We start from the raw sequence: 71,753 nt of genomic DNA, 5'->3' as shown, positions 1-71,753 counted from the left end.
CATACAACACCCAAGAAAAACCCTGGAAAATCCTAGAAAAACTCTCGAAAACCATAGAAAACCCTAAAAAATCCTCGAAAACCCGAGAAGAACCTAAGAAAACTATAAAAAATCCTAGAAATCCCTAGAAAACCTTAAAAAACCCAAGAAAAATCTTAGAAAAACCTAAACCCTAAACCATTAACCCTAAACCCTAAAACTCTAAAACCCTAAAACCTGAAACCCTAACCAAAACCCCCGAAACCCAAAACCCTAAACACGAAACCCTAAAACCCCTAAACCCTAAAACCCGAAACCCTAAACCCTAAAACCCTAAAACCCAAAACCCGAAACCCTAAATCCGAAACTCTAAACCCTAAACCCTAAACCCTAAAACCATAAACCCTAAACTATAAATCCTAAAACACCTAAAACCCCAAAACCCCAAAACCACAAATCCCAAAAAGCATGAAAACCCTAAAAATCATAAAACCCTAAAACCCTAAAACCATAAACCCCTAAACCCTAAACCTAAACACTAACCCTAAACTCTAACCCTAAACCCTGAATCCCAAATCCTAAAATCCCTAATACCTTAAAAACCCTAAACCCATAAAACCTTAAATCCAAAACCCTAAAACCCCTAAAAATCTTAAAACCCTAAAATCCTAAAAACCCTAAAACCTAAAACCCTTAAACCTTAAACCTAACCATAAACCCTAAACCCTAAAAATCCTAAACCTAAAAACCCAAAACCCCTAAAAATCCTAAACCCTAAAACCCTAAAATCCTAAAAATCCAAAAAATCTTAAACTCTAAACCTTAAAACCTAAAACCTCTAAATCATAAACTATAAATCCTAAACCATAAACCCCAAAAATCGTAAAACACTAACCCTAAACCCAAAAAACCCGAAAACCTTAAAAACCCAAAAATCCTAAAAATCCTAAAACCATAAACCATAAACTCTAAACCCTAAAACCCTAAATACCATAAAATGCTAAAAACGCTAAAAACCCTAAACCCCTAAACCCTAAATCCTAAAGCTAACCCTTATTCTTAAAACCTAAAAATCATAAAAACACTAACACCCTACAACCCTAAAAACCCTAAAACTCTAAAACCATAAAAATCCCCAAAACCCTAAACACCTAAACCCTAAATCCTAAATCCTAAACCCTAAACACTAACCCTAAATCCTAAACCGTAAAAACTTTAAAAACCAAAAAACTCTAAACCCTAAACTCGTAAACCCAAAAAATCCTAAACCCTAAACCCTAGACTTAATCCCTAAACACTAAACCCTTAAAACCCTAAATCCATAAACCCTTAAACCCTAAAAACCAAAAACCCTAAACTCAAACTCATAAACTCTAAACCCTAAACCCTAAAACTAATTCTAAACCATAACCATAAACCCTAAAAACCCTAATACCCTAAAACCCTAAAAACCTTAAACCCCTAAAACCATAAATCCCTAAACCCTAAACCTAACCACTAACCCTAAACCCTGAATCCTAAATCCTAAAAACCCAAAAACCCAAAAACCCTAAACCCCTAAAACCCTAAAATTCTAAACCCCTAAACCATAAACCTTAAACCATATACCCTAAACCTTAAACCCTAACGCTAAACCATAAACCCAAAACCCTAAAAACCCTAACACATTAAAAAACCTAAAAACACCAAAACCCTAAAACCTTAAAATCCCTAAAATCTTAAACCCTTAAACCCTAAACTACAAACATAATCCTAAACCATAAACCTTAAACGCAAAAAAAACATAAAAATCCAAAAGTCCAAAAACCCTAAAAATCCTACACACAAACCCTAAACACTAACCCTAAACCCTAAACCCTAAAAACCATAAAACCCTAAATACCCTAAAAACCCTAAAACCCTAAAAAACCTAAAATCCTAAATCCTTAAACCATAAACCTAACCTCTAACCCTAAACCCAAAAAATCCTAAAAAACCCCAAAAATTCAAAAACCCAAAACCCAAAAACCCTAAAATCTTAAAAATCCTAAAAACCCTAAAACCTTAAGCACTAAGCCTAAACCCCAAATCCTAACCCTAAACCCTAAAACCTTTAAAAAACCTAAAAACTTAAAATCATAAAACCCTACATCCCAAAAATCCTAAACTTTAAACCCTAAACCTAACCCCTAACTCTAAGCCCTAAACCTAATTCCTAACCCTAAACCCTAAACCCTAAACCTTAAATCCTAAACCCAAAAATAATAAAAAACTCAAAAACCTTAAAACACTAAAACTCTAAAAATTCTAAAAATCATAAAATCCTAAAACCCTATACCCATAAACTCTAAACCCTAAACACTAACCCTAAATCCTAAACACCATAAAAACCCTAAAAAACTCTAATACGCTAAATTATTAAACCCATAAACCCTAAACCCTAACCCTAACCACTAACTTTAAACCCTTAGGGTATTAGGAATTTTAGGATTTGGGATTCAGGATTTAGGGTTAGAGTTTAGGGTTAGTATTTAGGTTTTAGGGTTTAGGGGTTTATGGTTTTAGGGTTTTAGGGTTTTATGGTTTTTAGGGTTTTCATGCTTTTTGGTTTTTAGGTCTTTAGGGTTTATGATTTAGGGTTAGGGGCTAGGTTTATGGTTCAAGGGTTTATGTGTTTAAGGGTTTAGGGTTTTAGAGTTTTTTAGGATTTTTATATTTTTAGGGTTTTTAGAGGTTTAGGACTTATTTTAGGGTTTAGGATTTAGGGTTAGGGTTTAGGGTTAGTGTTTAGAGTTTAGGGTTTAAGATTTATGGTTTAGGGTTTAGGGGTTTATGATTTTAGGGTTGTAGGGTTTTTAGTGGTTTTAGGGATTCATGATTTTTAGGAATTTTTAGCGTTTTAAGAGTTTAGTGTTTAGGGTTTAAGGTTAGGGGTTAGGTTTAGGGTTTAGCATTTAGCGTTTAGGAGTTTAGAGGTTTAGGGTTTTAGAGTTTTTAGGGTTTTTAGGATTTTTTAGTGTTTTTACGGTTTCAGGTTTATGTTTTAGTGTCTAGGGTTGTAGGGCTTTAGGGTTTTATGGTTTTAGGGTTTTCAGGCTTTTTGGGTTTTTAGGATTTTCAGATTTTTCGGGTTTGGGGTTTAGGGTTTATAGGGTTTAGTGTTATCACCGCATGTGGTGATTATGTGGTGATATAGAGGTGTGATTGATTATTTGGTGATGTGGAGGTATGACAAAAAGAAAAGGAATGAGAAACTATGAATGAAAAAAATAATTCAAAATTGGTTGTTTGATTGGGCTTTGTGTCAATTGTTAATGTAGGAGCCCCCACCTGACTGATAGGCTAAAGTTGCTAATACGAGAATGTCCGCCTGATTGATAGCCTATTTCTTACTATGATGCACATTAGAGATGCTAGCAAAAATTATTACAATTATGATCCTAACTGATATGGGTTCGCCCATGATGATACAAATGTGCCTGACTGACACAGTGGAGAAACCATATTCGAAGTTCGCCCTGTGTAAGTCGGGTTGCGGATAGATAATCGACGCATGTGCTCATGACTTGCATAAGAAAGGGATTCATCATATACATTTGTGTGAATTGCATGAGTGTTCCTATGTGTTGTGTTGTATTATCTGTGAATTTCCTTATATTTGATTTATGCGTGAATTGGTTGTGTGCTTGCATTGCATGTGTGCTTGTGCTTGTTGGTTTCTATATATGTCAAGGATTAAAATAACCGAGAACTGATCATTAAAACTCAAGTCCAAATGACGTGACTCGGATTTACTCGAAATAATTTAATTTACAGAGAACTAACTAAAGTCTTTAAAGAATTCTAAAGGAAATTATTTTGAAGTTATAAAGTAATTATTTACAATTTATTCCTTAAATCTCACAGCATTCATTATCCCTACTAAGAACCCTACCGTTTTTTTTTTCAGCGGCAGGTTCAAGAATCCTAAGCACGAAACTGCGACCGAACTACAGAGTTTTATGTATATATGTATTCATATTTTTTTGTATTTGGTTCAGTCTTAAATTTTATTTTCCCTCTCAACGTTTATTGTTTTGGTTGCAAGACTTGTTTTATATATATATATATATATATATATATATATATATATATATATATATATATATATATATATATATATATATATGGAATAAGGAACAATTTTTTAGTAGAACAAGACTCCATCTATCCATAATTGGAATTAAGGCTACATTTGTTTACAAAGACAGGACACTAAGATAGAAACACTGAAACACAAAATCGTGTTTGGCAAAAGAGATATAAACAGAGACAATGTGTCCAGAGACACTGAATTAGTGTATTTTGTGTCCATCCTAACAAAAAGGACACAAAGACACTAACAAGAGACACAACTTATTTTTTTTTTCTTTCATTATTTTTGTTAATTTTTCATAATTATTTTTTTTATTATTATATTTTTCATCTCAAATTTTTTGAATGAATAAAAATAATAAATTAAATTTTCATAATTTGTTTTAGTTTATCACCAAACAAAATACAAGAACACAAAATTTTATATCTCTGTCTATCAGTGTCTTATCCTGTCATATTCTCAGGGTCTTGTTATATTCTTAAAAACAAACGCAGCCTAATGGTCGCTTAGATAGATATATCAAAATTATAAAATTATATTCAAGATAACCCGAGCATCAAACTCAGATCACAGTAATAGTAAATTAGTAAATACAAGGGAAAAGGAAAACGTAAACCCAAGGTCCCAGTCGGTTAAATCGAGAATTTACAACAAAAAATATCACCATGTAGGGTTTTTAAGAATCCACTCTTGACTCTTTTTTCCCCTTTATACTCCACCAAACAACATTGAATCAACATATTTCTATTATAGGTTTCCTGTTAAAGCAATAATTAAGATACGAAACTAAAATAGAGTACACAGGGCACTGAGGATACACAACGCCGTTGGGGTTGTTCACTTTGTAATGGAGCTCAAAATAGCCATATTAACGTGACATTACTTGGAAAACTTGCACTATAGACACGACATACTAATGCTGGAACCTTAGAGGGACCATGGAGACAAGCTGCATATACTACAAATACATGGCGACTCTGCAGAAGATATATTTTACATTTTACACTTAGATGAGTGCTGCTGGTCTCATATGACAGTAATGATGCAATGATGAGATTTTCCAAGAACAATTTAAGCAAAGAATGAAGAGTCAAAAAGCATCGGAATGCAAATCATATAAATTCATAGCTTATACTCTTGGATGATGTCGAAAAATTCAGCCAAGGTGTAAACATTTGACAGGTACTCATTGCAGATGATGATTTCGACAATAGACTTTAGCATCTTTTTTATGATGAAATTAGATACAGAATAACAAACACAAACGTACTCCATATTGGTTTAATATAATAATACAGACATACAGTATGAAGGAATTTCAGCTAGTCTCAAACTAAATATAGAGAAAGAAGAGCAGAAGCTGCAGTGAGAAAGAATTGCACGTGCATTTACCACAATTAGTAAAGGCCCAACATCCTTAGCTCTGTCACATGGCTGGGATCAAGTTCAGGCACATTCTTCACATGTTCTCGATCTTCTACCACATATTCCTGGCATAGAAAAGTGAATAGTTAAATACTTTCAAATTTTGAAAATCCTCATATGATACGAATAATTTAAAATCATCTATTGAATGATACAAGAGTAAATATATGTAATTTCAAAGAACACTTTTGTTGTTGTACTTTTGTTTTCATGCATTTCAGCATTCTTATGGCATCCAGTAAAAAGATCGGTATTTTCTGTTGGATGCCATTAGCCTGTAATAAGTCAAACTGATATCAAGTCAAGAAACGCATAGCAGACCTTTGTCAATTCTTGTTTTGCAAGAACATGGTAGTGGCGTTCATTGATTCTTTGGCCGCATATTATGGCTATGAAGAATCCATAGAGCAATCCCACCAAAACAATGGCTAAAACTGCAAGCCAAAAGGTAACATAATTTTAGTTACGTGTAATAAAGATGGTATAGATTAATACAATTACAAATGAAGAAAAAAAACTGCAAATATTGGTCATAAAATTTTTAGAGGTGAAGCATTAGGTATACCAGCCATTGTATAAAATCCATATGGATGTTCTTCATAACCAAACATTTCCCTTAGTTCATCTCCATAAAATTTATACACAAGCACCCCCAAGAAAGCAACAACCTGTTGAAATTAGAAAGAACTTAACAGGCATTCTGTCAAGTAGATATTTAAAAGCATTTACAATACATATGGTACTATTACTATCAAATAATTTCTTTGGGAGGGTCTAAATTTTCAGAGGTCAAATTGAATCAACTTAGGAAGCACAAAGCCTTTGTTAGCTTTATCTGTTCAACATTGGGAAGTCTTTTGTGTAACAATTCTAGGTTAGGATACTGTGTGGTCCAACTGAACCCATAAGTAGTTAGCAAATGAACAAGGAAATCAATTATAAGGAGAGACCAGAATAATATATCTAACATGAAACCCTTCTTTTAGATCATGTGTCATGCACTACAAGCCAAATATCTAATCCTGTGATTCTTGTCCTGCAAGAATCCTTCAAATCCTATCCCACAATATCTACTTGTTTCAATGGCTGTTGTAAGACATGTCGGAGTTATGCTTCACCCAAATACAACAAAATCTGGCATAAACAGCAGACTACCGCAGATTTTGCTTCCTGCCATGGATAAGTTGAATATTAAAAGCTATAGCTCCTTTTGACAGGATTATTGAACAAGATTACTTGATGGGTTGCACACTTGCACTAAGCATTTAGCAATTGCTAAAAGCCATAGTTGATGGGGATCTCTATTTTCTTAAACCTAAAGACTGAATCAATTATAAGTGACGTGTTAGCACAGATGCCAGTGAGACGGGGAAATGTAGAAGATTGTATTAAATTGGGGAAGTGTATCAATGTGCCAAAACTGTAAGAATTGGGAAAAAAACAGTTACATCATGTGAAGCAAGGGTAGAGGAAGAGTTAGAGCTCCAACATCTCTCTCTAGGCCAATCCGATTTAGTGCCCGATTGGATTGGCCATTTTTAAGAAAGATGCGAAAAGTACTTTTTATAAAGGTGTTTGGATATTTAAAAGAAAAAAGCAAACTTTGAGTTTTAATGAATTGTCTAAAACAAAAAATCCTTCTTATATTTTATATTTAAACACGAAAATGCTTTTTATAATAAAAAAAGATCTAATTCTGTTTAAAATGCCATCTTCTGTCCAATGTTGCTTTTATAATTAGGTCCCCTTGTACTCTATTCTCTTTGTAATAACCTTCTCTTGATGTTAATCAAGTATCTTCAGTTATCCCCCAAAAAAGAAAGTAATTGACTTATCATCGAAAGTTTGTTGAAGACATGCTACACAGTAAAAACTAAATGAAGTGGGTTTCCGTAAAATATCTTATTCCACTAGAGGAGAAAAATATCAATGAAATGCCTTCTGAGAATCACAATAATTTGCAATGTTATATAGACTCCTAGGGAAACCACAGCAATGGCCAAGAATCAAGAATGATAGTGGTAGATATGGATATGGTGTATACAAATAAGACTGTTCATACTTCATAACCACTAGACAAGAAAGGGCAAATGTAATGTCGTGAACATGCATAAAGTATCAATTTCACAATAAATAACTGATAACCAAACCCATACCAGTTGAACAATTATGAAAATGAATGCATGATCTCTGGCCACAAGAAACTGAAATTTTAATCTCAACCACCACCGATCTGGTGGGACGTTTGCACGTAATATGAAGACAGCTCTACACTCTGTACAGTGAGAAAAAGCAAAGCCCTCCTAGTACAACAGAAGGAATGAGAAGTCCAAAAGTAAGCAACACAGCAGCATAAATATACTGGAAGTCCTCACAAGGGCATGAAAAGAACACAAATAAGTATTAGATCTCCAATAGCAAACAAATAACTCTTACAATTGAATAAAACATTGTTATTATGGTTATGCTTTCCCCTGTAGTTTCTCTCCCTTTTCCAAATAATCCTCTCTACACTTTTTTTTTCTTCCTTCCCATTTTCCCTTTTTCTTTTCCTATGAAACCTCCTTCAACTTTATTTTAAGTTGAAAACAAATCTTTTATAGAAATAAAATTTTCATTTTCAACTTTAACTCTAACTTGAGTAACAAGTTGTACTTTAACCCCATGTGGTGATAACATGTTTTATTTATAAACCTAGCTCCCCAAATTTTATTTTTTAATTATACTATTAACACCAAGCCTACCAGACTTTCAAGAGGATAATTTGAGGAAGTTTTATCTTACGATTAAAACTATGTTGTCTAATAAAACTAAATTTGAAGGGGTTTAGTGACAGAAAAATGGTAAAGGGTTATTTGAAAAAGTGTGAAACTAGGGGAACAAAGTTTACCTTAGCCTTGGCATAATTATGACCAACAAGACAGAACATTAAGAAGTGAAAGGAAGTTACCTTTGTAGACCGCCAATTATCTAGACATGATCTGTGGACATACTTTTGGGTGCCTTTGCAATGGCAAGGAGCGATCAAATCTTCTCCTAAAAGAAATTTACTCAATATTCAGCAAGTAGTTAACCTTGAAATACATAATTACATGCTGCTTTTAAGTTCCTTGGAGGCTTGGATCATATATGGGTTATGTCTGAAACTAATTTCATGATGGATACCATATAAATAAAATAAGTATGAAAAGAGGTATTACAGACCTCCTATATCAAGGCATATCCGGCACTGTGGCTGATCCGCATTTACCAGATGACAGCTCTCATCAAGAGGAACAGGGTGTGAATCATCGTTAGCAGCAGCAATGATTTCACAGGAAAATGAAGACTCTCCTCCTCCTCCTCCATATTCTTGCAAATTTAGATGCTGATTCAAGATGGGTTCGGATTCTGAACACTCTTCCTTGTCACCATTTGACGCTAATTGCATTTCGGGAAATGTATAATAAGGATTAAACAATGAGATTCATGGACAGAGCTATAATTACTACAGACCATCTCAACAGAACTAAGAAACCTGCAAAGACACCCACGAACAAGTAATTATTAACTGGGTGTACGAGAAGGGGAAGGAACACGCTGAATAACAAAGAATGAAAAAAAAAAAAAGCAACTAGGTCTAGTTGGGTCGATCTCATTCATCTGTAAACGCAGGCAGGCAGCTTTGTTTTCAAAACGAAACCAAACAAAGCGAGCTGAAATTGAATTCAATATTGATTTTGATTTTGATTAGAATAGATTTGAATTGAGAGAGAGCGGAAGCGAAGTGTGGCTTACCTAAATGATAATAGGAGCAAGAGACGAAGGCCTGCAACTGCAAGTGCTTCTGCAAGCAAACCCCAAATTTGATCTCAACCTCATTGAACTCGACTAACCAAAGCTGGCTTTGCTAATGCCTATTAGTATTACTATTAGCACCCAATGTCAACATTCAACGACAAATTGACAATCCAAATCCTTTCGAGTTCCTACTTTCGCACTTTTTTCTGTCTTTTTTTTTAAACCAAAAAAAAAACTTTCGAAATTTCTTCTCTTTTTCTAAAATTTGCAGATCGGATTTCTCTTTTCAGAAATCCAACTGAATTTAATCCATCTTTTTTTTTCCTAATTTATTCTGTCGTACTGGGCTTAGAATAGTCAAGCCCAGATTCAACCCTGCAACACCTAGTTCTCAAACTGAGCCATCTACCAGCAACTCGGCCCGATAGCAACGAATCTAGTTCGTGTGACCTTGCCCAGATAAATCTCCACAAGCCGTATCTGATCGGGGGAGTAAATTAAAACTCTCACCACTATTTTGATTATCACTATTAAGGTGACAACAAATCTACTTTAAATATGATACAACTCTTGTTAATTTAAACATCGAATTCTTTGTAGGCATTTTTACTATGGTCTAAACAAAAATAACAAAAAAACTTCCATCACGGCACAAAAGTCACAACCTTCAACAAGACATTTAGACCTCACTTTCAAAATCAAAATTCCATCCAAAATTCCTTAGTCCTAAGGGAATAGAATCTCTCGACTCGATGATATTATTGTTATATTAACACAACGGAGTTTGGAGCTTTAGGCCAATTTTTTTCTTTACTGGGTTGTGCCTTTGTTTGGCTTGGAATAATGAAATTTATTTTCTTAACGAGTTTAACGAAGAAAAATTATGCAGAGAAAAAATTCATGCAGAAGAAAATTTGTTAGATTTTATATGGAAATTGATTTGATATGTGTTTTAAATTTTGTAATATGAAAAGTTTAAATATTATTTAGTAATTATTAATTTATATTTTTAACTATTAAAATATTTAATTTAATTTTATGTATTTTGATTTTATTTATTTAGTTATTAAATTAAATTTTATATTAATAGATTTAAATTTTTTTATTTTAACTTAATAAAATGTTATAAATATTTCGATAATAATTCTGTTAAGTTTTTTTTTGTTTGATATATTGAATAACCTCCCATTTTAAACATCACAAACTTACATGCACCACAAATATTTAAGAATTTTATTAACTATTTAATCACCTAAAATTCGAATCTGAATGTAATATATAAGTTATATGTTGTGATAAGATTGAATAGGTGGATGTTCATTCTCAAGAGAGATTGAATTTAATAAATGTTGAAAATGTTACTTTTTGTATGCCTATAAATAGGAGGCTAATCCTCAAGCAATACACACACAAAAGCAATAAACAATTCTCTCTTTCTTTATGTTGCAATACTTTTTTCTCTCTCTTTATATTTCTTTATTTTATATTTGTTACCTCTTCTTTATTTATCTATTTAGTTATTTTATAATACGTTATCAGCACGAAACTCTAACGAAATTATTAGGAAGACTTCAGGTAACAAATTTTTATTATATCGAATCTCTTTCATCTTGAATATAATGCTTTTGATGTATTTAGAAATAATTATTTACCATGGATATTAGATGCTGAAATCTATCTTGATTCAATGGATCTTAAAGATACCATTGAGGCTGAAAATAATATATTTCAGAAGGATAAAGATAAAACCATATTTTTCCTTCGTCGTCATCTTGAAGTATGATTGAAAAATGAATATCCCACACATTAAAAGATCCTGCAGATCTGTGGAAAGACCTTGAAAAAGGTATAATCATGAAAAAACGGTGATATCTCCTCAAGCCCGATATGTTAGAGAAAACTTTCTCGACCTTCCATGCATCGAATGTGCTCCTGCAGTAGCAATCGAGAAAAAGGATTTAAATTTTTTTTCTGAGCTAATTTCTTACTTTCTTGTTGCTGAACGCAACAATGAGTTGCTTTTAAGAAATCATGAAGCGCGCCCAGCTGGCGCCGCCCCATTTCCTGAAGCAAATGCGGCAAATTATAACCCCAGAAGCGGTAAATGGCAAGATTTTGATAACAAAAAAAATTATGAAAAAAAAATTATGTTCGCAAGAAATGATCTCACCAGAAGTGTGATAAAGAAAGAAACAATGGGCAAAGTAAATCAATTGAGGATAAATGCTTCCGTTGTGGTGGAAAGGGTCATTGGTCACGTACCTGTCGTACCCCAAGGCACCTAGTTGATCTTTATCAAGCATCCTTGAAAAAGGATGACAAAGAAAAAGAAACAAATTTTGTTTCAAATGATGAAAATTCCACCACTCATTATGATGTATCTAATTTCTTTAAAGGATTTTGAATGAAATATTGGCTATTTGATCAATGATGGAATAGTTTGATATGTATATGTGTTTGTTAAGTATTCATGTGAATAATTTTACTGTGCATGTACTTTTACTCATTTTATTATTATCATTATTTGTTTTTTTGAATAAAAATGGCAATGACATATTCTGAAGATATTTGCCTTGCGGATAGTGCAAGTTCGCACACTATTCTTAAAAGTGATATATATTTTACCCATCTTATACCAAAAGAATAGTATGTTAATACTATTATTGACTCGGACAATGTGATAAAAGGCTCCGAAAGAGCTATAACTTTGTTTCCTGGAGGAACAAAATTTGTAATAAATAATGCACTATTATCTACCAAGTCTCTGAGGCACTTGTTGAATTTCAAAGATATTCGCCGAAATAGATATCATATTGAAACAATGAATGAGGGAAATCATGAGTATTTATGTATCACAACTCATGATTTAAATAAAAAGGTTATATTAAAAAAGTTACCCTCACTTTCATCTGGGTTGTATTATACCAAGATTAGTGCAATTGAATCACATGCCATTGTAAACCAGAAGTTTACTAGCCCAAATAAATTCATAACGTGGCATGATAGATTGGGTCATCCGCGAACAACCATGATGAGGAGAATTATTGAAAACTCTCATGGACATTCACTAAAGAACTAGAAAATTCTTAAATCTAGCGAATTTTGTTGTGCTGCATGTTCTCAAGGGAAGTTAATTTTAAGGCCATCACTAGTAAAGATTGGATTTGAGTCCCCTGAATTCCTAGAAAGGATTCAAGGTGATATATGTGGACCTATTCATCCACCATATGGATCTTTTAGATATTTTATGGTCCTAACAGACGCATCTTCAAGATGGTCACATGTGTGCTTATTATCTTCTCGCAACCTGGCGTTTGCGAGATTACTGTCTCAAATTATTCGATTAAAAGCACAATTTCTAGAAAATCCAATCAAAGCAATTCGCCTTGATAATGCTGGTGAATTTACTTCCCAAGCTTTTGATGCTTATTGTATGGCTAATGGAATAAGTGTTGAACATCCAGTAGCTTATGTTCACACACAAAATGGGTTAGCAGAATCACTTATTAAGCGCCTCCAATTAATTGCTAGACCCTTGCTTATGAGAACAAATCTCCCAACCTCAGTTTGGGGGCATGCTATTTTACATGCCGCAGCACTTATTCGTTTGAAGCCAACGAGTTACCATCAGTTCTCTCCTATGCAATTAGCTTTTGGCCAGCAGCCAAATATTTCCCATTTAAGAATATTTGAGTGTACGATATATGTTCTCATTGCACCACCTAATCGCACCAAAATGAGACCCCAAAGAAAATTGGGGATATATGTTGGATATGATTCTCCCTCTATAGTGAGGTATCTTGAGATACAAACGGGAAATGTATTTAAAGCCCGGTTTGCGGATTGTCATTTTGATGAATCAAAATTTCCAACATTAGGGGGAGAGAATAAGCTTCCTGAAAAGGAACTTAATTGGAATGCATCCTCGTTGATGCATTTAGATCCTCGATCAGGGCAATGTGAACTAGAAGTTCAAAATATTATACATTTGTAAAGAATAGCAAATGAATTGCCTGATGCATTTTCCGATACAAAGAGGATAACCAAATCTTATATACCAGCGAAAAATACCCCAATTCGAATTGATGTCCCAGTAGGACAAGTAGCCACTATAGCAAATTCACGCCAGAAGCATGGTAGGATGAAAAATACCCCAATTCGAATTGATGTCCCAGTAGGACAAATAGTCACTGAAGTAAATACACGCTAGAAGCGTGGCAGGCCTGTCGGTTCCAAAGATAAAAATCTTCGAAAGAGAAAAGAGGTAAATAATATTCCTGTTGAAAAAGACATAGTAGAGACATCTGCAGTTGTCGAAAATTCTGATATAGTTTTAACGCCAGAAGACGTTCAAGTACCTGAAAATTGTGAAAATGACGAGATCTCGATAAATTATGTCTTTACAGAAGAGAAATGAGACCGAAATAAGATAATTGTCAATGAAATATTTGCATATAATGTGGCATTAAATATCATGCATGAAAGTAAGGATCTTGAGCTAAGATCAGTCAAAGAATGTCGACAAAGGAATGATTGGCCAAAATGGAAAGAAGTCATGAAGGCTGAATTAGACTCACTTGCAAAACGTGAAGTCTTTGAACCTGTAGTCTGTACACCTGAAGATGTAAAACCTGTTGGATACCGATGGATATTTGTGAGAAAACGAAATGAGAAAAATGAAGTTGTGCGCTACAAAGCCCGACTTGTGGTACAAGGTTTTTCACAAAGGCCCGGTATAGATTATGAAGAAACGTATTCCCCTGTAGTGGATGCGATAACATTGCGTTATTTGGTCAGTTTATCTGCATATCATAAACTACATATGCATTTAATGGATGTAGTAACAGCCTATTTGTACGGCTCATTAGATCGGGATATCTATATGAAAGTCCCTGAAGGACTAAAGATATCTAAACCATCCAGTGAATATTCGCAAGGGTTATGTGTACGTTGATGATTTAAATATCATTGGAACTCCTCAAGAGATTCCAACAATTATAAAAACTTTAAAAGAAGAGTTTGAGATGAAAGATCTTGGAAGGACTAAATTTTGTCTCAGCCTGCAGATCGAGCATACAGAAAATGGGATCTTTATTCATCAAACAACATACACAGATAAGATCCTGAAAAGATTTTATATGGATAAGTCACATCCATTAAGTACCCAATGATCGTAAGATCTTTGGATGTGGAAAATGATCATTCCGTCCTAAAGAAGAGAATGAAGATATCCTTGGTCCTGAAGTATCATATCTTAGTGCTATTGGAGCGCTAATGTATATTGCTAATAATACACGACCTGGTATATCATTTGCTGTGAATTTACTAGCAAGATATAGTTCCTCTCCAACCAGAAGACATTGGAGTGGAATCAAACAAATCTTTCGATATCTTCATGGAATGGTTGATATGGGATTGTTTTATCCTGATCACTCAGTTAAATTGCAAAGATCTTTATATGGTCTGAAGCAATCTGGACGAATGTGGTATAATCGTCTTATTGAGTATCTGGCCAAAAACGGATTTAAAAATGATGATATTTGTCCATGCGTTTTCATAAAGAAATCTGCATCTGAGTTCATTATAATTGCTGTGTACGTTGATGATTTAAATATCATTGGAACTCCTCAAGAGATTCCAACAATTATAAAAACTTTAAAAGAAGAGTTTGAGATGAAAGATCTTGGAAGGACTAAATTTTGTCTCAGCCTGCAGATCGAGCATACAGAAAATGGGATCTTTATTCATCAAACAACATACACAGATAAGATCCTGAAAAGATTTTATATGGATAAGTCACATCCATTAAGTACCCCAATGATCGTAAGATCTTTGGATGTGGAAAATGATCAATTCCGTCCTAAAGAAGAGAATGAAGATATCCTTGGTCCTGAAGTATCATATCTTAGTGCTATTGGAGCGCTAATGTATATTGCTAATAATACACGACCTGGTATATCATTTGCTGTGAATTTACTAGCAAGATATAGTTCCTCTCCAACCAGAAGACATTGGAGTGGAATCAAACAAATCTTTCGATATCTTCATGGAATGGTTGATATGGGATTGTTTTATCCCTATGGATCCAAGTCACAACTAGTTGGCTATGCAGATGCCGGATACTTGTCTGATCCACATAAAGGGAGATCTCAAACAGGGTACCTGTTCACATATGATGGTACAGCTATATTATTGAGGTCCACGAAACAGACGATAGCAGCAACCTCCTCTAATCATGCTGAAATACTGGCGATTCATGAAGCTAGTCGCGAGTGTTTTTGGCTGAGGAGTCTGATTCAATATATTTTGTCATCATGTGGATTGATTGATCATAAGATAGCTCCAACTGTCCTGTTTGAAGATAATACAACATGTATTGCTCAACTTAAGGGTGGATACATCAAAGGTGATAGAACAAAGCATATTTCTCTCAAATTTTTCTTCACTCATGATCTTCAAAATCAAGGGACAATTGATGTCCAACAAATCCGCTCAAGTGATAATCTGACAGATTTATTCACAAAGTCACTCCCAAAATCTTATTTTGAAAGATTGGTAAATCAGATTGGGATGTGCCGATTTCGAGATATAAAATAATGTCGACAAGAGAGGGAGACTGTACTCTTTTTTCCTTGGTCAAGTTTTTTTTCCCATTGGGTTTTTCTTGACAAGGTTTTTAATAAGGCAATCCCCATCACTAAAGGATATTGTACTCTTTTTCCTTCACTAAGGTTTTTTTTCTCATTGGATTTTTCTTTAGTAAGGTTTTAACGAGACAATAATCCTAAATGAACATCCAAGGAAGAGTGTTGTGATAAAATTGAATAGGTGAATGTCCATTCTCAAGAGAGATTGAATTTAATGAATGTTTTGAATTTAATGAATGTTGAAAATGTTACCTTTTGTATGCCTATAAATAAGAGGCTCAGGCAATACACACACACAAAAGCAATAAATAATTCTCTCTCTCTTTATGTTACAATACTTCTTTCTCCCTCTTTATATTTCTTTATTTTATATTTGTTACTCCTTCTTTATTTATCTATTTAGTTATTTTATAACATTATATATGAGTTAACATATTTAGCCGCTCAACCAAAAGCTTGAGTTGCAGGATTCTGCTAAGTTAAGCCTCTCGGTTTGTCTAAAACTCTAAATTGCAAACCGGTCCAGGTTGTCAAAGAAAATGAGAATTTTTTTTCTTAACATGACTAGCAGAACCCGATCCACAAACCCGCCCAACCCGGAACCCACCCATACCCAGTCACATAGTTCCTTTCTCAGACTTCTAACAAAACTTCCTTCTCCTTCAACGTCGCAGGGAGGATCTTCACTCAAGGTAAAGGGGAGGGTCTTCATGCATCTCCTTCCCAGGCCCAAGAACTCTGCCTGCCAGCGCTGCGCCGCTGCATCTCCTTCCCGGGCCCAAGAACGCCGCATTTAATAGACGCATAAGATATTCAGATGGCACTACGTCCGAATCCTTGCCATCCCTGCGCCGAGGGAATTCCTGAACTTTTGTCGTTGTCATCTTTTGAAGCATTCTGTCTGTCCAGTTTCCGCGCACCGAAGCTGGCTTCCTCCGCCGTTAGCACCTCATGTTGGCAACAGGAATTGTTTTCTGAAAAAGTGTGGATGGTGATAATAATAATAATAATAATAATAATAATAATAATAATAATAATAATAATAATAATAATAATAAGAAGAAGAAGAAGAAGAAGAGCAACGATCTTAGCAGTTAACAATAATATTGAATCCTGAAACATGGTAGTACCTGAAGTAGCAGTAATATTACTTCAAAATCCGAACCCTCAACTTTCAATAATTTCAATCTTCTCATTTAAAAATATTTATGAACCAGCAACTAAAATATTTATTAATTCCAAATGTTTCCTGGACCTTAAAGGTCTTGAATTGAAAATGTTTTTTCCCATGGAAGAAACCTCCATACATACCAAGAAAGCAAAACAAAAACAAATACAACCTACCTACACAGGAACACATAAACACAACTTTCAAAACAAGGAGACGAACACTAAAGATTCCACACAAGAGAACACAAACAAAAGAGACAAAAACAACACCACCAAGGATACTACATCAGATAACACTCAGTTCGTTCAATACAATAAAAACTGGATTGGGTTGCGATCCCACTCCTAACTCAAGCCATCAAGAGGATGGGAGGGGAACATCCTTCCAAAGAGTTAGAGAAGAGAAAAAGCTACCAGACCCAAGAACACGAGAAAAAACAAAGAGAACCTTATGGAGACTGACAATTGAATTGATATTAAAAGCCTAATCAGGGATGTCGAATTTGAAACCCCGAACTCAGTGCTTTGAAACAAGCAGAAGCTGCTGATATGCAGCTCTAGAAGCTCATTCCCCTCCCCCCCCCCCCCGCTTTTTCCTTTTTAATGGTTATCTTCCCTTAGAACGTAATGGATGCAGCCAACAAAGCTTTTAAGCGCACCTTCAAAGAATTATACAACCAACACAAACCAGATTTAGTCATTCTTGTTGAGACTAAAATAAGTGGCAATAGTGCGAAGAATGTGACTAGAAATCTTGGCTTCAATAGTTTCATTTTACAGGAAGCACAGGGCTTTGCGGGAGGCATATGGATACTTTGGAATAATAATGATTTCAAAGTGACCAAAGTAGAAGCTGATCAACAATATGTTCATGTTACGATTGAGATACCCATGAGAGAAGAATTTTTACTGCCAGCAATGTATGCTAGCTCCTAACCTCAGAACAGAAGACAGTTGTGGCCCAAATTATAAACGATTGCTGACAAGAGTACCAAGACTTGGCTCTTAGCTGGGGTCTTTAATGAAATCAAAGAGATCTCAAAAAATAAAGGAGGCATCCCCAACAACAACAGATCCTGTAGACTGTTTGCAAATCGGATAAATAATAGCAAACACATTGATCTCGATTGTGTGGGGTATCACGTGGAGAGGCCCTGTTTGGGAAGGGTATGATAGAATGTTTAAAAGACTCGATTGTGCTTTGGCCAATACCACTTAGAGAGTTCAATTTCAGGATATGGTTGTGAAAGTCCTACCAAGATTCAACTCAGATCACTGCCCTATCCTCATAACAGAAGCTAGACCCTGAAAGAGAATGGCCTTTTAGGTTTGAAGTCATGTGGACTTATCACCCAAACTTCGAACCTTTCCTCCATGGATGATGGGGAAAAGAAGAGATTCTTAACAACACCCTAACCAAACTAAGGAAGGAATTGCAAGATTGGAATAAAAATGTCTTTGGCAACATCTTCAAAAGCAAGAGGAGAATTTTGAATAGACTGATGGCATTCAAAGAATCAGCAGCTATGGAAGAAACAATTTTCTTAACAAATTGGAATATGATCTGAACAAAGAGTTGAATGGGATTTTAGACAGGGAAGAGACTTTCTGGCTTCAAAAATCAAAGGAATAATGGATTCTTAACACATGCAAGGAGACCAATTGTTGACGAAGTCCACCAATTGAAGGTTGGTAGAATCCAATTTGACCTCGGAGAATCAACAATTTTCTTAACACATGTCTGAGCCCAATCTTCCTTGATAGAACAAATCAATGTTGCACAAAATGATGATCTAAAATTAAGAAAATTTATGGAAGGTGTTTGCAATTGGAAGAACTCAGACTTTTCTATTAATCAAGATGTTTTGCATTGTGGGAACGCTTATGTGTACCAGATAAACCACGACTTGAAGAATGTTATTTTAGTGGAGGCTCATAATTCTAAGTACACAGTTCATCCAGGTTCTAACAAGACGTATCAAAATTTGAAACAATTATTTTGGTGGAAAGACATGAAGAAAGATATAAGAGTTTTCGTTTTTCATTGCCTAACTTGCCAACAGGCTAAGGTTGAACATCAAAAGTCTGCTGGGTTATTACAACGAATTGAGATACCTGAATGGAAGTGGGAAAAAATTACGATGGATTTTGTAACAAGTTTACCTCATAGTTTTAAAGGTTTTGATTCAATTTGGGTAATTGTGGATAGAATGACGAAGTTAGCCGACTTTCTTTCGGTGAAAACAACTTTTAGTGTAGTTCAGTATGCTCAACTTTATGTTGATGATATAGTTAAACTACATCAAATCCTAGTGTCCATTATTTCAGATCGCGGACGTCAGTTCACCTCTTATTTTTGAAAATCATTTCAGAGAGTATTAGGAACTCGTCTGGATCTTAGTACAGTTTTTCACCCTCAAACTGAAGGACAAATTGGAAGGGCGATCCAAACATTAGAAGACATGTTAAGGTGTTGTGTTCTAAATTTTGGTGGAAATTGGGACAGCTATCAACCTTTGATCGAGTTCTCTTATAATAATAGTTATCAAACCAGTATTCAAATGGCACTATTTGAGACTCTTTATGGGAGAAGATGTAGGTCACCTATTTGGTGGTTTGAGGTTCGTGAGGTTAAGCTTTTGGGACCGAATTTCGTACAAGATGCAGTTGAGAAGGTTCGCTTAATAAGAAAATGCTTATTAGTAGTTCAGAGTAGTCAGAAGGCTAATGTGGATAACAGAAGGCGTAAATTAGAGTTTTCAGTGGGTGATCAAGTATTCCTTAGAGTGTCACCTATGAAAGGAGTGATGAGGTTTAGAAAAAGAGGCAAGCTTAGTCCTCGTTACATTGGTCCATTTGAGATATTGGATATAATAGGTGCAGTTGCTTATCACTTGGTACTGCCACCTAAGTTGTGCATGATCCATCAAGTGTTTCACGTTCTAAGTTGTGCAGTTGAAGAGGAACTAGTGACTATAGTTGATCGCCAAGTAAAAAAACTACGTTCTAAAGAGATGGCATCTGTGAAAGTTGATTGGAAAAATCATTCGGTAGAAGAAGCAACTTGGGAAGTGGAGGATGTCATGCACAACAAATGTAAGAACCACAACTAATCAACCGGTTAATTAAGTGATTAATTGCCCAAATTAGATTTTGAAAAGTTAGAGAGAGAATTTGAGGATTTAAAGGTGATTTTTGGACTCAGTGGGTCTTTCTGAGTCAGAAAATGTGCCTTCTGCAAAAAACTGTTTTAATCGCGAACCGACAGTTGATCCGGTTCAAGTCTGCCCAATACCGCATGAGAAAAGTGAAAAATCGTCAAAAACCTTAGAAAATCATTAGAAATGAAAAATTGGGCGTTAATTTTAAAGGTTTGGCCCGAAGTTGGGCCAAACGAGCTAAAAACGCTAACGGGTTAGACCAGGTCCAAGTTGGGCCAAAGCTCAACATATAAAAGGCTTAATTAATGAACCAATCAGCATCACAACACAACCAAACACTTAAACACACCAGAAATAGAAAGGGGGAGAAGGGGGAGGAAGAAACACTATTCACCCTCTTCTTCTCTAGCTCATATCTTGAGCTACAGAGCTCCGATCGCCGCACCGTTTGCAGCTACGCGTTCTTCGTGAAGTGCTCTACAAAGACCATATAAGAAACTGGAGAGGTAACCACGAAATCTTTTCTATTCTTCTCTCCAAAATTTTGGTTCTTAGGATTTGTGATTAAGTGAGTTTTTGTGATTTTAGATGTTTAGGTTTGTTCTAATCTTTGCTTAGCCTTGGATTTTGACATCTAAATCTGTTGGAAGAAGTAAGAGCCATTAAAGCCTTGTGAATTTATGTTTAATTGGAGCCCTAGGTTGATTTGAGATGATTTATATGTATATAGTTTGATTATTGTGGCTTTGGGAGCTATTGGAACTTACTTGTGCTTATTGGAGTGGAATTGAAAACTTGGATTGTGGTTGGAAGCTTGTTTGTGCTAATTTGGAGATTTGGTGCATATAAGGGATCGGCCAAGGTATGATTTTGGTTTTCTCTATGTAGTATATAATATTCATGGACACTTAGGCTAGTGACTCATATGATAGGTTTGAATTTAAATGGTTGTTGAGTTGTTAAATAATGATATGTGGTGATTTATGATGAATTAATGATTGTTGGGTTTGAGTATGATGAATGACGGTAATAGGATAATGATGATTGCTTGTGTAACTTGAAAAGGAATAACAATGATATAAGTGATGTTGAATTGGATGATTTAGCATTATGGTTGTAAAAGTGTGATATATTGGTGTTGATGTTGAAGATGATGAAATGTGAAGAGAAATATGGTAATGTTGGTGTATTAGGGCACAACAGGTTAATTTTGATGAAAGATGAAGTTTTTGAATGATTTGGTATGATTTGGTATGGGTATGGTAAGAAATTGTGAAAATTGTGAAGTTTGATAAAATTGGGTTTTTGGTAAACTTTGTTCTATCATAACTTTTGCCTCGGTTTTCGAAACTGATTGAAATTTATTTAGAATTAAAGATCTTTGAAAATCCCTTAAATCGATATAAAGTTTGTAAAAATTGGAATTTTGTAGAGGAAGTTATGATAATTCAAAGTTGGTGTTAAAAATCTGAAATTCTGCAAAGTTGCAGAATTTTATGATTTTTGATATGTGCGCACGCACAGCCTTGTGCGGATGCACAACCTGTGCGGATGCACAACCTGTGCGCACGCACAGGCAGGGAAGTGCGTTCTGTTTGCAGTGCTAGCACAGCTTGTGCGCGCACATATCTAAGGAAGAATTTCAACATGTGCGGACGCACACGTTGGGAAGGCCAGTCTGTTAGGGGCGCTGGCACAGGTTGTGCGAGGGAACAGATTCTGCAAGTTTTGCCACCTGTGCGTACGTACACCCCTGTGCATACGCACACATTTTAAAATTTTCGAGGCGTGCGCACGCACGGGTCCCTGTGCGGCCGCACACATCCTGTTTCTCAAATTTTACTTGTTTTTCAACTATTTTACCTTCCCAACAAGGTTGTAAGCTTCTATAACACCATTTTAAGACTTTTGGGCCTAGTTTTGAGTGTTAGAACATGGGATATAACTTAAGGGTTCTAGTATATGATTTTATGATAAATTAGAAAATGGAGGCCTAGGTTTCTGGCGTGCTGAGAATGGTTTGACGTTAGGTAAAGGATGCTTGATATATGAGATGAGGAATGATGAACTTTTGATATTTGGAAAATGAGTTATGAATGAACTGTGGTTGAGATAAGTCGGGGACTCGGATTGAGATGATGAATCTCTGTATACTGAAAATGCTTTTTGAAAACCACTGAAATAATGTTTTTACTAAGATTATGAGATGCTATGCGCCTGGCAGGGACGATGGTTAATCCCGCCTGTCGAGGTAGCGGCGGCGGCGTAAGGACGGTGGTTAATCCCGCTTATGTTGAGATGTGAGGTCTGAGGCAAGAGTATCCCGCTCGCATCTCTTCGGATCTATAGAGCGTGCAGGCGCAGGTACCTGGACAGTGATCTGAGCACTATATCTCGGGGTTCCCATATGAGAAATCCGAAGGGCGACGTCTCCATGGAGATGTGTCGGGTTGGCAGTTGAACCGACAATGTGATACCACAGCCAGTAGGGCAGGCATTCATCATATGCATTTTCTATCTGTTTGTATGCTTTGTTTACTTATAATGGCTTGCTTAATTGAATAACATGCTTACTTGCTATCTGAATTATTTTCCTTATATGCTTCTATTTGTGCTTTACTTGCATTGTATTACCTGTGTTTTCTACTGTGATTGAGGAGGTTCGGAAGGCGGTGGCGATGGGATCGCATGGAGCATCGGTTGGTGAAGGCTGTAGGACAATAGTGTTTGGTTAGAGTAGAAATCCCCTAAGATAGATGAACTGATTTATTTAAGTCAACGTTGGTATATTATGCTTATTTGTTTTAGAATGCTTAAGTTTGAAATCTTGTGATGAATATGGAACTTAAGATTGCCTTTGGCATCCCGGGGTCTTATATCATACATCACTGGGCACTGTTACCATACTGAGAACCTCCGGTTCTCATACCATATTTTTGTTGTATTTTTTAGATGCAGGTCACAACCCACCTCGGTGAGTTGCTTTGGATAGTGACAGAAGCGGAGGATCTTGGATTCTTTTGGAGTCTTTTTGGTTTATTTTGTTTATACATCTCTCCTTTTGCATTTTGTTTTGCTTAGAGGCATGTATATGAGAGAACAAAACTTGTATAAGTTGTTTTCACTGTATGGTTTTATTTACCTGTATATGGCTAGCCGGCTTAAACTCCGCGAGTCGTGACTAGTTTCATATGATATTATATACTTATCGTTTGTTATACTTTATCTGTTTCTTGTGCCTTAAGCTAGTAGCTTCGTTAGTACGCTTTGCGATTTGAAATCCTATTTTTGAGCTATATCTTTCATCGGCTTTCTAGATTATACTATTTTTCTATATATATATATATATATATATATATATATATATATATATATATATATATATATATATATATATATATATAAAAGATTAGAACTGTCGTAATTTCTGATTAACCTTTGTTTTACAATGCGAGGTAAGGCTGAGGCTAATTAGGGTGTTACAACAAATATCCATATCTGTTTGAGTCTGAAGGTAACTATCACACTTATCATAATATATGAGTTCGAAATTTAGGGACCGAATTTCTTAAGAAGGAGAGAATGTTATAACTGAAAAAAAAGGGAGGAGGGGCACACGAAAAGCACGTGACCCCATCAATCCCTCTTATTTCCTTCAGGAAGGCTCCTAAACCTTACTCATTTTCCCTCTCTTTCTAAGCCTCACCCTTCTCCTTTTTTATCCCTCTCATCTCCCGCATCATTTCCATCTTCTCATATCTTCTTCTTGCAATCACACACTATCATTAAACTCACTTCTTTCATATTATTTCCTTCTCCTTTTCTATTCTATTTTGTTCATTCAAATTTCATTTATCACAACCCTAAATCATGGAGTTTCAACTTAACGAGTGAGGAAAATATTTAACTTTTGAGTTCCAATTATTATTGAGATTTCAAGGTAACTCTTTGACTCAATAGTTAGTTATATCTCTAAATTGTGTCATTCCTATACTTGTGGGTATAGCAAAATCCGAAATTAGAGTTATTAGGTTAGAAAATTTGGGACTTTTGTCAAAGCGAGTAAGATTATGTTAACTAGAGTGAGACCCGCGCAATGCGCTGAGAGATAGATTATTTATACTATATAGTATATTTTAATAAATGTTATATTAAAAATATTTTAGGAAACATATTATAAATAGATTTTGAATTTATTTATTTTTAAAAAAGACATAGGTTATTTATATTAGAGTTATACAAAACTGTATTTTCATTTTTTTCATATGGCTACACTTTGTCTTTTCTTGTAGTTTTTTTGTTTGTAAATAATTAAAAAAATAAATAAATGAGAATGAAAAATATATAAAAATGTTATATTAAATTTAAGAAATTTTTGACAATTAGTATGAGAGATTAAGAAATGAAGAGTAGTAAGAGTGTTAATATGTATAAGTTGTAGAATTTGAATATTTGTAATTGAAATTTTTTATAATTATTATTATTATGACACTTTTAATGTATGCATGTTTATTGCATTTAATTAATATTTGATGTTTCAATTGAATAATAATAGATAAAAGTTTTTTGTTTTAATTTTTTAAAAATATTTTACTAAATAGTGATTGGTTGATTTTCATCTTTTGCCAAGTCATTAGAATTGCTGATGTGGCATTATTAGCAAAGAAAAGACGGCTTAAACTCATTGTGGATATTATATTAAATTGGGAAAGTATGAGGAGCCAATGAAATATTTATACAATGTGTACAATGGAGGTTTATGGAGTATTAGAGATATAATTATTAGTATTACATTTTTCCATCAGCTGAATCTTTTGGGATGAGTGATATCATGACATGGTATTAAAGCGCTAGATCTGAAAAGTCAAGAGTTCGATCCTTGGTGAACCCAAAAATTGAACTAATTTTTCGAGAAGATGTTTATTATCCCTTGTACTCGGATGGTTATTCTAAATAGTATAGGAGATGTTCATTTCATAACTTAATAGCCATTGTACACATTGTACAAATAGTCCATTGTCTCCCTAGCGGGATCCTATTAAATTTAAGAAATTTTTAACAATTAGTATGAGAGATTAAGAAATGAAGAGTAGTAAGAGTCTTAATATGTATAAGTTATAGAATTTGAATATTTGTAATTGAAATTTTTTATAACTATTATTATTATGACACTTTTAATGTATGTTTATTGCATTTAATTAGTACTTGATATTTCAATTGAATAATAATAGATAAGTGTTTTTTGTTTTAATTTTTTAAAATATTTTATTAAATAGTGATTGGTTAATTTTTATCTTTTACCAAGTCTTTAGAATTGTTGATGTGGCATCATTAGCAAAAAAAAGATGGCTTAAAATTGTCATTTTTTCACCGATTTTTATGATTTTAAATATAATACAAAATATTTTATTTAAATCCTACGTAATGATTTGTAAACAATTACAAAAGAAATTTTTTTCTATTCGTACCAAAAATCAATAAAAAAAAAACAGAACAGAATATGTTATAAGACTCTTTTGTACTAACCTGAAGCTAAATTGGCACTCCTCTTCGATCGGAGATATTGCTTTTTCCTCATTCTTTCTTGTCTAAATTGGATAGATCTAAGTGTTTCAAATAATTGTATTTCTACATTTTTAAAATAGGCATCAAAATCGCCTTATGAATCAATTTACAATAAAATAAGGAAAGTGTAATAAAAATTATGTTAAACAAACCAAGCTGCAGAATCATATGTTAGATGCACATATCTTCTTGTCTTCTTTTTTTGAAAGGATTGCTCTCCGACTCTTTAATCTAGCAATTTTGGGTATTAACTCTTCTAGTTTGTACCACTGCAAATTCTTCTACAACAAAGAGAATAAAACATGATCAAATAATGATAATCCATTTCAAGTAAATTGTGGAAGCAATATTGCACATGTAGAATAACAATTTGAAAAAGAGGAACACATAAATGTAAATTGTGGAATAATTTTAAATGCACATTAATTTTAGTGGTGACTGTTGGACAGAACCCGTTAGAAAAAGAGGAATACATAAACATGTGCTACTTGCAATGATTTCACAATTAAAATATTATTTATAACAATAGAATGAGAAGAGTAAACGACAAATTTAAAAATCTTTAGAAAAATATCTGGAAAGAATGGTGACGTTGGCCTGAGATCCAGAATCGAGCTCCGGCAGGAAATCGCAACAGGAGGAATGGAGTTTGGTCTAGTTTCTACAATTTATGCAATGCAGCTCCACCGAAGATGGACATCGCGATGGACAATTTATTTTGAGGAAAAAACAATGGTTCATAGGACCGGAAGAGGATGTAGGTAGGAAAAAATAATGGCTCATGGGATGGTACGGAGAGGTGTGAAGAGGAAGAGAGTTTCTAGAAGTATGAGAAAGGTAAGGGTTTTTTTTTTTGGTAAATGTTAATTTGTGTTTTTTGTTGTTTTAGAAATAAGGATTGATTCGAAAAAAGTTAAGTTGTTCGTTTTATTGTGTTTTTTAGTTTTGTGTATTTTAGTTTCGTTTTGTATTTTTTTTTGTTTGAAAATAAGAGTTGATTTGGCAAGATTTTATTGGTTGATTCTAACATTTTGCCAAGTAAGCAATATTGCTGACATGGCGTTCGTAGAAGAAGAGGAATAGCTTCAAAGTAATGTGAGTAAAGTTGTGTATCTACTTTTATATATTAAGAATAGATTGACAATATTAGTAGCTCACAAATATCATTATTGTCATATTTCTAGAGTTGTAGAGTTATTAGACTTCATTTGGTAGCTCATTGACGCGCTCAGAGTTGCTTATGGTTCATTGGAATCAAGTTGTGAGTGGATATTATGTCGATAATTATTTTTAAGTATACTATTATTAATATTTAAATTGAATCATTATTTTAGCATTTGAAAATGTTTTATTATTGTGATTTTTGAATTGGAATGGATATCGATTTCTGAAAAACTCATAATTTTACAAAGATACACACGAGACGATATTTATATATTTTTTAAAGCATACTTGTTTTTCTTATTTGTATTTGTTAAACTTTAATTAAATTTTTAATATGCATTCTTATATATACTCTATTTTTATGAAATTTAGTAATATATTACAAGTATTAAAAAGGGTCATATGTGATTTGATTTGGATTGGTTTGGGACTCTGACAAAAAAATCGTAATTAACGGCGGTTATGACGTTAACCTAGATGCATCTGACTTAGAACTCAGCTAGCAGGGATATTGCTAGCCTAATGTGTAGGCCACACGTTAGATCTGTTATACCGTACGAGCACACTAAAGAAAAGGACTACGCTTAGAGGTAGAGCCACCCTAAGTGTGTAATATTCGATTTGATTTTACTTCTGGAATGAGAACTCGCATTTCAGGTCATTCCGCTCAATTATTTATCTATTTATTTGCATAATTAATTAATATGAATTTCTCATCTTTGGAAAGAAATATAATTTTCATGGTAAAACTTGTATTGTCTGGTGTGGGTTATAGATGTAATATTTTTTCATTGAGTTGCAAAACTCACTCTATTATATTCCCATATTTTTCAGATACAGGTGCCATTCAGGTTCCATTCCACCTGTTCCTCAGTAGATCTTAGTCATTTTGGTGAGTCCTTCTTCTTTCCAAGGGCTAAGTAATTATGTAATGAAACCTTTGCTCAAAATTTAGATTATGTCAATGCTCTATATGTCACAGGCAAGGTCCTCGTTTGGGTTGTGTTGTTTTGAATCTCGAACTATTTAAATAGTGATTATGACTTGGTTATGTAAAACGTATGGATTTAACTATATACTTTAGTTATCAACTTAATATATATGATGTGACTTTTGACATATTTGGTTGTAGATAGGATTGGAATATGTTGTTATTGTTATCTTTGAAAAAGGATGTTTATTATTAGGTGAATGCTTTATTATTAGGTGAATGCTGTGGTGCATAAAAGGTGGTGCCTATTTACTAAAAAAGATTAAAAAAATAATATTTAATTTAAAAGATATAACAATAAATAATTTTTAAAAAAATCAAAACTTACTACAAAAGATAAGTTAGGCAAAATTTAGGCACTAACTCATATGCACCATAGAATTGGCCTTATTATTAATAGAGGAAAATAATATTCATGCTGGTAAGACTTTAAAAAAGTAAAAATAGAGGAGACTCTGTCCGTTTTTTTAAAAACTTGGTCGTTTGGCTTGCCGAGGGACTTATCCCTTAAGCGCCAATCATGACTTGGTTCGGACCATGATAAAATACCTGGTGATACATCAAACAAGCAATTGCTTGTTTATGAACCAAGTTATTATTCACTTAGGTAAATTCTCCATGAAGGTTTTCATATTGATGTCACAATTGATATTCTGTTGTCCTGTTGAACTCCTCACCATGAATATGGAAGTAACATTTTCAATATTTCATATATATAAATTTATTTGGATAAAGTATACGTTTTGTTTCTTTTTTAAAAATATTTTTAATATTTTTTATTTATGTCAAAATTATCTCTAAAAATTTTTAATTTCATCCCTAATGTTTTACATAGAATTAGCATGTAGAAGTAATTTTAACAGTTCGAAAACATTAAGGACAAATTATATGAAACTAAATGTTAAAAGGTATTTTTAAAGAAAATCACAAACGTTAGGGACAAAAAAATACTTCACCCAATTTATTTTAGCTCTAGAAACATATTATATGTTGTATTGAATGCCTCAGTTTACAGTTGTTACGGTGTAAAGTGCATATTGCACACTTTAACTTAGCAAGCCATTCCATCGCTCTTTCAGGTTCTGATAAGCCTTCGGACAAGGTATAGCCAACAATCCAAGCCTTCCGTCAATGCAAGTTTCTGTTGCTAGGTTCAACCTTAATAGTGTACTGAGTGCCTTGTCAACTGGCATTTCAACCTGCCAAAGAACACAAAATATGCAATCATTACAGTCAGCAGTCGGCACTATGATGTAACAAACTAAAGCATCAACCATGTATCACCTTTACTTTAAACATTTCATACATGAATCTCTCGCATATCTCTCGAACACTTTGTCGAGAAGTGACCTACATTGAAGAGAATTTCACATATGATTTATGTTTTAATTCATGACGGCAGATTTACAGCATTAGCAGATAGTAGCCTAATTTAATTAACTATTAACAAACCTGACCCTTCTCAGCTTTGAGCAGGACAGCATAAGCCAAAATAGCTTCCTTATACTGCATGCATAAGGTTTTGGGAGATAACAGTAATGTAGGTTAGAATAAATAAGAAAAATGAGGTTGGAAACAAGTCAGTAAGTCACCCTATTTTTCCAGAGCAGTTTACCATTTTGCATGACAAGTATCGTGCATAATATTATCAACTACTTTGGCTGGGCTTTATGTTCAGACACTGAGTTTGTAACATAAACCACACCAAACCAGTTCATATTTGTTGATATTAACTAACACTGAATTGCTTTTGCAAAGGAAGTTTATTATCTGATTTCAGTTTGGCAAATTCACTACCTAACGTCACCTTGATTGAATCATCAAACAATTCCAACACTATTTTCAGTTCTTTTTCATTGCCAGTTGATGGTATTATCTGATTCACAATTTGGAACACACCATTTTCCTTAAAAAATTTGTTGAACAAATCATTCAAATACTTTTAATTTTTTTATCAAAAGATATTAAGCACCAGTTAACCAAAAATCATTCAAATGGTTGATTATGCTCAGCAGTGGTCCTACCTGCCCCCCCCCCCCCCCTTTTTTTTTTTCCTTTTTCTCTCTTTCTCCCGCCAAAACAAAAAAACAAAAAAACAAAACAAAAAAGCCAAAGTCATATACAGAAAGTGGAAAGCATGCGAAAGAATAAGATTCTCACCTGCTGCTGTTCAGAAGCATCCAGAAGAAAATGCACTGAACCGAAGCCACTTGCTAATGTTTTTTCATAAAGTGTCTTGTTGACTAGAAGCTGCAATATAATTCTTCACAATTCAGATATTTTGCTTTCCAGAGAGTGCGGAAGAAAGAACAATGTTTTTACAACCTTGTAGCATAATAATATTCAACAGCACAAGAAAATATTATGCTTATTACCTGATAACGGTCCCTTGTTTGTTTGTAGCCTAGAACCACACGACTTCCGTATATTATAAGAGCACTTACTGCGACTACATCAAGTAATATTGCTGATCTGAGGCAAAAATCAAAGCAAGATACTGTTAACAGGTTAAGTGGTACTACATAAGTTTCTCACAAGATGTAACTGCTAAGCAGGAGAGTTACTGGTGAAAGGTAGAAATAAGGTGTTTCCTTAGGCTCAGTTTGTGACTTGAGAGTTTGGAAGGGAAGCGAAGGGTTCGAAGAGTAACCTCATCTCATAAACACACCCTTCCAGACCTCAAGAATGTTCATTTTAGATGTTCATACATGGTGTAGTCTGGTTTGGTATATCACAGAATATAAGGCTCCTTTCTAGCATCAGCGATAGTTGAACTCTAGTCATGACCATATTTAAAATTTAAGTAGAGGCCGCAAAATCTTTCAGAATATTATCACATGAGATACTTGAACTCCATTCATGATGACCATATTTAAAATTTAAGTAGAGGCTGCAAAATCTTTCTGAGTATTATCACATGGAACTACATACGGGGAGGATAAAACATTCTCAAATTTGTAGTTTATGAAGTAAGCCAGAAGTCCCAAAATTGTGGCAATATCCAAGCGCACCTGCAAGTTCACAGTTAGCAGTTGCATGGTTAAATGAGAATAAACAGACCTCTACTTATCTACTATTATCTCACGACTATATCCCTAATTTAGAAAGTAAAGGACTTTGATGTTGTAGCATCTTGTCAATGATTTGTTGAACATATTACAGGAAATTGTGTAAGTTTGTCTTTATAGTGCACCAGTCTCACGTATAGAGACATCTGTGGGCAGGACCTGAGGTCACATGAAAATTGTTCGAAGCATTTTTCATTTTTCCTATTAGGATTGTCAAATTAAGGCAGAACAAGTATAAAGGAACAACAGATACACGTGAGAACTGTTATCAGTTATGTTACACAAGTGTACAAACTTTTAGGATTTAAGTAATGTCGGTGTAGTATCACAACCCCCTCGACCCCCCTCTTTTTTCTCCCTTCCCTGTATGTAATATCCACATAATAAGAAGGAAAATGTATGATAAAGAAATAGTGTTTGAGTGACCTTGCTCTCTCCTATGTTCAAAGTCCAATTTCTGAATGCTCCACTCACCAGTAAACTTCTCACCTCCCTAACAGAATCATCAACCTCTCACTCCCTTCCAACTAACTTGCACCAGCTGTTAGAGCTAGTGATCAGCCTCCCTTGACCACATGCCTGCCCCATGCCCCTGTTAGCCTTTCTAGTCTTCCTAGTATATAGTGTTAGGTATTGTTGATATTCTATTCAGATAATTGAGTCAATTAGCTGTTAGGTGCTGTTAGCTGTCAATTAGGTTAGATTAGAAACAATTATGAATAGTTGTGTTTTATCTACGTATTGTAATGATTAATTATATAAATATGAGCTGAGGAGTTCAAAAACCTCAATCTCCTTGCACTGATCATTTGGGATGCTGTAATGCGACTTGTAAAATATATCAAGAAAGCCCCAGGCCAAGGATTACTATACAAAGATAAAGGAAATACCCAAGTCATTGGCTATTGTGATGCCGATTGGGCATGTTCTCCTATTGGTAGACAGTCTACTTCTGGGTTTGTGTCTTTCTTGGTGGAAACCTTATATCTTGGAAAAGTCAGAAACAAAGTGTTGTAGCCCGATCAAGTGCAGAAGCTGAGTATCGCGCCATGGCATTAGTGGCTTGAGTTAATATGGGTCAAGCAGTTCCTTTCAGAGTTGAAGTTCGGGACAGATAACCAAATAAAGTTATATTGTGATAATCAAGCAGCACTCCACAATGCCTCCAATCCAGTATCTCATGAGAGAACTAAACACACAGAGGTGGATTGTCATTTCATGAGGTAGAAGGTTATATCTAAAGAAATTGTCACTGAATTTGTTAATTCAAGTGAACCATTAGCTGATATTCTCACGAAGTCTCTCAGAGGTCTTCGTAGTAATTACATTTGTAACAAGCTTGGTGCATATAATATATATGCTCCAATTTGAGGGGGGATGTTGGTATTATATTCAGATAATTCAGTCAATTAGCTGTTAGGTGTCAATTAGGTTAGATTAGAATCAATTATGAATAATTGTATTTTATCTTTAGTAGGTATTGTAATGATTAATTAGTGTATATAAATATGAGTTGAGGAGTTCAGAAACCTCAAGCTTTTCAGATTAAATCACTGTCTAAACAGGTATAATTTAGTTAACTGGGTTAACTTTACATGGCCAAGGGGTAATATTCATATCATAATCTAAATCAACACTTAAACCCATATCAGCATTTGAATCAGAAGCTTAAACAACATAGAACGTGACTTTAAATGAATAGTAGAAACCTAAAAGAAACATCCTGAGCTTTTTGCAGATTTCATACCGTGTCTATGATACGGAAAGATAGCTTTTTGTGTGGAAAAATTACCTGCATATAAATTGAATATATCATGAAGAATAATACATAAAAACAAATACACAAATCACAGCAGAAACAACACTAGAAGAATCTTCTCCTGTGCCAGCACCTATAGTGGCAGAAATATTACCGGTAAATCCGGAAAAGGAATTCTCTCATAGATCTTTAATTGCAATGATGGAACTTCAGCTTCATCTCTAGAATTTGTTTCATCAACTTCCTTCGTATAAAGTAGAATTAATTCTTCAAATGCCGGTTCCTACGTTGTGAAAAAACATTTAGATTTTATCAAATTTTCCAGCATAATTATACATCATTGTATAACAGAGTTTTGCGAGAATAGAGAACTCAGAGAGACAGATAGAAGTTTCAGAACTGTGTAATGTATATTATGACATTTTGTGACTGAGTTTAGCACTGAACTGTGCCTATACACACGGCTGAATAGCTTGCTGTGCAAGTTGGCCGAAGGGGCAAAATAGTCCTTTCAATCTTAAGTTAGTTATCATAGCTGTTAGGTAGTTACAGCTGTACTATCCTAGCTGACTCAGCAGATATAACTAACAGCCCTCTACTCTATTCTCTCTAGGCTTTACTATCACTTAGCTAACACATTCCATCAAACCTCATTGCCACCTCCAGTGTAAACCAAAAAATTAAAAAAAAAAAAAAAGGGGGGGGGGGGGAGATAAGAACTTTATTAGCTATTAAAACTTGGAGCATAGACCCTTTACCCCGTTTTTTAAAATAATAAGAAAAAGAAAATATGAAATATCATGTCAACCAAGTGCAATACTGCATAATAATTATGACTAACAATAGACGTCATGTATCTTCAACCAGTTGAGAAGAATAGAAAAAAAGGAAAGAAGATTCATGTCTTACAACAAGGTCACAGACTCATACATGAGTCACGCCTTCAAAATATTGAGCTAGTAAAGCTCTGCTAAATACATATTTATGCAAATTATACGAAATATATATATTTATGCAGCTTTGAGAGAGTTAAAAATTAAAGATAACGGAGAATACCTGCAGGACTGACTGCGAGAGAAGTATGGAAATGGACGTTTTCAACATTTTCCAAGGATCATTTCTGCAGTATTTTCTTGTTGCTGGTCTCCAAATATCACTTAGTGATATCCTTGATAAAAAAGTAGGCCTAGATACAGAGTTCTACTAATTGGTCATGTCATATAAAAAAGATGACACTTCAACAAAATTACGCACAAAAGTTCGCAAAATAATAATGACAGCATCAGACATCTCATATATGACTACTCCAAGTGCAAAATAATAATCATCAGGTATTCAACTACTCCAAGTGCATTCAGTATCATATATTACTCAATAATCAGTTTCCCAATGAACTCAGAAAAACATCTCATATAAAGTACAACTGATTATAAAGCGGGTGCAATTTTATAAAACCATACGAAGATGCAGATCAACTGGCACCTAAGGGCTAAGGGGTGGTTTGTGAGTTGGGTTTTTGGAAGGAAAGGGAGGGGAAGGGAAGGCTTGTAGTATAAATGTTATACTATAAGTCAGTCTAAAACACTCTATTCCCCTGCAAACTTTCAACTCACAAAAAACCCCCCCTTAAGTTTGATCCTGCACTACGTCACTTACTTCCCTCCCTTGGCGAGGTCGTTGTCCCAATGCACCAAATTTAAATGCGTTTTTACATTAAAGGAATCAACTTTGGATCTTAATCAAAGAGGAGCGCCTACCAAAGCTAACAGAAAGTAATAAATGAATGTTTTGTGGAGCATACCTTAAGTAAGGTTCAGATGTGTTACTATCATTGTCAACCTCGAAAGGTGCTTCTGGAGTGGGAGGAATAAGTCCAATCCAAGAAAGCAATCTCCTCAAGAGCCTTTCACGGGGACCAATTGGTGACAAAATCCCTTCATATCGAGCTACTGCTCTCTGAGCTACCAGCCAAATAGGGAGTTCTCCATTTGGTGCATTGTTTGGACCCATTTGCTCATCTGAAGCATGCTCATCATAAAGTAATGATTTTTTAAATAAGGATAATTCCTTTATCCAAAGCCTCAATCTTTCAGCCCAACTTTGTAACCTATGATCTCGACTGGCATTTTCATAGGTCTGCAAAAGAGAACGTAACATTTTATACCAAATAAGTCAAAATTTGAAAGATGCCTTATTTTTAGTCCAAGTTTGGCTTATTTTTTTCCCTTACAGGATTAGAAATTTTTCATACAAACAGTAAATTTGGAAAACTAATGATTATATTACGAAGACAATTAGAAACAATGGTCTGGACCTTGACCGGAAAAAGTGTAGTGACAAGAGATGAAGTGGTTAGTGTGACCTAGAAGAGAGAGAAAATGAGACAATCTGTGATGATGTGCAATAATGAGGAGGTTATACATAAGTTGGGATGATGAGAGAGAATCCATCAAGATATCTTTTGAAGAGAGAAATTTTATAGGTTGAAGGCTCCTCTCTGCCCAGATTGTTTCTCCTTTTCCATTGCAATTACCAGATGCATAGATTAATGAAATACATCCCTGTAAAGTGTAAACTGAATTTCAGACTGAAATCTCAGTCTAAGGCATTTCCAGAAATTCTTATTTCATTTATCTGTTGATACCACTTGGAGAAACAAGCTCGGTTGCAGGCTGAGTTCGGAAGGGCGATTGAGTTGGTGGCTCAGTGGTTGGGGGCGGCTCCAAGATAGGAATTTGGATGAGAGCATATTCAAAAAATTAGTGCAACTTCCCCTATATAACATCATATCATATTATAAAATTGAGATCAAAGATGATTGGTAATGATAACTGAATTTAGCAGATCAATATAAGACAACTTCAGCAGTGGATCTTCCTGCTTTAACTTCATATTCCAATTTATATCTCTCATACTTTTGAAAAATTTCATGCCTTTCACCCCAAGATTTTGAATTTCCTTCATGTAATTTCTTGTTTAAAAATAGCTTTTTCATTGTAGAATACTGACAGTGGAAGAATTTATGCCATATTAGTCCCATATAATGAAATATGTTATCTGAGCATATATTTATGCTTGTAGTAAAAGATTTCTCTCTCATGGCTGTGTAGTGGCATGATTCTATATTTCTTTGCAGATAGAACAGCGTTAGATGATGAAAGTACCATAAAATAATGACCTCACTTATCCAGGTACCAAGTTTCCCTAGAGGTTTTGATATAATATAGAAGATTCTCCGTAGAAGCATAGACTGTAAGTAATCCAGTTTCTCAACAAGTAGTAGGCCCTTCTGCTTCTCAGTTGCATAACCCCGCCTACAATAAATACAGACAGTAGGTTACTCTGGAATAAACAGAGGGCATATGCTAGATTATATATTTTCACGTTATTTTGAGTCCACTTCCTCGTAAAGATATATAAAGCATTTTCATTTGGAAGGATACCCAAACTGGAAGCCTTTGTAATTAGAACAGGTATGTCAGCTTATAGAAACACAGATTATCCACTCAAATACAAAACAAAATAAATACAATACCAGAAAGTTTTAAAAAAACATGAATTACTATTATTGTTACGAATGAAAATAACTAATAAGTATATTGCTAAGCCATTGGTTCAAAGGTGTCGGATCCTAAATAAAATAAAAGAATGTAACTATGGAACTATCAAAAGAAACATTATCTCACTAATCAATAATCATCTACAAAATGGAAGTCAATTGTTTAAGTGTTGAGATAGAAGCACCCAGAGCAACATTTCACTGAAAACCTTGAAGACTAATTTGTGGAATTTGATTTTGAGTAACAATACAAAAACAAAACAGATGAGATGTACATCGAATTACCTAAATATTATGGCATTAGACTCATATGCTCTCTTCCAATCAACATATATGGGTAAGGTAAGGAGATAGTCTGTGTTCAATGCAGATGTTAACATCAGATCCCTAGCAGATAGTTCTTCAAATTGTGCATCAGAAAGAAGCTGCATGAAAGCATGCTGGAAACGTGTGGCGACAGTAACTCTGCAGCAAATTTGGAATAGCAAATTTGAGAAAGAGAAGGTTTAATAAACAGAATGCTCATACTCTTTTCAGTTTCATAGTTTTCCATCTGACTTTGAATATTTTGATTTGGTCTGCCTATGAAATTGAACCCTTCCTTCAAGGGAAGGCGCAAATTTAAAACAAAATGACACCTAATTTCAAATTAAAAATAGTCGGATTGAAAAATTAAAGTTTTATGACTAGAGAAAGGTCTTTGAGTATAGCAATGTGCTCTTCATTCCTCTAATTGTGATGCTGCTCCAATTTGTGATCCTCTGATTTTATATTGTTTGCAATGTGAAGAACAGAAACCCTTTAAACAATTAGGATAAAATCTTCAATTAGGAAGAAGAATAATGGTGTTTGTTTGTGACAAACCTGGACCCCCTTCCATGGTCTTTCTTGCTTTTTTTGTCGAGAGCAGGTAAAAGGCGCCTTAGGTCCAAACCATAGTTGGAAGGGATAGGCTTTTCCTGTTCATCAACTGGCACATCTTGATAGACCTCCCTGTTCTCAATTCCAAGAATGTCATTGCTAACCAAGTTTGACTCCTTCCCATTCGGCACAACTGGCGTCTGTGAATCAGCTGGATTCTGTACAACTGCGTCCTCAGTTTGGACTGAGGTAAGGTAATAATCGAAACGCATCTCCTCTAAGATATTTTTGTGCTCGGCATGAAGTATAGAGTCTAAGCATCTGTTTTGGTAAAATATGCACGGGAACGGAGTTAAGAATAAGGGCAGGAATGAGCCCATCTAGAAATAATAGGTAGCAAAATTAGCAGAGCAGAGTAGGGGAGCTGAGTTGAATTGAAATGTGAATGACTAAATGAGAGATGGAGTAAACTCACGAAGTGAGAAGGCGAAAGTGATGGGCATCATCAAGATCATCTTGGTCTTGGTTAAACAGGACAGAGAGGATGGCATCCAGAAGTTGGGATTTGGAGATAGGAATGTGTTTCTGTCTTGGTACTTGTATTTTGGAAATACCAACTTCTTCTTCTAGGTCTTGCTCATCAGCATGAGTCGCAGTATTGTCGCTGTAGGTGGGACTCACACTCGCAGCAGCGGCTGCCGCATCATCTTCCTCCCCCTCCTGCTCTGATTTTGACTGGATGAAAGACATCTCCTGGAGTGGTGTTTGTGCTCGTGCTGGTGAACAGGTAGCAAAAGTAAGCCTGCGGAAGAGGAATATACTATGTGACTGCAACTGCGACTGCGTAGAGAGGCAGTGATGATGAGAATGAATTAATGGTTCGAAACGATAACGGAAACGGGAAACTGAAAGGGCGTTGCTCCCCGAATTATGCCAACAAGCTGACATCTGGACTGGCATGGATGAAGAAATTCAACACCAACTACAAACCACAGCCATTCGGACTTTGCAGCGCTGCTCCTTTTTTTCCTTGGGAAACAACTAACCCTGCCTCTATGTCTTTATTTTTTCTTTTTTATCATGATCATGATAACGATAATAAATTGATATATATATATATATATATATATATATATATATATATATATATATATATATTGCATTATCTTTTATTTTTACTTGGGGTCAGATGAGCGGAGGGGAGACAGACGCAGGCTCATATTTACTTATTTGTGGCCATGAAGTGTTGGATATTTATCCTTTACTTAAAAGAAATTATTTTGCTGAGCGGGTACTAAGAAGCAGCAAGCAAAAGCATTGGTGGCGTTGGCGGAGATGACTGAGGCTTTTCGCTCCCCTTTCTCCTCCACACATTCAATGAATCTGTTGCATCATCATCGTTATGTTTGTTTTCAGTTTAGGAAGAGGGACAGTCACGGTCGCAGTCCTAATGGTAGTAATAGTGTACTGTTAACAAATGAGAAGTCGGAGTTGAGGCTGAGGATGAGATGCAAATCGGAATGTGATGGGGATAAAGAAGTGGCAGCACGAGACAGAATAATAACATTCGGGAAATATAAAGGGAAGATGATGGGAAGCGTTCCGTCGAGGTACCTCAAGTGGGTGTCCAACAATTTAAGAGCGGGGTATTTTTTGGAGTGGGCAGAGCTCGCAGACCAAGTCCTTCAAGATCCAATCTACAGAGACCGCATGGAGTGGGAGTTGGCTCTCAGTGTCTTGAATGGTGACACTCACAGTCACACTCTCTCTTCGTCTTCCTCTGCGGTCTCCGAGCTGCTCGACATTAGCGACAGGTTTGGTTGGGATAACCAAGACAAGCTTGGTTGGAGCAAAGTCGATTTTGACCTTCTCGGCACCACCAAAGGCGGTAGAATTCCTAGACGACTTGCACCGCTCAATAATCAGTCGCACCCATCCGCCTCCATTACACTCGCCAAGTCAACGACAAGGAGGATGCAGAGAAGAGAGAGGCAGAGGAACACGAGTTTGAGGACACAAGAAGTATACCACCACCAGCAGCCGAAGAACATGAAGAATGTTGATAATGTTGATTATGTTGATAATGGTGGCGGGGAGATGGTGCGGAAGAATCAGCATCCGAACCAGAATGTGATTGCCAATCCTTTCCCGGGACGTCAGGCACTCCTGGCACACTACCACCGTGCACTCAAGCACCACAAGAAGCTTACTGTTAATATTGATCAAGACTGTTGAGTTAAACTGCTGCTGATGATTTTGTTTTATAATACAGTATCTGCAATTCAATTGTTTAGCTTGCATTGGCTTTCAGGAGTTTGAACTTTGAAAAACAAAGAACTGGGAATTCGTGTCCTCACTCATAATTGTAGTAATATCCATCATGACTTTCAACGTATGTTCTCGGGTCAGATTTAAGATATCCTATAGAAGTGAAGCAATGGAAATATGCTGAGTATACACCTAATGCGAAAATACCATGCATTACAATAAAAATTATATATCAATATAAAATTAGTGATGTTATAAAATTTATATATCAATATACACCTATGGATCTATGAAATTAGTCATGTTATAAAATTAAACCGATAATTATTTCGTAAAAGGTGCAGAATCATATTTATACGTATATGGCATGGGGTTCAAACTGTTCAAGCTTCTATTCTAATAGAATTAACAGAAGAAAAAAGCAATTGATTTGTTAAGACTTTCAGTTTACTTAATTGAGAATGAAATTCCTAATAGATGTTAAAGTAATTTTTATATATGTTCGGTCGTGTGCCAAACGGGTCGGAAACTCTGGATACTGGGGAGTGCAGTTAGGGCTGGATCGGGGTTGAGGTCCTGGTGAGCCGATGATTCGAGGAGTAGGGGGTGTGCTACCTGCAAGGATTCCAACGCGCAAGTCTCCCGAGTCGTCCTCTCTTGGAATTGCTAGAGTGTGCATCTTATTGATTAGAAAGCCTTGTTATGATTCTTTGAAGGTTTTAGCAAAATAGAAAACAACCAATCAATCCTTAGAAGACTTGGCTTAGGGTTGGCATTAGAAATTCTATTCTTATAGTTCTTTCAATGATGACAACAATGAGGCCTTGCTTTATTTAGTTAACCCCTAGGCATAGAGGAAAGTCAAATGAGAGTATTCAACTTGAGTCACAAGTCCTAGCTTTACCTTATGGAAATCTAGCTTTAGTGTACTCCAAGTCAATTAGCAATCCCTAATTCCAAATCAACAATTGGCACAACTATTCAACTTCTTCTAATGGCCCAAATCCTATGCCAAGTAAAAAACTTTTACTTCATAACTAGTGTTGGCATTTCATCAAACATTTGGTGAGCAAGAGTGAAAGCCATGGTAAATTTGAGAAGAAAGTAAAATTAAAACTATTTCAACACAAGGAACTAACAACAATTAACATAGAACAACAATGGAAATGAGATTCTAAAGAAATTGACTAAATCCAAAACTACAAAGTTGAATCCAAGATCTATGAGAATTGAGCAATTACAAACACTAATTGAGATTGGAGAAGAAGATCTATGACATGAACAAAATGAATTGAGAATTGCAATGGATCTCAACAAAGAGTGAATGAAAATTCAGAAATTGGATGAAGATGAACCCTAGTGAGAGCTTTTGAATCTCTCCCCTTCTCCACAAGTGTAACTAACTATCCTCCAAAAATATCTAGAATCTAAAAATGAGCTAAAAAGTGCTTAACCTTTGTTCCCTTGGTCTTCTTAAGCTTTTCCCGCCAGAGCACTTCCCCAAAATGGGATTCCCAACTGCCTCCACGCTCAAGTCACGTGGCTCTTTAAAAAATCATGTTCGCACATCGGCGCGCACGCGCAATGTACGCGTGCACGTCCACGGGACATCTTGTAATGTGCGCGGAGGCGTAATGTACACGTGCACGCCATCGGAGATCATGGCCTAGCCGCTACGCAAGCCGGCTCGTGGCTTGGCTCTTGGCTTCGACTTCTTAACTGCTCAATCCACGCGGACGCGTCAAGTGCGCGCACGCGCCCATGCCGAGATTTCCAAAGTTCAATTCTCATGCTCCCTTCCTTTGCACCCGTCCTTCTTCTCTCTTCCGGTCCGTCCCTGCCCTATATTCTGAAAGCACTTAACACACAGGTCACGGCATCGAATGGCATCAAGGGAAGATTAGAAATGTATCTAATTTAGTGCAAAATAAGCATGTTTTCATTCATGAGACAAAATTAGGAAAGGAACACAAAGTCTTGTATTTTCATGTAGAAAACGTGTGGAATTATTGATAAAACCCCTGAAATCAACACAAGATAAACCCTCAAAATGGAGTATATCACTGCCCTGACACCGCCGACTCAGGCACGGGATCTCGCTTTGGCCTCCTGAACTTTCTGGTAAGACTCCCTGGAATTCTTCTTTGCCATTTCTACAAGAACAATTAGGTACCTAAAGTCAGTAAAACAAGTCGGAAGAAACAAGTCGTGCAAACATCAAGTCGGAAAATATGATAAACTAAGAAAAGCTACCTAATTGAGCCTGGACAAAGGTCGGAGACCCCTGGAGAAACTTTTTTGTATCCAGGTAGGGGGCTCTCCCCCATACTTCTCGGAGAAACCCCACAATGGCCGCCTCCACCTCATCCAAATCATCCAAACCATATTTTTCACAAGGAGAGGCCTCTATCCAGTACAGGGGGGAAATAAGGAGAAGAAGTTTCATCCAGGAAAAAGGGATGGTGACCCTCTATAGCTTGAACTTTGAAAAAGAAATTTTTGAAGTCATGGAAGGACTCATCAAAAAGGGTAAAAACTCTCCGACCTTGTATGGGCCGGAAAGACACCCACTATTGTTTGTTATTTTGCCCACTGAAGGGTGTAGTCATATGAAAGAGATAAAAGAAAATCTTCAAAGAAGTCAGAAAGTCTAAAGCATGGATGATAAATTGATAAATTTTCAAAAAACCCTAAGAGTTAGGATGAAGCTGGGTAGGAGCAACACGACAATGGCATAAAACAGCTATCTCGAAGTCGGAAAAAGGGAGAAAATGCCTAAGCGGGTAATCATGCTCTCATACATGTAGAAAAAATGAGGGGCTACCTCAGAAGCCCTCCCAAAACAAACCCGGTCTTCCGGACCCGGGGCAATCAGTTCATATTTTGGCTCATCCTCATCAGAAGTACAAAGCCTATAATGAGTGTGAAGGTTGGTGATGAAGTCAGTATCAACAAGAGGTTCTTCCCCCAGAACCGTGACATCCACCCATTGAGTAAGGGTTTCTACAGAAGACATTTTATTTTTCTAGAAAGGGATAGCGAACCTATAAAGGGAAAAGAAAAAGGATAAAAAATAGGGTCTCTAAGGGTTCGAGACAAGTCTCTCAAACTAAGCAGAGAAACACCGAGACTACCATCCACACTCTACCGAACAAAACATGCAAACAAAAAACTCTATAAAGAAAGAGTAAGAAAAGAAACTGACATTTTTTCTCGCGCAGAAAGATGGAAGCAACAGCACTCGAAAAGGAAGGAGCTTTCTTTTTTCGAATAGTAAAGGGTGCAGGTAGAAAAGTTTTCAGAAACGAAACAAGCGAGGAAAGGAAAAAGTATTTATAAACACGTTAGAGGCATAAAGGTAAAACGACGCAGCCATTTAAGAGTTGCACCGTTACCAATGTAAATGCCCCACGTATGAATGCTCAAACCTCTAAGAGACGCGACGTTTGATTAGACGCGACTGTTGAGAATTTTTTAAAACACGTCGGTTCCAAAAAATTACGTTGGTTCCTTACCAGGTCGGCTACGGTCCCGAGTTATAATACTCGACCCCAACTCTTAAAAAAAATTGGGCTCGAGTAGAGGCACTGTTCATACCCTGGCCCAACGCTAAGGCCCAGGTCCAAACGACAGGCCCAACCCACAGGACTTACTCTAAGGAAGTCGGAAACGAGGATTAGCTGGCAGACAATAACTACCCCTAAAATCTCTCAACCCACTTCCAAGAGCCATATCACAATTTTTCTAAGATAAAGGAACAGTTATCCACCTTAAAATGTGGAACTACTTCAACGGTGGTTATTGGTTCACCACTATAAATACACTGACACCCCTCAGGTATCTCTAAGTCCCAATACTCTCTAGACCTGCTCACACCCTTGCTGACTTAGGCATCGGAGTGTCTTTGCAGGTACCACCCCCCATTCACTCACGCTCACAAGTCAGACGGGTCCCAAAGGTGCAAATCCATTCGAAGGTTTTCCTCCTCAGACGATTGGGCCAACCTAACGAATCCAACCCATTAATCTTCGGTTACCCATCGTAACAGATGTTATGTTTGTTTAGTCATTAAATTCGTAACAATAATCATTAAATTTATCGGTTATAAGTTAAAAATAAAAAATAATTAAAGTTGAGTTATAATTCATGATGTACTATAAATATAAAATTATAATTCATCAGGAGTAATAGATTATTCCTCAACTTAAGTAACGAATCGAATACTTATTTTAATTTAATTTATATTTGGTTATAGGTACAAATCATATTAGCTTTATGCTTAAGGAAAAGTATAGGGTACCAAATATATTATTTGTCAATTTATTGTCAATAATAATTAATTATTATATTTTAAACACATGTATAAAGAGACATATTCAAAAAATACATTTATAATGACATTTTCATTAGACGTAGTTATCAAATAGTCATTTTTATTAGACACATCTATAAAAACACTTCTATTAAATATAATCACAAACAAGAGTTAGTAAAAGTTAACATAAATGTTATTGGTAACGTAGCAAAATTGTATACTTAATTGAGCATCAAGTCGAATGTATGTTAGCTAGTTAGACTATTCTTCTCTTTTAAAATAACAGGAAAAAATGGAAAATAATAGATTGATCACAATAATATAAGGAATCACATTTAAATAAGTACATATAGTGGTTAATAATTAATAAATTATTGTAATTAAATTTAGGTTATTATTATAAAAAATAATTTATTTTAAAATTAGAAAATGGATAAATATTTTAAAATTTCAAAATTGTTAAACTCAATAGATATATTAAAAATGTAATATACACATTAAAAATAAATTATAATATATTTATATATAAATATTAAATTATTTTTAATTTATATTTTAATATATATTTTATATATAGTTTTTGTACATTTACCATATTTGGAGATATATAATGTGTTGTAATTTGTTTGAATTCTAAAGTAAAATCTAAGAATGGAAAACTTAAATCATAATTCAAAGGACACGGTTTCACAGCTTAAATTACATAGACCTAACCTAAGACAAGGGAGATGAAGAAAATTTGAGGACCTCCTTCGACCTCTCCGAATCGAACACAACTACTGAAAAGACCCAAAATTAGGCTGACCGCGCATGCAAAAATTTTCCTGTCATCTCCCTTACCACAGTATCGAGCATCCATTATCCAGTATCCACATCATAAGCTTTTTTGCGTAGTCTCTCCAACATCATAATTACCCTTATTGGCATGTGGCCATTAAAACCTAACAAATTACTATTGATCAGAAATAAACATATATAATATAATAATAACAATAACAATAGTAACAAAATAATAAAAATAAAAATGATAAACCGTAAAAAAAAACAATAATAATAATAAAAAATAATAATGACAAAAACAATAATACGGGAAAAGGAAGAGAATAACATATTGCCTAATCCCACCAAAACCAAAACTAAAACCGACAGCAACACCTTCCTGTGAATAAGCGAATTATTATTTATTATATTATTGTGGGTTTTGGTTCTTGTGTCCTCTCACCATAATTGTCATCATCATCAAGGCGAATGGGCGCGCGCTCGGCTTTGCTTGTGCGCGCACCTGCAGCATCCAACAATGTCCAGTTATTGTTCACGTTCGTTAACATTATTATTGTTGCTCTTTTGGGGATTCTATCACCGTGCTCTTCCTATTCGGATGCTGAGGCGCTCTTGAAGTTCAGGGCTTCATTGAGAAATGCGGTTGCCCTCAGCAGCTGGGATCCATCCATAAACCCAAAGCCACCGTGCTCTGGCAACACTGCCAGTTGGGTGGGTCTGTATTGTAATCAAGACAAAGTTTGGGGGTTACGCCTGGAGAGCATGGGCCTCAACGGCAACATTGACATGGCTTCTCTCTCTTCAATGCCCGCTTTGCGGATGCTTAGCCTAATGAACAATACCTTTGCGGGTCCCTTGCCCAACATTAAGATGCTGCCCAATTTGAAGGCCCTCTTCCTGTCCTTTAATCATTTCTCCGGAGACATACCTGATGATGCATTTGCAGGTTTGAGTCGATTGAGAAAGCTTTATTTGGCAAATAACGATTTCACCGGTAAAATTCCTTCTTCCATTGCCGCATTGCCTAGTCTCCTCTACCTCAGGCTTGATGCAAACAAGTTTCACGGCCAAATTCCCGATTTTCCACGCAGCAATGGTTTAAAGACTTTCAACCTCGCTAACAATGATTTAGAGGGCCCCATCCCAGCCAGTCTAAGCACCTTCGATCCTACCTCCTTTAGCGGTACTTAATTCCCTGTCTCCGTGTCCCTTATTAAATTGAATAAAATAGAATTGAATCTGAATATCGTAGGGTTATTTATTTTGCAGGAAACAGACGTTTATGCGGGCGACCACTGACAAATCCTTGCCCACCAGCTACAACAGGAAGCCAGGATGGTCAAGGCAAAGACCAGGTTATGAAAACTGTAGTGATTGTGATCGTGGTGGCGGTGGTTGTAGCTTTCCTGGTTACAGTCTTAGTCATATGGCGGTTGAGACTCAAGTCTCGCGATCTCAATCAAATAAATAATAATGAGGTCCCAAAGTTCCAAGGCCAGACCTCCGACAAGTTCGTTCCTCCCGTTTACGTCAAAACCAAAAGCCTAGCGGAACAATATGATGCTGCTACAACTCCTAAGCAGGTGCTCAGTTCTGTACATTCCAAGAAGGTGGAGCAAGGCAAGCTCTTATTCCTGAATTGTGACACCGGACTCAAGTTTGATTTGCAGGATTTGTTAAGGGCCTCGGCCGAAATTCTAGGCAGTAACACATTTGGCTCTTCCTACAAGGCCGTTATCCTGGACGGTCAAGCTGTGGTTGTCAAGAGGTACAAGCAAATGAACAATGTGCCGAGAGAGGAGTTCCATGAGCACATGAGAAGGCTTGGAAACCTCAACCATCCCAATATTCTGCCCTACATGGCCTATTACTATAGGAAAGAAGAGAAGCTCTTGATCTCTGCCTATGTTCAAAATCGTTGCTTAGCCAGCCATCTTCATGGTATATATTTATTGTTGTGCAAATTAAAAACTAAAAAGTAGAGTTTGGTATAAATATCAAAATACACACTATATAAAAGTACCATGTTGTCACCGGAATTTAAGATTTGAAATATATTTTTATCCATTAAAATCAATTTTTTAAATGTACTTTGATATTTATTAATTTTAATATATATCTTTGTCCACTTCAAATGTACTTTGATATTTATGAAAGCACAGCTTATTAACAAATATAAATATATGATTGTTGTAGGAAATCACAAGAATAAAAAGCAGGGGCTTGACTGGCCAACCCGATTGAAAATAGTGAAAGGTGTGGCGAGGGGATTGGCCTACCTATACAACGCACTCCCAAGCGTTGTTACGCCTCATGGTCACCTCAAATCTTCCAATGTGCTTTTGGATGAATCTTTTGAGCCCCTACTGACCGATTATGGGCTCAGTCCTTTGATCAACCTTGATCGTGCCCAACAAGTCATCATGCCTTACAGATCACCCGAGTATGCTCAACTTGGGCGTATAACAAGGAAGACTGATATGTGGAGTTTTGGAATTCTGATTCTAGAGATTTTGACAGGTAAATTTCCAGAGAACTATCTGGCACAGACACATAACAGTGATTCGGACATTGCCAGTTGGGTCAATACCATGATTACCGAGAAGCACACCAGCGACGTGTTTGACGCAGACATGGGAGGATTTGGCAATAGTAAAGCTGAATTGCTCAAACTCTTAAAGATTGGCTTGAGTTGTTGCGAGGAGAACGTGGAAAGAAGGTTAGATATCAAGGAAGCTCTTGACCAAATCGAAGACTTGAAGGAGGCTGAAAGTGATGGAGAATACTCTTCTACTACTTTAGTCACTTCCGACCGGGATGCCTATAGAGCCGTGTGATTAATTCGACTCTCACTTGCCTTTTTCCTTCACCGCAACTGCCTACCTTGCAAATTGTACGGCTGCATAGAAGTTGGCTTTCCTCCAACAATATTATACATAAACTGATAAAAGGAAAAAAAAAAAAAACTGTTTAATTAACCTTGAATTCTTCTAACTAATTAATTAGTTTTTATGTTTGCTTTACTGGTTAACGGAAGTAGGTATTTTCGGTACATCTCGATAACTACACTCCACATGTACATTTTGTTACTTTGTTTACATAGATCCTAGATAGATTTAGGTTATCTCCTTTCACACTTCTATGTACATACATTGTCTCTCACAATTTTAATTCTGTAGTCTAGTTATTATTCTGTCCATCATTCACGAAATTATTTTATATATATTCACTCGAAATAATCGTCAGTCATGCTAAAGTATTGATTAATTAATTGATGTCTAATACTAGTTACCTAACTTTTTCAGCTCACATTCATTAATTTTTTAAAATTATTTTCGTAATCTCAAAATCTAAGTTTTAAATCATAAACCCTTAACCCTAATCTTAAACTATAATTATTCTAAATTCTAATATTGATTAATTAAAAATTAATTTTTATTTTTTAATTAATTCACTCGAATAAAAAAAAATGCTAAAATGCTGAATGATGCACCCTTAAATATTATTTAATAGTGAAATAGTTTTAGAATAATAATATAATAATAAAACTGAGCATATAAAAATATTTTAATACAAATCACATGCAATCTAACAAAAAGAAGTTATAATTAGTTTGCATTTTAATTTTTATGTTTTTAAAATAAACTATTATTTATATTCATTAATATTCAAAATACTGACAAATCTGCCTATAAAAAAATGAAACTAACATTATAATTATCAAAGATGGACTTTAAAAATGATCCAAAATTTCAAACTACTCCTGCTAATCTAACTCCAAATTTTTTATCACAATCCGAATTCCGCCATCACTAATTCTCAACTGTACCCTTTACTACCAAAGACGGAGGCATGTAATTTTTTGCTTTGCTTTTCAAGTGGTATCTCTTGAAAAATTGCAAGTTTTAAGGTTGACTACATATATAGTTCTCTTTGTATAATATATCACAATTTTAGACATACTCCATCACTATAAGACTGGTATTTAGTCTCTTTCAATCTCTTGGACTAAGATCAAATCATCTCAACTCTTAATATTTATCAAGAAAATTAAAAATATAAGAGAAAAAAAATTTGGTAAATAACAATACTTTATTATATACAAATGTTTATTACAAATAACTTATACCTTTAAATTCAAATTCTCTTGTTATATACAATTATCCTAAATGAATAATCTATTATCTATTATTACTTTATTAGTGATAAATTTATCATGTATTCATATAAAGACACATGTTAGCTAAACTTAATACATAATTATGTTATTTTTAATTACATTTAAAAGCTATAATTACAAAGTATAAGAAATAAATCTATATATTTGTGAGTCATTTTTATACAAAATATATAAATATATTTGCATATTAAGTATTTATTGTATATTTTAAAATTAGAACGAATAATTTTATCAAAAAATATTTTATTAAAAATTTTAAATTTATTTTATCTTTTAACATTGAAGAATACTCTTATTTATATTTCTTCCAAGGATTACCTGAAACGGTAATTTAGACCTAAATGTGAGGTTTAGACTCCTTCTAAGCCAGCGTCCAATTGGTGTTGGTACCACAGTGCCGTCGCCCGAGTTTAACATGCGGAGGTGGAGATGGTACGAGACTCCGATACTTAAGTTAACAAGAATTTTAAACAGGTTTTTAGTAGATTGAGTGTCACTGTATTTATAGTAAAAAGATAACCACATTTAGAATAGTTCCATCTTTGATGGTGGATGACCATTCTCTTTATCTTAAAAATTTGTTGAGATCTCCCTTTTAAATAAAGTAGAGAGATAATAGGAGTAAATATTTCGAGGGATAGTTACTTATTTAGATAAGTAAGGTTGAACCACCCTTGCCATGCCCGACCTCTATGAGGTCAAGTAAGTTGATGAGGCTACCTTTTTAGGTGATTTTTTTATTTTTATTGAGCCTGACTTTATATTTTTGGATCAGGGTATAAACAATATTCTTATATTTTTCATGTATCACATAAATTTTAGCTTTAATTAATATTAAATATAATCAACCGTCCAATCAAGTATCCATAACATTCATTACAAATATCTATCATAGCGCTTTCTCTAAATTACTTTAAACAACTCTGCATATTTATACGCATATATATATTTCTTTATAGTGTTCTATGACATTCTAAAGTATTTTTAGATCGTTTAGGGTCTTTATAACCTTCTTAAGTACTATAGAATTTTCTAAAATATCCAAAATAATTTCAAACACACTAAAATTTGTCCAATTTTTATACAAACACCAATAAAATAACATTTTAAAATTTACTGAGGCAAAGGCTCCAAAAATTTTTTAAATTAGAGGGACATCTACGCGATGCGTGACGTGAAGTGTTAAATTAATGATAGTACTTTAATAAGTATTATATTGTTTAGAAATTAATTAAAATATAGATAAACTAATATTAAATTTGATGTGTTTTTTATTTAAAATATTTTGTAATACAAAATTTTTTTTATTGGAATTGTATAAAACTATATCTTTATTTGTTATTTTTATTTTTACAATTATTTTATTTGACATATTTAGTCTTCTTATATGGGCATTTGTCTTCTTTTTTATTTTTGGTTACTGTTGCGGTTGTTTCTTTCTTTCTGTCATATGTTTTTGTGAAGATATGTTGTTTTTGAAGATATGTTGTTTTTGAACTGTTGACCTATATGTATTTTTTATTGTCTTTTTGGATCTATATTTATATGTATGTTTTTCATCCGCATCTTAAATTTGTTTACTTTTCTTTCTCCTTAATCTCTTAATTGGTATGTTATATTTGTCTAATGATATTAATGTTGGTGAAGATAGTTCCTATAATTAATAAAATATTATAAATGAGCAATATAAATGATATATATTTTAAATAGTTTGTAATATTATCTATTTTATTTGTTATAATAGGGATTAAGTTTCAGTATTTTTGTTGGGACAAATCTCTTGGTAATTGTGTATTGTTGAAAAACTTTTTTGAAAAAGTTATTATTACTATCTTGTTAATTATTATATATGTAAATTAAAAATAAATTGTATATTTATTTTTTTACTCTTTAAATATCAACTCCATTTTTTGTATTTTTTAGACATTTACTTATTCTTTTTCTCCTTGTATTTTTTAGACATTTACTTATTCTTTTTCTCCTAAAGCATGCAATTTTTCGATGACTTCTGCAATAGTAAGAATAAAATTTTTTAAAATATTTATTATGTGTGAAATATATATATATATATATATATATATATATATATATATATATATTGAATAAATTCTTTTTAATAAGAACAATTTAAATAGCATAAAATAAAAATACATATTAATATTTTTCTTTGACCCACTCTGTGACAATATAATGTCTCGTAATAAAAATTTAAAATACTATCGAGGTTTTTTAAAATTTTTTATAGTATACACTTTTTCTTCTTGTAACAAATATTTGAATTTGTTCATCATATTTTTTCTCACAATTACATGAAGAGGTGTTCTATGCAGTGTTAGTAAATCATGTGTTAAACATCAGTAAACAAAATTATTAACGCTTAATTTTTTTAGTTATTACAAAAGCAACAACAAATAGTATATTAAACTAAATATAATTATATGTAAAGTATTACAAAATAAAAAAAATATATAAATAGTGATAAGAGTTTTTTTTTGTAAATTCATTTTAAAAATGTAATAAGTATTTTTGTTTTGTATCTTATTATCTAATATAATCATTTCAAAACATATAGACTCTTCTTCATTTGTTGATATAAATATTTTTCACATAGATTTTGATAAACCATTTATCTATTTGTTTGATGATATTATATAAAGGATGGTGCTTCATCCTGTAATTTTGAGATGCTCTATAGTATACAAATAAAAAAAAGTTAGAATTAAAAAAAATTAATTGAGAATAAGAATATAAATAATATAATATAAAATTAAAAATTAACTATTTAATCATAATATATTTGAATGTTCTTAGTAAGGATATTTTGTTGTGCCAAAATTGAGATTGTTTGAAAAAATCTTCAATAGTAGTGTGAAAATTTGTAAAATAAAATAATAGTGATAAGAATTTTATGTATCATATATAAATAAATTAAATAATATAAAATTTAAATACGCATAACTTAAAATTTATTATTATTAATATTATTATTAATACTTTTAATATATATGTTTATTACATTTAATTAGTATTTTATATTTTTATTTAATTACTTGCAATGATTTTACAATAGTTAATTGGTTGATTTCTATATTTTATCAAGTAATCAAAATTACTAACAGGATATCATTAGAACTTAGAAGAGAAACTGAGAAAACATGACATAAATTCAATGTAAAAGAAAATATTAACTTCTATATAATAAAAATAGAGGGATGGATGGACAAGGGTAAAGTCGGCAAATACATATTATAAACAATCCACCGGTATATGGAAAATGAATTGTACTGTGCAATCAGTTATTCTATTTATGAACAAAATTTCCTGCATTTACTCACAAACTGCAATTTTTCTTCGTGAAGCAAAACCTATTGGAATGAAATCACAGGTCTGTTCCACAAGAAGGCTACCAGTGCAACCAACCACCCACTGGCCATCAGCATTTCGAACAAAACCAAAACCGGAAAGCTGATCCGACCAGAGAGACACTGGCGTCATAGTTCACCCTAGAAGTAGTCATAGGAGGTATCCTTTAGTGATCAAGGATGGAACCAGTTCTCTTTGGACAGAATCCGTCCATAAGAACTCACTGATATAGTGCCGAATTAACAGGTGTTGCGCGATGTGTGGATTGGTGCTAGCTTGGGAGTTTGCGTGTTCAGACATTATATGTGAGACTGAGCTTGGAAGCGTTCTTGTTAACTCAGAATTTGCTTCCTTCTGTGCATAGGGGAAGCAACTAATTCTGCAGCGGATGCTGTGGCTATGTATGCAGCAAGGGATCAGGATGATTATGCTGACCTTGGAGTGACTTAGCTGAACTTATTCATATTCAGAGGGACTTGTCCTGTCCATTTTAGGATTGTTTCCTCTGTTTTCTGTTTTCTGTTTTCTGTTTTTGTTCTATATCAAGTCACCCAAAAAAATATTCACAGGTCTGTTAACGAAATATTATGAACAAAATCCCCAGACCACTAGATAGTTGATAGAACAGCATAAGCCATAAGCAGCAGAAAAGCTTGGGGGGATCTTCCTCCTCACTCGTGTACTGATTGATCTGGTCACACAGAAAGACTGTGAATTCAGGGAAAAGTTCACAAAACAAACACAATCAAGTCTCTTTTGCAGAAAAAATGACTTAACAGCCAAAATACTATTGATAATCCCCCTTCTTTTATTTTTATTTTGAAATAAAAATGGGTTGTCATTATTTTAAAGTCTTACATGGATATTTATCCACCACACATTCACAATCGAACAATGATAATCTGTTACGCTTGTTAGATTTTAATTGAACTCATTAGCATACGCTGTTAATTGAGAATCTCTTGGCCTTCATAGAGTCCATTCTTTGTAATCTTCTATCCTTGTTAGTATGCAAGTGTGTGTTTTTGTTATAGATTCTACATATATGAAACTTTAAAGTTGAGAATCACATAATTGAACAATGAGATAGATATTGGCAGTAGAAGCATATCATAAATAGTAAAGGAAATATAGGAAGCCAATATATATGTTATAAAAATTATTAAAAAGAACCAAATTTAAAGAGAAGGACCAAATTTTCTTTCCAGGTAGAAAATTACAATTTTCTTGTGAGGATTCTTTCCCTCGAATTAGCCATCAAACTTAAATCCTGATTAATACATCTTTCTACTATGCAGTATGTATTTTGTTATTGGTGTGCAAAATTGTAAAATCTTTTCTTTAGTATACACCCAAAAAATTTAACTTAAAAAAAAAAACTTTTTCTTACTAGAGATTGCAATAGGTCGCTCCTTCCTTTCGGTAGCTTCCATTGAAGCTTTACCACAAAATGAGAAAAGCAGCAGAGTCATGGGCAGGTAAAAAACATAACCAAACGCCCAAATAATACTACGTTAATTACCCTAGAATTATAGTATTTCATAATCTGCATCATTGATAACTTAATAGGTACCGTAATATTGAGGATTGGATACTGCAGAAGTCAGAAATAAATCAGGTCGAGAGATGGGAATTGGGTTAAAGGAAAACAAAAGAAAGGTATAATTGACTCTAATTTTTAAAATTGGTCATTCTCTTTAAATATTAATTAAGTCGTTCGTTTTTAATAATTTTAATATAAAAGCTACTTTTCTATAAATAACTTTTGTTAGCTGTCCTTAAAACTTATTCTCCCAAAGAAGATCGGATTGAAATAAGACCAACTTAAAATCATTAGGCTCAAATTGGTCCAAATGAAACTAGGTTAATTTATGTGTGGAGCTACCAAAAATTAATTTGAAAAGAACTAGACAATATTGTACCTAGTAAGCCTGGTTTTAGCAGTTGCCAAAAAAGAAGAGATACATCATAGAAATTAATTAGCAGAGTGAAGGATGTTTACCGTTTGTTGTCTTGGGTGGTTTCACGCTCTCATTTGCAATAGATGATGAAAAACGCCTTTTTGCAGAAGCTTTTGTCAATGTCTCATCCTTCTTTGTGGATATCAGAGATGAGTAAAGAATAGCATCAACAGCTTTACGCTGCTGTTTCCGTTTTGAAATCTCAGAAACCCCACTTTTAGTAGTACATTTAACTTGATCTGCATGTTCTTTTTTGTGACAGCCTTCCAATGAGGATGCAGAAACTTCATTACTATTACTCGTATCCCCTCTGGAACACAAATTTGGTCTATCCAACTCTGAAAGTTTTGAAGTTTTCTGTCTGCTACCTGTCTCTTCAACTACATGGTGTGCGCTGCTCCTTGTGTTCTCAAATTTTGATTGCCTCTTACCCAATATTGTCTCTACCCTATTGATCTTCATCTTGTCTTTGCCTTCTCCATTGTCAAAAACCCGTTGTTCTGTTGTTGTCAACATACCATCGGAGCAGCTTCTGCTTTCACATTTTGCAGCGAGACAAGTCAAGTTCTTGATGGAGTTACGTTCATCTATGGATTTCTTTTCCTTACATAAAGCACTTTTCCCCAAAGCTTTGTCATCCCTCCTACCCTTAGACTTAACTTCAGAAGCTACACGTTTCTTTTTACTCTCAAAACCATCTTTATCATTATCCTTAACCTCTCTTTCATGCTTCGGTTGTCTTATGACATCATTAGAATTCTCAAGAAAGTCTTTATCTTTACTAGCTGTTTTGAAGATTGAATGATATGGCCTTTTAGCAGTCATAATCAAGTCTCTTTCTTCAGCATCCTTCACAAGAGAAGCCCAGTTATGGTTTGTTTGTAAAGTCCTTGCATTACCAAAAATCCAAAGTGACAACTTGGCCCTTGTTAAGGCGACATTCATCCGTCTTACATCAGCAACAAATCCAATAGTGCTTGAGTTTCTTTCAGATGCAGCATTGCTCAAAAGTGCTGCTCTTACGGTAGAAAGTAACAATATATCCACTTCTCGACCTTGGAAGCCATCCACAGTGTTAAATTCGATTTCAGCTGTGATTGAAGATCCAAATGTATCAAGAAAACGAGATCGCAGAAGAGAAAGTTGAGACTTATATGGAGTAATAATTCCAATTCTTCCTCCAGTAAATTCAGTTGGGAACCTGGGAAGCATTCATATAGGGTTCCATAATTCATCAGATGAGAGAGAGAGAGAGAGAGAGAGTCAGTCAGTAAATGAGTACCTTTTCTGGAAAAACCTTAGTACCTCAACTGCTGCATCAGCCTCATGCTCATTACAAAGTGACATTGCACCCATGTTTTTTCCACGAACCTCCCTACCATCAGTGATATCATAGAATACATAAGGCCCAAGACACTTGGTCTGATGAAATGGTGCTGATTTGCGAGACATTTGGCTCCCATTTAGTAATTTATTGTCATAGAAATGCAGTGAAGGGAACTTGCATATCTCTGGATGCATCCTATACTGCCATGATAAAAGAAAATCAAGGATTCAGCTTTCACTCATAAAACAGGATAATGTAAAATTATAGACATCCTTGCCTAACAAAATTAAGCCAAAATAAGAGCGTCATAGGAATAATAACATGCAAAACTTAAGCTGTTAAGGAAATTGACTATCATATACAAAATACAATCAGGCAGGGTTGATCATATGCTGAAAATGTTCTACAGCTCAATCATTATTATCTCAAATGACTGAATTCAAAAAGGAGTAGCACTGAGTTTGAGCCATTGAAATTCCTATAATGACCTCAAAAACCTACAAGCAAAAGAGCTTCAGCCAAGATGTTTGATGCTTCTTAGGTGTCTTTTACAAGTCGGAATCTTGAAAGGGAATTGCTTGATGAGTAAGTCTCTAAATTGGAAAAGAAAATTTGGGCTTCCCATGAAGAGAAAACCACACAAGATCTCTCATCGGAACCAGGAAAGGAAATCTGCACCATGGCAAGCCTTCGGCTTGAATAGATACACTTGACCATGTTAACTGCATGGTTGGATGCATAAAACATGAAAGATAAGTATACAATGAATTGAATTCTCTAATCCCTTCGCATGCATACAGACTAACTCATCAATATTAAAGGGTTCTCAAATCCCTCTTCATATACATCAACACGACTCCCTAATAAAAAGAATGGTTGGATGCATAAAACATGAAAGATAAGTACAGCATGAATTGAATTCTCTAATCCCTTCGCATGCATACAGACTAACTCATCAATATTAAAGGGTTCTCAAATCCCTCTTCATATCCATCAACATGACTCCCTAACAAAAAGAATGAGTGATAAAGAGATAAAAACCAAGTTTGAAGATTGAAATTTCTCCTTCAAGTTCAAGCATTTTATTTCAGAAAAATACCAGAAAAACAACCTTTACTTTCTTCAAAGCTTTTGCAACTAATCAAAAGAAACAGCTGAAAATCCATATTCAGTACCCTCCAAGATTCACCAAATATACAAAATGCATATTCCATATGAGATGGATTCCACTTTTACAGTCAGTGTAGAAATAACCAGCATCAATTTCATAATATAGCAATGCACCACACATATTCTATGGGTATATTTTACTTCAATCACTTGTCATCAAACCTCAATCCCAGAATTTAATTTCTTTCCTTTTTATATCTCTACTCAATCCTTCTAAACAGTAATAAGAATTGTGCGGAATTGATTATTCAGTCAAACAAGGCAAACTAAACGGATAAACCCTAAACCTTAAAAACAAAAAGAAATTCTTTTAGACCATATGCTAAGTTGCTAACAGTCTAACCCCCAATACCCAAGGAACCTCAAGCCTGCAATGATTGCTCCACCAAAATATATGTCATACAAGGAGACTTCAGATCAGATCCAGTAGCAAACTATGTACCTGCTCAGTAAGCATGATAACAGGATGCCCTGCCCTTTGTAAACGTTCAAACATGCTGCACTCATAAAGATATTTACTCGCAACATTTGAGAGTACAGTTGCAGGAAGTTGCTTTGGGTCACCAACCTTAGATAATTTGCAAATGTCAGTATAACCTCTTACCTTATAGCAGAAGTTCAAAAGCCTTTTTAAGTACACTTACCATTATGCATTTGGTTCCACTTGACTTTAAAAGCTGAAGAGGAATCAGAGTAGCAGGTTCTAGAGCCTGAAACAGAAAAACAGATCAGGAAAAAAAAAGGAAACAAGATGATTGCAGATAAATTATCTATAACAGAACAAAGATATGTTACTTGGGCGGCTTCATCAATGACAATAGCATCAAAGAGAGTAAGTTCAGATGGACCACCAAATTTGGAGCTTAACATTGTTTCAGAGCAAACTCCATAAAGATCACCGCCACATCCACTTAATGTAGTTACCACTATTTCAGCTTCCATCAGTATGGATTTCCGCAGCTTATTTCTAAGACTCCTGGTTTCTTCATTGACTTTCTTCTCCTGAGCCTGAACATTACTAAGATCTTTATATAGTTGGTGTTTCTGTTCATAAAGTTTACGCAGCGTCACTTTAATTTCTGTATCAGACATTTCTTTCTCATCCCCAACATGAGAGTCATCATGCAGGTGACTTCTAACATTAGAATTTCCATCCCTTAGGTCAGCCCGTTTGGATTCATAGAACCTAATAGAATCAACTAATTTCTCTAAATTAGAACGAAGAACCGACAAATCTACCTTCATATCTTTCTTCCCCTCATTCAAGTGCATCTTCTCTTCTGTTACACGTTGATCAACAAGTGTGTCAATGAAAAATGGCAGTGAATTTGGATGGACTGTTTTTGCATTTCCAACCCTCACAAGATAAGGTTTGTACATTTTTCCATTACTTCCGTAAAGACCATGATTAGAAATTCTTGATACCAACTCATCCACTGCAGCATTAGATTGAGCACAAATAAGCACTCTTTGTCTCACAGAACTTCGAAAAGATTTCAATGAACTTTGGACATCTTCACTCATTTGTCTTGCCAAGGCTGCATCTTGCCATGCCCTCGCAATGGCAACACTCTGGCTAATTTTGGGTCTTGAAAAGGGAGAAAAAGAATTCTTGTTCAAACTTTCATTGAAAGCTCGTTTTACACAATTCATCTTTAGAGAAGTGGAAGCAGAAGCTAGAAGGGCACTGACAATTGCAACAATAGTTCGTGTCTTCCCAGTTCCTACATTTACATGAGCATATAAGCAAACTTGTTAAAATCATTATTAAAATTGTAAGGCCTTCCATGAATAAAGACATAGGGTAAATCAATTACCTGGAGGACCCTGAATAAGAGACAGTTCACTATTTTTCTTGGGTTCCACCCTTCCGATAGAAGCACTAATTGCTTGAAGTTGGCAGACATTAAATGATGATCTCAAAGTTTGTTGTAAGGACAGGCACAACTTATTGAGATCTGCTTCTTTAGTTCCACCAAGACAAATGGAGTCACTGACAGGATTTAAAATAAGCGGAAGCAAGGGGATGGCTTTTACTGATGACAATGCATGGAATTCTCGAATTTGTGGGGTAATACTCATTATTCGGCAAGCATGCCATTTACTTCGTTCAGTGAGATTCCTTCTAGCAAGATTTAAACGCGAGGAACCATTTTGAAGATAGAACCTGATAAGAACAATACTCAAACTTCTTTTATTGTCTTTCTCACGCCTTTCAACCTGCAAACACATTGATGACTGCTTTAGCATGACAGGTTTGTTAGCCTGCTTGTTTTCAATTGCATTACTTAGCAACACTACATTGGTTTGAGGCTAGCATTGACCATGCTTGAGGGCAGCCTGACTTAGCTCCAAAAAGGGCAAACAAAATGCAAATCAACTTGGATTTTAATTGAAATAATTGACAGTTCAATTTATAATTCTACTTATGAACAATGACTAAGTACTGGAATGATTTCCTTTATAAGAGAAGGTTAAAAGGAGTTAATAAAGATTAGTAGGATGGGTAAATCTTCATGCTTCAGTCAATCATGGCTGAATGTGCCAAAAAAGTGGATCTCTTGGTAAAAGTCACAGTATGTGCGAAGAAACAATGAACCTGTACTAGCCTAAGTTGGTGAAAAATAATAATAGAAAGGTTTTTTCAGCTTGAGGTGGGCTAAAAAGAAGCATTATGCCTTCACTACTTCTGTAATTTACTTTACCAAGAGTCGTCATATAATTTCCTACCAAATTAGCAAACTTCCCATTTTCCAACTACTCCATACCACAGATTAGAAAAATTAACTCTAGGACTTCATGTACTTGCAAGAATAAAACTTTAGATGACAACAGTCACATTCACACATGAATGACAGTATACCTTTCCAACCATATGAACTTCCTGAGAAGACTTTTGAGGAGGATCTTTTGATAGCAAAATGAGGTCATTTTCTGAAAAGCTCTTACATGCTGCAGAATCACTGTCATCATGGACAAAACGAACAAAATGAAAATCATCAACTCTCTCCACTGACATCACTGAAAGGTTCCCATAAGATGCATCCTCCCATGAAGACATCTCATGAAAAGTATTCTGTATCTGTGCTTTAAACTCCTCCAAAACTAACGGCCTGAATATCTCCACATATTGTTCTGGTGATTGAAAATAAACAGGAACTTCCTTTAACTTCCCGACGGTTTGGGTTTCATCTTTTCTTGTGGATGACAATCCAACTGTCGCAAAATAATTTGTTTCAAGAATAGGTTTATACCAATCATCCAACCTAGGTGGCTTGAATCTGTTCTCTGGGTTCTTTAATTTATATAGACTGACAGAATTGTTATCAAGAGGTGTTTCGAGTTGAATAACTTGCCTTCTCACAACCGAAGTAGGCTTTGGCACATGCAACTGAATACGGCCCACAGGTTTCACTGCAGGCTCTAGCTGGCTGTCTTCAGCATCCTGAGAATGACTTGACATTTTACTGCTTTTACTTGATTTAGTATCACCAATTTTCGGAACGGCACTGCTGCAAGATTTATTCAATTTTTTAACATTAACAGCTTCATCAGAAAATTTTGTGAAATTGACCCTATCCTTGGATTTCAAGCTTACTTCCCTGCTTTGAGTGTCTAGGCCTTTTGAATCAGCAAAAGGAGTGACCGCAGGTTTAATATGTAAACTAAAATTACTGGAGTTCTGTTTCTCAGAAGAAAGGATGGGAGAATCAGTACAAATATTTTTTTGGAAGGGCTCCATTATTTTCCCACAGAATTCCATACTTGAAACATTTTGTTTAACAAGGTCAGCAGTCAGCAAGCTTTTACCAGCATCACAAAACATTAAGTTGCCATGAGAGACATGGTTGCCTATCTCATTATCTGATAAAATAGACTTATTGGGAGACACTTTTGCTTCCCCTTCATCATCTGAAAGAATAATTACATCTTTAGTGCCTCTTTTGCAAGACATCATTGTAGAGTCAAAAATTTGTAAATCTTTATCAGCCATAGTTGAAGAGTGCAAATCTGACGTAAAAGGGTTCTTCTCAAAGGACAGGCTTTTACACATTGATTTCGGTGTCATATTTGTCTCCCGAGACTTATGAGAAACTCCGCTAGATAGAGAGACAGACAGGTGAGACACTTGTTTTATCAATTCCTCCCAAGGACAACCATCTAAATCAATTAGAAACACGAAACATGTTAATGATATGATACTAACAGGTATTACCAAAACACAACTTCAAACATGATCGTGTGTGAATACAATATCAAAACTCACCATAGGAAATAAGATGTTCAATGGTCATGATTGTTGAAACTGAAGTTTTATCACAAAATCCTTTGAATAGATTGAGTAACTGAATAACTGCTCGCTTCCAATAAACAACAACAACTTTAAGTGATGACCTTCCCCATTGCATGAGATCATGAAGCCATTTGAAATCCAATTTATTTTGTACATGCATTCTGAAATTTCCATGCTCTTTACCAAGACATATGTGTTTGTCAACAACGATAGGCAGGACCTCGAGTAGCCTAACACAAGTCATCTGAAATAACAAGGAACTATGAAGGTCAAGATCTTCATGGTTCTAAAAGCAAGATGTTGATCTGAAACAACAACCAAACTGTAAAAGAAAAGAAGCAAACAATAAACTGAAATGTGATCATCCATACTTGGTCTCCTCATTCTTCCAAATCCTAACAATCTTACATCTAAATCACTTGATATATATTTTAACTACGTTTTGGAAAATTGATATTAGGATCCAACTATTCAAGCATCAAATTATTTAAACCAAGCAACATTCATTCTAAATTTTGGACAGCAGAACCATGGTATCTTACAACTTGTCTGTAAAATTGATCACCAAAAGAAACACAACTTTCCTGATTGGATGCCAATAAATGTTAAAAGCATTTATTCTACATGTAGCTTTTTAAAGAGAGAGGAACATAAAGGCAAAGCTGTAAGCACATAACTGATACTAAAGAAGAACTAGGATGATACCTGACAAAGATTGTAATCAACAAACTCCTTTCCTTTTACCAAGCTCTTGCAAAAAATAGGCCATGCCATTTCAGATATTAAACCACCAAATTTATATATTGTTTTTAGTTCAACATTAGAAACATGTTTATCCATTTCCAGGGGCAGAGAATCAAAAGCCGGTTGCTTCAAAAACCCGCCTTGTGAAGAGAATTTTGGCATCATTAAATCACTATCCATTTCTCCCGGTAACTCTTGAGGAGATAATTCGCTTTCTTTGAGTAATTTACATAAAATAAACCAAAAGTGATGTAGAGAATGAAACTTCGACATGACAGAATCTAGTTGGACCTGCAAATAAAATGAAATTACTGAAATGGCACAGATAAAGGGAATAACAATTGAACGACCACTAGACAAAAGTCATTTTACACCAAAGTATTATTTCCGATGCAGAAACACATTATCAAAGTCACATAATCTGACTGGACACAGAAAGACTTTGGTGTAGCATCAAAAGCTACAATTTAAAGGGCTTCATGACAACAGGGAAGCCAGATGTCTGTTTAAGTATGTTACTTTGGCAATTTGCTGACGGATTTGACAAAAGGAGAATGTCCACCTCTTCAAGGGCACATATTTGCCAACCAAAAAAAGCTACAAGAAATTGTTATGGATTTTCTCTAGCTAGGGGACCTACTTATGGTTGTTTTAATGGAGTTTACAATATGCAAAGAAAATGGATAGATTGGTTGCTTTCTTAAGCCACTTTGGTTACTGTTTCTGAGGATCCCTATCCTTCCACTTAGTTGCACTTCTCTCTTCAAACTAGTGAAATTTCCTCTTTTATACACACACACAAAGAAAGGAGATAAAGTAAAGAGGATCAGCATTGACCAAAATATTATCAAGACATCTTTCCCGAAAATATTACCAGTCTCATAGCATGCTTAAGGCCCAAAATAATTGCATACAATGACAGCTCATGCGAACATAGGAACTTTATTCCACATGAAAGACCCCGAGTATTTGAAACTTGTTCTAACACAGACTTTCCAAACTGTCTAACATCCTGCACGGGAAAAATAAATTATAATACAATATACGCTATATTCAACAAATAAGAAAAGAATGAGAACAAATTCATTGGTTCTCAACAAGGTAAATAGAGAAGAATGTGATCTACAGGTTCTATACAAATTTGGCATATTTACATCATTTGGATCCAAAAGTGAAAGGATCAAGCTTTCACTCATGAGAGGTTGCCATGTCCACTGACTTTGGAGCACTCCTTGACCCATCTGCACTAAAAAATATGCAGCTAACCTGTTTGCAACTCCAAAAATATTTAGCTAATAAATTGAAAACCAAAAATTTATCATAAGACCACAAGATACTCAAACTTCAATTTAGCATGGCATAAATAAAAATTCAAACTAGTTATAGGACCTGTTAAATGTTCTTATTAAAGGAGACGACATTGCCAACACTTCAACTGAATTTTTAGACTTTTTTCCATCTCCACCATCATCAGAACCAGTTGGAACCTTCCACCCAAATGAAGAGGAAATTTCTGCAGCATAAGATGAAAGACAAGATCTAACTGGAAGCACTGTTTCTGAACTCTTCTCAAGTTCTATCATTGGAAAACGAGACCGTGCCCAAAAGATGGCCTGGGAAAATGAAATTGGTAGGACTGAGGGACTGATATCAACTAAAACATCAACCCATAACATTGGAATGCACATCCACTCACGGAACTCTTGATAGATTATTCTAGCCTGCGCACTGAATTGAGCCCAAGAACAATCATCATCCTTCATTGCACAATTTGGAATAGCTTGGAAACAAATATCATCACTTTCATCATCCAACTCAATAATGACTTTGTTTTCCATGCTACTCTCAGTGTTTGGATTTGTGCAGCAGCTCAGCACTGAATTCACTAAAGCAGCAGCATCTGATACTATGATAATCTGTATAAGGTCAAATGCAGGTTGCCTTAAGGAACTGTGAAGTGAGGAGTCCTTCAGAGACGACACCAGGGCAGGTCCCCTGTTCAACATAATGTTGAGAAACAATTAAGCAAATGCATTAAAAGAAGTCCAAGTATATCATAATGATCTTAATTTATGGTGAAGTTCATCTATATTATGCAGCAGTTGTTTAGTATTGACTTCTCAGACAGTTCAGTATGAAAATAAGATCCAAAAAAGGATACCCCCCAAGCCTTAGAGCTGTGACAATGGAAATTCAACAAGACCAAATATTCTGCTACACCTCATTAAAGTCATCTGAATGGTTTTTCCCAATTCTCCCAGACACACTATAATGAAGTAACATGATCAAGCTTAAAGAGATTCTCTAATAGGTAAACAGTCCTAGCAGGATAACATACCGTACATATTAATGTTACAAATGTTCACTTGCTCATAAAGTTTTGTTTATGCCTATAAATTTCATAAAAGGATCTCTTATTCGTCAACCGGACAAAAAAAAAAAAAAAAAAAACAAAACAAAAACAAAAATAAATAAATAAAAGACTCACAGAACTTGTATCTCTAGTCACAAATATAATCAAGAGGATTTCCTATGTATCCTGATAGATAATACGAGAGTTTATGTCCACTGCATGAATGCATTGTTAAATTGAACATAGGAAAAGGTATTTCTTTTTCCAGCAAACTATGACTAGTCTCTGCTAAATTTAATTCAAACAAGAAAAAAACAAGGACAAAAGGGGAGTAACTGCGTACATACCACATGTGTGAACACTCAAAAGGAGGGCAAGGTGGGTTCATCCTATATCCTCGGTATACAACAAGTAATGCTATCTGAAAAGACAATTATTAAATATATAACTATACAAGAGAAACCAATATGCAGCATCAATGGCTACAGCCAAAGAGCCTATAGCCACTCATTGCATAGCCATCGTGCAAAAACCTAAATGTGATAACCTGATTTGCCAGTTTTCTCGTTAGAATGCTGAAGTTACTGCTCACTGGCACTTGATGGAGGAGAAAATATAGTAAGTGTCTACGCTGTTTTTCATGCTCACCATCTTGAAGAGCTTCAAGAGACTGGAACATGGCATGAAAGATGTAAACAATGTCAAACACACAAAGAACCCAACCCCCCCCCCCCCCCCGACGCCCCCACCAAAGCCACCCAAAGAATTTTTTTTTCCTTTCTAAGAAAAACACACAAAAGAAACAAACAAACACCGGTTATGCATACATGCCTGTAGGAAAGGTTGGAAAAGGCCCAAAATATCTTTATGGATTTTCTCATTGTGAGTATGGAAACATTGACCAAGTAGGGTATTGCGCATTACACTTGGAGGTAATGTAGACCTTAACCAAAGCTTGCAACCTAGGATCAAGCACAAAGAATTGTTACGCGAACAAATATAAATCTGAAAAAAGGAATATAAGAGACAGACAAAACATACCAAGCATTTCAAATAGTAGTCTCAAGCAATTAACAGCATGTGAGAATTCAAGTGAATCGCCACTAATATGATTGAGTACAATATCTACAAAAAAGGGGTATTGTTCCAATATCCCTTCTTCAAAAGTTGTAGGCTCCAAGAAGCTAAGCCTTCACAAAAATGTTCATAAAAGAGTACCATCAAAATAATAGCAAAGAGATGACTAGGCTAATGACTGATACTACTGAATACACTCTTACAATGATTTGATGCCAATCCATAAAGACACACGATCCAGCTGGGCTCTTGGTGTTGAAGTATCCAAAGCCAATGGTAATGCATCAGCCTCTAAACAGCCAATAAATTTCTTGAGAAGTGGCTGCAAAGGTTCCAAGTCCGCTCCTCTCCTACACACAAACAAAAAGCATTGATCGTTAATAAAACAGACTTCTAAATGTCCAACAGCAGAAAACAGGATCCGGAAACAGTGACAAAAGACAATGTTAAAGTTCATTTTCATCCATCCAAACATAAGTTCAGGCTTCATGCCTTCTTTATCCAAGTTTAATAAAAGGGACATAAGTTGCATTCAATTTGTTAGGGCATCATCAACTCATACAGATTACAATTAGTGGAGCCGAAGCTCTTTCATGCCAAATTGCCAATCAACAAGTACCTCAATTTTCCCATAGATTCTGCTAAGCGATATCCAACAGAACGAACACTTCTCTTGCAAAATAGTAAGGCATATACTCCCTGTAAGCAAATGGTTCACCACGTAAGCAATCTAGAATACTACATTGGCATGTAGAAGCACGATACACAGCAAGGATTAAATTATATATAATACCGGAAATTGTTGATGCCCAGACAAAGCTAATTCGTGTTTACAGTCAATAGCTTCAACAAATAACTCAAACTCATTGAATAAAGGCTGATAATCTAAGAGGACTGGGAACATTAACACCTGCATTAAATGATTGGAGGAACAAAATGAGGCTTTAAACACTAAAATCCAAAACAGAACATTCATACACAAAGGAAAGAAAGAAAAATATACAAATGCAAGAATGCATACAAGTGGAATATCTATGCTAATCCCCCTCCCCCTTTTCAAAATAATATGTACATAATATAATATATATTGTCTAGTCCTGATCTAACAATGTTCAGTCTGCACTTGTCTGTATCAACAGATATTAGTAACTTGTTTTAAAACTATGAAAATATTCAGGTTAAGAACATGTATTATCAAGTTTCAAGTCTCAACAAACAAACAGAAGTTAAACCATATTTTGTAAGATGAATAAAAGCAAATAAAATATCTATAATGTTGGGGAGGGGGGGGGGGGGAGAAGGAAAAAATAACTTTTTTCTTGGGGGGGGGGGGGGGGAAATGTACATATTTCAAAGAAGCAGAAATAAATTTAGCCATAAAGAGGAGCCTTATCAAGTGTGTTGAAACTTGGGATAGTGGAAAGCAACAGGAAACACACCTCATACAACAAATTAACTACTTCAGCATTATCGCATGCAGGATTATATTCTTCCCCTGCTAACTTTGTGTTGATATCTCTCAGATGTAATGTCACCCTCTCATTATCAAGCTTATGCAAGACATCAAGAAGAGGACCAATAGAGCTAGACTCGTACTCCATATTGTACATGTCTTGGGCTTGATGATGCTGAGAAACGCATTGCAAACAGCGCTTCATTTCATCAGATATTCTCTTCCATAAACGCCTAAGAGGAGAATCATGACGATCGTCTTTGAAGTAATTGTAAAAAGTCTCCAATAGGGGACCCATTATATCCCAAAAGCCACACCAAAAATGACTTTCACAAGGCAAGCAAATTAGAAAATTATATGCATCTGCAAACCTGACATTAAGTAAAGGTGTTAGATATGAAACTACCAAAGAAACAATGTCTCAATTCCCCAACAAGAACATAACTCCATTCCATCAATGCAAAACAACAACAATGAAAACGGGTTACATTGATAATGCAAAACAACAACAATGAAAACGGGTTATATTGATGAAATAACGCCCATTTCCACCAATGAAGGATGAATAATAATAATAATAATAAGGGTAGTGCTAGGGAGCCAATGGCCTAAGTGTACAATGTGTACAATGGGCTAAACCTTTGGTTCATGAATAAAATGAACATCACCCACACTATCCAGAATAATCATCCGAATACCAGGATAATAAACATCTCATGTCATCAAATCACTCATCCTAAAAGCTTAAGTTAATTTTAGAGTTCACCAAGGATCGAACCCTTGACCTTTCGAATCTAGAACTCACATGAACTCACTCATCCCAAAAGCGTAACCTGACATGACAATGTAACACTAATGATCATATCTCTAATACTTCCTAAACCTCCATTGTACACATTGTATGCTTAGACCATTGGCTCCCTATACTTTTCCTAATAATAATAATTCAAGTTATTAATATGACCAAAGACTACGTTTCATAGACAATTCATAGACTACTTGTTCCCGCTGCTTATTCTGGGAATGAGAGTATCACTTCGAATTTCGCTTTACTTTCATCAACTAGTCAAATAATTTCCATTCAAGAGAACAAGTTATAATTACTCTACAGATACGTCGTAAAATCGCCATTGCAACTTCACCATTATTAAAACAACAAGGGAGTAACGTATAGAAGTCCGTGATTACATGCCCCTATCCTGCTGAAACCAAATAAAGTAAAAAAATAAAAAAATAATAATAATAACAAGTGAAGCTGGGGAGAACCATTGTTCTTTACGGAGGTGGAGCAGATGGCGCTTGGATGGATCGGGGATATCGCCGTCATCCTCCTCTTCTTCCATCTGGATGCCTCTCCACCGATCCAGTAGGTCCCGTCTAGTTGCAAGTTTGTTCGCCATGGTTATGGTAGGGTTTACCACTTCAGATTTTGATTCACATAAATACTAGGATTTCTTTCTGTTCGAGTTCGCGCGCTTCGTGATTTTTTGACGGTGAGGTTTTGTTTTGGGTGGAAATAAGACATGTATAACGGTGGGTTTCACTTCAATAAAATATGGACTAAACTACTGGGTCTGGGCGCTCGAAAAAGTTTTTTTTAATGATATTTTTTTAAAAAATCTTTTATAAAAATAAAAATAATTTTATATTTAAATATTTTATATAAAAAAATTATTTATTAATTATATTTAAATAAAATAAAAAAATTTCATTTATTAAGTGAAAAAAAATTTAAATTTTTAAAAAAATATATAAATTGTAATTTTTTTAAAAATATATTTTTTGGTGTTTTTAGTATTTTTATATTTATTATTAAAAATTTGTTAAATACATTTAAAAAAATTCATTTTAAAATATCTTTTTTTATCTATTAGTATCCAAATAAACACATAGAGCCCGTTTGAAAAGTAGCAGAAGTTTTTTTTTTTTTGAGTTATGAAAATTCACGGTATACGTGTGTGTTTGGCACTACTTTAAAAAAAATTTTAACTTCCCAAAAAGATACTTCTCCTCGATAAGGCATTTTATCATTTTCCTGGAAAGAAATGACCTCAAAACAAAAAAAATCTACTTTTATTCTTGTCTATGTAAAAAATACTAAAATACTGGAAATACAGACCACACACCACTATTTTCACCCAAGATTCCATTTGTTAGAAGCATTGCCATTTTACCATCATTTTCACGTAATGATTTATCTGTTGAAAATATCTGAATCACTTCTTGCATATATTCCTTCCAATTTTTTTATCATTTAACCACTCTATTTTTATTATTAAATTTGTATTTAACATTGTGTGTGGTATAAAATCTCAGTTTAAATTTTTTTTTCCATGTGATTTTATTTTTATATGGCTGCTATTATTTTTATAGTTAGTTATAACAAGTTCTTGACCCAATACAAGAGAAGAAAATTCTAATATAAGTAAAAAAATAAAAAAAGCAACAAAATATACATTGATATACATTTCACATTTATTTTTTATTTTTATCTACCATATCATACACAATAAAATAGGAAACACTAACTACACAGTAATTTCTTTGGCATTGCCATCAAGATTATTGTGAATTAAAATTTTATTACTATTTACTACATACAAGAATACCGTTATGGGTGAAGATGAAGTAAAAGAACCAGTTTCTACCTAAAAAATGGAACTAATAAGAGAGCAAATAAAGAATTAATTGTCTAAATAATTGTAATCTTAGTGATTAGGTTATAGAAAATCAACATTCAATATTGAAAAGTATTTGTCGTTGTTTTAATATCCACTTTTTGTGAAAATAAAATTATATTTTTTGAGTTATTTATTCAAACGCTATAACTTTAAAATAAGTACTTCTATAACTAAAAATTCAAATACAAAATAACTTATTTATAAGCTGCTATTAATAAAAGTTCTTATACTTTAAGCTCTTTTTTCAAAAGAGCTTATTTAAGTTGTTTACCCAAATTGAACCTTAGTCTTGAAGCCAAATTTTAATTTTCTTTCTAATATTTAAAATCACCTTATTTTTTGACTTTTTTTTAATAAATAAAAAATTATATTTACACTTTAAGCCTGTTTTTAAAAGTTCATTAAAAATCTAAAAAATATTCTTAAATTTTATTTCATTTTAATTTTGCCCTAAAAATTTTCGATTTGCATCAAATATACTCCCTAGCAGCTAATTTTTCAAAAGATTTAGGGCTAATTCAATAACAATTTTACAAAAACAACCATCAACACAAGTAAACTGAAAACAGTTGTCATATATTATTGCTATATTAGTCCTAAATTTTTAGAAAATTTAATTGTCGATGGTATATTTGATGAAAATCAGAAATTTTTTGGATAAAATTGAAACAAAAATAAAAATTAGGAGTGTTTTTTAAAATTTTTGGCAAACTTTAAGGACAAAAAAATATACTTTACCCTTAAATTTTGTACTGTTTCGAATATTATGTTACTATGTCACAGACAACAATAGCACAGGTAAGAACTGCGACATAAGCTAAGAAGTTATAACGCAATCATTCAAACGCTATAGCACTATAGTGCAGTCTATGATAACGTTATTGTGTTAGAATGCTATAGCGGTTGCGTTGCCCGCGATATTGTAGCGGGACTTCTCTCAAACGATAGTTATATATATTCTTCCTCCCTCCCAATAACGTTCACCATTCATCGTTTCTATATATTTCCTCTCAAACACAAATCCTATAAAATGGCTAGTGAGCGTATGGTAATTATTGTGTATCCGAATGCAATAATATTACGCAAAGATGATGGTGTATGTAAGAACCGCAATTAATTGAACCAGTTAATTAAGTGGTTACATTGCCCAAATTTGATTCCGGAAAGTTAGAGTGAGAATTGAGGTTTTAAACATCATTTATGGACTCAGTGGGTCTTTCCAAGTCAGAAAATGTGTTTTCTGCGAAAAACTGTGAAAAACTGCGAATCGACAATTGAACCGGTAAACCGGTTCAAGTCTACCCAGTGATGCGCAAGAAAATATAGAAACGGTCAAAAAGCTTAGAAAAATAGTAGAAATGAAAAACTGGACATTAATTTTAAAGGTTTAGCCGAAGTTAGGCCAAACGGGCTTAAAACGCTAACGGGTTGAACCGAGCCAAAGTTGGGCCCAAGTCCAACATATATAAAGGTTCATTTAATGAACCATACCTCGTAAACACACACACACTTCAGAATTTGAGAGAGGGAGGAGAGGAAGAAGAAAACCCTTTTCACCTCAATCTTCCCAAGCTCATATCTTGAGCTATAGAGCTCCGATTTGCGTGCCGTCAGCGACTACGCGTTCCTTGTGAAGAGCTCTACAATACCTATCCAAGAAACTCTAGAGGTAAGCTCGAAATCCTCTCAGTTTTTCTCTCCAAAATTTCGGGTACTAAGGTTTTTGGTTAAGTGAGTTTTTGTGATTCTTGGTATTTAGGTTCACTCTAATCCTTGCTTAGCTTTAGGTTTTGCCATCTAAATCTGTTGGAAAAGGTAAGATGCTTTGATCTCTTGTGAACTTTTGATTTATGTTGAGTCCTAGGTTAATTTTGTGGTGATTTATATGTATATAGCTTGATTATTGTGAGTTTGATGCTTGTTGGAGCTACCTTGGTGGTGGATTGTGGTTGAAAGCTCATTTGGTTCTAATTGGAAATCAGCCAAAGGTATGGTTTCAATTTTCTCTATGTAGTATATAATATTCATGGACACTTAGGCTAGTGACCCATAAGATAGGATTGGATTTGAATAGTTGATGAGTTGTTGGATGTAATTGTATGATGATTCTTGATGAAATGATGATTTTGAGTTTGATATTGATGATTAAAAGTGATATGATGATGATTATTGATTTGTGAAGTTGAGGAGTAAATTATGTTACTAAAAGTGGTATTGGTGTTTATTGATGGGTAATGTAGTTGAAAAATTGTTAATGAAGTTTGACATATGAGATATATTGATGTTATGTGGTGGATGAGGAAAAATGTGATGAATTTGGTGTAATATGACATAGAGGGTTGATTTTGATGAAAAGTGGGATTTGGAATGGTTTGGTTTGGCTTTAGTTGTGTTTTACAAAGCAATTGTGAAATTGTGATTTTGGTAAAAGTGGAATTTTGGTAATTTTGGTCTGATCATAACTTTTGCCCTGGTTTTTAAAATTTGGTTGAAATTTATTTAGAATTAAATATCTTTGAAAACCCTTTAAATCGGTATAAAGTT

At 34.6% G+C, this 71,753-nt stretch overlaps 5 protein-coding genes across 26 annotated transcripts; 2 read left to right on the top strand and 3 right to left on the bottom strand.

Annotated features, from left to right (window-relative positions):
• Positions 1–4,606: 4,606 nt before the first annotated feature.
• Positions 4,607–10,222, bottom strand: LOC114926233 (uncharacterized). 3 transcript variants are annotated; one of them, XM_029296782.2, is made up of 8 exons: positions 9,296–10,222; positions 8,723–9,035; positions 8,469–8,554; positions 7,675–7,821; positions 6,084–6,186; positions 5,840–5,952; positions 5,486–5,583; positions 4,607–5,070 (listed from the first exon to the last, which is right to left on the bottom strand). In XM_029296782.2, exons 2-7 carry the CDS (start codon positions 8,946–8,948, stop codon positions 5,491–5,493), a joined length of 768 nt encoding a protein of 255 aa, XP_029152615.1. In that variant the 5' UTR covers positions 8,949–9,035; positions 9,296–10,222; the 3' UTR covers positions 4,607–5,070; positions 5,486–5,490. The 3 variants fall into 3 exon arrangements, with proteins under 3 accessions (XP_029152615.1, XP_029152614.1, XP_029152616.1); XM_029296781.2 differs by lacking the exon at positions 4,607–5,070 and having other exon boundaries at positions 5,177–5,583; XM_029296783.2 differs by lacking the exon at positions 4,607–5,070 and having other exon boundaries at positions 5,177–5,583; positions 8,723–9,213; positions 9,296–9,827.
• An 18,663-nt stretch (positions 10,223–28,885) lies between these two features.
• On the bottom strand, positions 28,886–38,395 carry LOC114926231 (uncharacterized). 6 transcript variants are annotated; one of them, XM_029296774.2, is made up of 14 exons: positions 37,719–38,395; positions 37,247–37,564; positions 36,668–36,847; positions 36,002–36,137; positions 34,625–34,959; positions 33,880–34,009; positions 32,978–33,106; positions 32,812–32,856; positions 30,928–31,007; positions 30,372–30,468; positions 30,157–30,246; positions 29,449–29,502; positions 29,281–29,346; positions 28,886–29,195 (listed from the first exon to the last, which is right to left on the bottom strand). In XM_029296774.2, exons 1-14 carry the CDS (start codon positions 38,201–38,203, stop codon positions 29,043–29,045), a joined length of 2,298 nt encoding a protein of 765 aa, XP_029152607.1. In that variant the 5' UTR covers positions 38,204–38,395; the 3' UTR covers positions 28,886–29,042. The 6 variants fall into 6 exon arrangements, with proteins under 6 accessions (XP_029152607.1, XP_029152608.1, XP_029152610.1 ...); XM_029296775.2 differs by having other exon boundaries at positions 29,287–29,346; XM_029296777.2 differs by having other exon boundaries at positions 29,303–29,346.
• A 12-nt stretch (positions 38,396–38,407) lies between these two features.
• On the top strand, positions 38,408–39,638 carry LOC114926232 (uncharacterized). The gene has a single exon (XM_029296780.2). It carries the CDS (start codon positions 38,579–38,581, stop codon positions 39,476–39,478), a length of 900 nt encoding a protein of 299 aa, XP_029152613.1. The 5' UTR covers positions 38,408–38,578; the 3' UTR covers positions 39,479–39,638.
• A 4,824-nt stretch (positions 39,639–44,462) lies between these two features.
• On the top strand, positions 44,463–47,805 carry LOC114926230 (pollen receptor-like kinase 4). Its single transcript, XM_029296773.2, has 3 exons — positions 44,463–45,789; positions 45,876–46,547; positions 46,803–47,805. Exons 1-3 carry the CDS (start codon positions 45,075–45,077, stop codon positions 47,441–47,443), a joined length of 2,028 nt encoding a protein of 675 aa, XP_029152606.1. The 5' UTR covers positions 44,463–45,074; the 3' UTR covers positions 47,444–47,805.
• A 4,153-nt stretch (positions 47,806–51,958) lies between these two features.
• LOC114924127 (uncharacterized) lies at positions 51,959–68,095 on the bottom strand. Of its 15 annotated transcripts, XR_011879400.1 has the most exons (24): positions 67,795–68,095; positions 66,515–66,899; positions 65,869–65,985; positions 65,695–65,774; positions 65,279–65,425; positions 65,040–65,188; positions 64,830–64,960; positions 64,546–64,668; positions 64,346–64,419; positions 63,035–63,640; positions 62,800–62,911; positions 62,520–62,657; positions 61,607–61,936; positions 60,875–61,145; positions 59,471–60,768; positions 58,425–58,827; positions 57,403–58,331; positions 57,252–57,317; positions 57,050–57,175; positions 55,939–56,159; positions 55,393–55,637; positions 54,152–55,311; positions 53,540–53,587; positions 51,959–52,840 (listed from the first exon to the last, which is right to left on the bottom strand). XR_011879400.1 is itself a non-coding variant. In XM_029296763.2 (23 exons), the coding sequence occupies exons 1-23, from the start codon at positions 67,926–67,928 to the stop codon at positions 52,821–52,823; spliced, it is 7,092 nt and encodes a 2,363-aa protein (XP_029152596.1). In that variant the 5' UTR covers positions 67,929–68,095; the 3' UTR covers positions 51,959–52,820. The 15 variants fall into 15 exon arrangements, 3 of the variants coding, with proteins under 3 accessions (XP_029152596.1, XP_029152601.1, XP_029152597.1); XR_011879399.1 differs by lacking the exon at positions 53,540–53,587; XR_011879402.1 differs by lacking the exon at positions 53,540–53,587 and having other exon boundaries at positions 54,152–55,201.
• Positions 68,096–71,753: the final 3,658 nt, after the last annotated feature.

This window comes from Arachis hypogaea, unplaced genomic scaffold, assembly GCF_003086295.3.
Source record: "Arachis hypogaea cultivar Tifrunner unplaced genomic scaffold, arahy.Tifrunner.gnm2.J5K5 arahy.Tifrunner.gnm2.scaffold_45, whole genome shotgun sequence".
Classification (NCBI taxonomy): Eukaryota; Viridiplantae; Streptophyta; class Magnoliopsida; order Fabales; family Fabaceae; genus Arachis; species Arachis hypogaea.
The sequence above is the reverse complement of the archived record's forward strand: the minus strand, read 5'-3'. Positions and strand labels throughout refer to the sequence as shown.

Excerpts from the sequence above, each read along its gene's own strand:
- LOC114926233 (XM_029296782.2), bottom strand. The coding sequence starts at position 8,948 with ATGCAATTAGCGTCAAATGGTGACAAGGAAGAGTGTTCAGAATCCGAA. Across the intron at positions 8,555-8,722 it reads GATATGCCTTGATATAGGAG|GAGAAGATTTGATCGCTCCT; the intron begins GTCTGTAATACC and ends AATTTCTTTTAG. Across the intron at positions 6,187-7,674 it reads TTTTCATAATTGTTCAACTG|GTTGTTGCTTTCTTGGGGGT; the intron begins GTATGGGTTTGG and ends TAATTTCAACAG.
- LOC114926231 (XM_029296774.2), bottom strand. The coding sequence starts at position 38,203 with ATGCCAGTCCAGATGTCAGCTTGTTGGCATAATTCGGGGAGCAACGCC. Across the intron at positions 33,107-33,879 it reads TCTCGCAGTCAGTCCTGCAG|GAACCGGCATTTGAAGAATT; the intron begins GTATTCTCCGTT and ends TTCACAACGTAG. Across the intron at positions 30,469-30,927 it reads GAGAATGTTTTATCCTCCCC|ATCAGCAATATTACTTGATG; the intron begins GTATGTAGTTCC and ends TTTTTGCCTCAG.
- LOC114926232 (XM_029296780.2), top strand. The coding sequence starts at position 38,579 with ATGACTGAGGCTTTTCGCTCCCCTTTCTCCTCCACACATTCAATGAAT.
- LOC114926230 (XM_029296773.2), top strand. The coding sequence starts at position 45,075 with ATGGGCGCGCGCTCGGCTTTGCTTGTGCGCGCACCTGCAGCATCCAAC. Across the intron at positions 45,790-45,875 it reads CGATCCTACCTCCTTTAGCG|GAAACAGACGTTTATGCGGG; the intron begins GTACTTAATTCC and ends TTTATTTTGCAG. Across the intron at positions 46,548-46,802 it reads CTTAGCCAGCCATCTTCATG|GAAATCACAAGAATAAAAAG; the intron begins GTATATATTTAT and ends TGATTGTTGTAG.
- LOC114924127 (XM_029296763.2), bottom strand. The coding sequence starts at position 67,928 with ATGGCGAACAAACTTGCAACTAGACGGGACCTACTGGATCGGTGGAGA. Across the intron at positions 64,420-64,545 it reads CGAGAAAACTGGCAAATCAG|ATAGCATTACTTGTTGTATA; the intron begins GTTATCACATTT and ends TTGTCTTTTCAG. Across the intron at positions 63,641-64,345 it reads TTTGAGTGTTCACACATGTG|GGGACCTGCCCTGGTGTCGT; the intron begins GTATGTACGCAG and ends TATGTTGAACAG.